We start from the raw sequence: 65529 nt of genomic DNA, 5'->3' as shown, positions 1-65529 counted from the left end.
GGACATGATTGGTCAAATATTCAAAGAAAAGTAAGCAAACAAAAATATTGTACAAGAAAAGAAATTTAATCACAGTAGACTATCAGATACAACAGTGAACAATGCTTACAAACTCATAAAATGTAAATACTGAATAAGGATTTTATAAAATATTTAGATAATTATATTGTAGGGAAAGGGAAAGAGAAGGTATAAGTGAGCTAAAATCTTCATCTGCCATGCATCAAATTAATGAATCAAGAGATAGCTTAGTATACATACTATTTAGAAACATGGAAGCAAATGCCAGAATAAATAGTTAACTGGGTTGAAAGATGTTCTTTCTGGGAGAAGGGGGTCAGCATTTGTTGAGTGGCCTGGGGGGAGGGGGGAGGGCAAAGTAATTTTGACAAAATTTTAAAACTTATCTTAAGTGCACTGACTTTGAAGTCTAGACATGATTTGACCTTGTTCTGCCATTTCCAAGCTGGATGACCTTGAGTGAGTTCTTTCCCTTCTCTGGCCTCAGTTTCTTGTGTGTTAATAATCCCTACCTAGTCCATAACAAGGACACAATGTATTCGTAGATGGTAAATAAATGGGAGATCCCTTCTCACTCCTCCTGTTTCACATGAATGGCATCTTGTTTCTTCTAGGGGGCAGGGACTGTGTCTTGCTTCTTTCATAACCCACCCACCCAGCACCCAGCAAAGTATGTGAAAAGTATATCATCTGACAAAACTGCCAAATTGAATAATTGGCTATTACGACTTATCAGTCATCTGAGAGGAAGTACTTCATTGAGGGTTAATTATGAGAAAACGGAGATATATCATTATAATAAACCATTACTACCCAGTCCTTTTCATTGCTCCCACAGTAACAGAGTTTTATGGGTTTGGATAAAATAAAAGACTGCAAAATAATCCTGTATGACCAATAATTTCTAGCCATCCTTTTTTAATAAAAGCCCCTGTGGCCAAAGCTACTAATTATCCACCAGTCTCATTTTCCCCCATCTTCCTTTTAATCATAGAACACCCACCCCACCCTGGCTGCCCAGGTAAAGACTACATTTCCCAGCCTCCTTTGCAGCCAGGGGTGGCCCCTGACCCAGTGCTTACAATGACCTGAGAAGATGGGATGTGTGTGACTTCCACATCACTTCCTCAAAAGAAAACTGCCTACCCTCCACATGGTTGGTTCATGGACATGATGACCAACGAGACAGAAGGAGTCTGAGGCCCCAGATGATGTAGGGGAGCAGAGCTGCCTTCCTGACCCACAGCCCAGCTGCTGAGAATCCCCAGCCTGTCTTACTCAAGTGTTGACTGTGAACTCCTGGCACTGGATGTGACAGGAAAACACAAGAGCCAGTTACAAAGGGACTCCCTGCTTCATTCAGTTCTACAATCAAGCACCAAGGAAAGTTTGTCCTTAATTAATTTTTATAGGTAATACATACACACATCCTTCAAAACTCAAAATATGCAAAAATGTATATTACAAGAAGTCTCCCTTGATTCTGTTGTGTTTTTTGTTTTGGTTTGGTTTTTGTTCTTTTTTGGGGGGGTTTGTTTCTTTGTTTGTTTGCCGTGCCTCATGGCTTGTGGGATCTTAGTTCCTCCAGCCAGGGATTAACCTGGGCCCTCAGCTGTGAAACCGCAGCGTCCTAACCACTGGACAGTCAGGGAATTCCCAAGTCTCCCTTGATTCTAAGTTCACATGACCAGATCCCATCCCACCCTCAGCCCCCAGGTAACTACTGTTATTGGTTTCTTGTGGATTCTTCAATAATTTCTTTATGCACATATAAATATAGACGCTTATATTTGCTTCTTATTTACACAAAATGGTTTTCTACATTCTACACCCACCTCTCTACAGTGATACCACTTCTGGGAATCTATTCTTAGAAAATAACTAGAAATGTTGCTGTATGACCAAAGATATTAATTGCAGCGTTATTTATAATAGTTCTAGAAAGAAAGAAAAGGAAAGAAAGAAAGAAAGGAGAGAGAGAGAGGGAGGGAGGGAGGGAGGAAAGAAGGAAGGAAGGAAGGGAGAAACCCTTAATGCACACAAACAAGAAACTTAGCTACCAAGATTAAATTTGTAAAAACTATTCTGTGGCATGGGAAAATGCTTATGATTTTATACTAAGTGGAATAATCAGATCAGAAATACAATGTGTCTTCAGCTATGTAAAAAATACATATAGAAAATGAAAGGAAAGCACCACACCTAAATATCAGCAGTGCTTTTTTTCAATCGGCGCAATTATTTCTTCTTCTGCTTCTCTGTTTCCCAAAATGACAGCAATGAGCTTATAGTTCTTCTATATAATAGGGGAGGGCAGAAGGCAGGGGAGGGAGACACATACCTACCCACCTCCTTCCAGAGGTACCTCCAAGGTGTCTGGGCGCCTTCACATGTCAAAGCGACCCTGAACTGGGAGGGTAAGAGAAATGGCTGGATTGCATTTTCCTTTACTCCGCTTGGAACTCCTCAGCCCCAGGCCTTGATGCTACCTTCTCCTTTGCTTCTGTTCAGCTTGCTCCCCAGATGATCTCTGGTCCCATATAGCTGAGCTGGGAAATCACCATTCCAGGCTAAGATAGGTGCATCAGAGACAGAGTCTTTGTATGAGTGGGTTGGAGCTTTCATTGTATCTCTCCTTTCACCCCAAGGAATGAATATTCCCCAGATAAAATGCTGCTCTATCTTCTCCTGTCAATCAAGAAGTTTCTCCTTTATATGTAAGTACCATGATTTCTTTGTGGGGTACACGCTGTTCTGGTTTTTGTTTTTGATCAAGTGCCTGTTTGGGAAGAGATGAAAGTATTTAGTCTATTAGATTTGCACTGCTGGATTTTCTTTTTATAAGTGTAACCTTGACAGCTGTCTTATTGTTTATCCTGTAAGATTAATCTATCAATTAAAGTTTGATAATTAAAAAAAGAAAAAAATTTCTCCTTTGCCACCACCCACCTGGGCTTCCCCATCGGCCCCCACCCACCAATAAGCCCCCATCCAGGTATGTCCACCCTATATGCCAGCGCAGCATGGTTCCATGAATTTCCCACATTTTCCCACCTTTATTTGAGTTAGGCCAGAATTTTTCCAATGCATGATTGATTATTACCTGGATTTTTAAAAAATTAATAAGTATTGACTTTAAAGTATATTATGACAAAATACAACTAGGGTCTCAAACCCATGATTCCTTGGACATTATTACTTGGGGCAAGGCTAAAATAAGTTTTCAAGTAAAAAAAAATGTAGGTCCATTTCAATAAAAATAGCATTTCAATAAATATATTATTTACTCACTATGTTTATCTTTATTTATATACCTTTATTTATACATGATTTATCTTACCTGGTTATGGCAAACAATGGGGTTTAGGAAACTCTACATTAGGGTATTAATTTTTTTTAATGTTTTAATGCATACCTGGAAGGGATAATTCATTGTCATCCTGGAGATTCCCCACCCCAAGAGGCAGGCCTGGGCAAAGAAGCACAGACAGAGGGGGAGCCCTACTAGGGGTATATGGGAGGCCACGGTGAATATATTGTTTTCCCCACCCACCCGGGGTAAACCCCAGGGGGGCAGAATTCCACCAGGCTCTATCCGGAGCATCTTCCTGACCCAGTTTGAAAGCACCCAAGGTGGGCAGTCTAGGCGTGGCATTGTCCCCTTTCACCCAGGAGAAGGTATGAGTCTGCAAGCAACATTCCCCGGGTGGTGGAAGAAGCCCTTTCACCATGCCACGGGGCCGGGAGCAAATCCCACTTGCTAAATGATAGACTGCATTTTTAAGTCACTTGCTGAGGTCATCCAGCCCAATCCTAGTGAGATATAACATACTTTTGAAAAATCTCTCCATTTCCTGAAAGAAGAACTGGCAAGCCAGGATCTCCCCACCTCCTCCAAGGCAGAGGGGCCAGAAAGAGGGGTGGAAACAAAGATGGACCAAGTTAAATAGAGCAGGGCCTTTTAATCCCCCTGCACTTAAGTTTGGGACTCTCGGGCACTTGGCGCTTTTCCGGGCCGCCTAAAACGAGGGCCCTTCAGCACTCCTCACGTGCAAGCAGGGGAGTACACATGGGTGGGAGTGGAACAGGGGTGGGGGGCAGGCAAGCTTCCTAGACTCGAAGACTTCAGGGGATTAGGACAGTGACAGGCGTCTTCTACAGGGAACACTGCCAGCGTCCCCGCCCACGCCTCCCGGAGCCTGGGTCCAGCCTTTGCCACTACCCCAGAGCCCAGCCTCTCTGTGTCTCTGTTCACATCTCTAGACATTTGGGGGAAGGGGGCGGAGGGCTTGGCAGGTCTGGTCCCCACCAACTGCCACCTTGCCGGGTGTGAGCAGAACAGCAGGTGGGTCCAGAAGGAAGGTGCAGTTTGCCTATGTTGGTATCTGGCAGCATCACACTGCAGCTTCCACGATATAAATACAGGGAGTGAAAATAGCTAATCCCAGATAACAGCAGTGTAATCACCCAGCGCCCGGCCTGGAATCCCGGAGAATTCGGAGGGAGCAGCTGGGGGGTCCGCCCCCTTCAGCAACCCACTGCCGCTGGGTGGCCCGGGCTGAGAGTGTAAGCCAGCGTAAAGCTGGGGGGGCGCGGGGAGCAACTGGAGGACAGAGACCTGATGAAAAACACCCCTAATCGCCACTCTGTCTGGGAAGAGATGATTTTTCTAGAAGCACCATGAAAATTCTGAGCTTGCAGCAATGAGAACCTGGTCTCAGTCTTAGTTGAGACATGTGATGATATACAAGGAATCATCTAGATTTGTAGTTGTTTTTTTTTTTTTAACTTCTGGGTATTATTACCATCACTGGTGTCATTATGGTCCTCCAATCTGGGAGGTCGGAGCCTCTCCCATGTCCCTCCCACATTCTGGTCCTGAGTGCCAGGGTGGTCGGTCTGTGGCCACCAACCACAGGCTCTTGAACTCAGTTCTGACACGCTGGCTGCCCCGAGTGGTCACCACTGAGGTTCCAAATGATGCCACCACTGCTCCTGCAGAGACCACCGTCCGTCTGGGAGCAGCTGCTGGGCTTGCTGTTCTCAGCCATTCTGTTCAAGCAGCACATTTAATTAGGGCTGGTGGAGATAGTGCAAACAGCTCCGGCTTCCCCTGCCCGGTTCACTGTGCTCCTTGATTCTCTGCTTGACGGACAAGCAATCCCCAGCCTCCAGTCATGTCTATCCCCACATTCTCTGTGGTTCGTCCTGACTTCCCAGTTGTGTTTCTGAAGGGTCCTGCACACTCATCCCTTCTGATGGTCGTGAGGCGCTCTCTTGCTCAGACTCAGCTGCAAACAGAGCCCAGCAACTCTGGAGTCGGCTCAGGCTGGGCCACAGTGGATGGACGCTGATGGGGGAGGCCACAGAGGGGCTCAGAAACAAGGGTGGCAGCTGGGCCTCAGAGATATGTCCTTCGTGAGTTTGGGTACATTTGATTCCTTCTGGAAGCATCATGACCATCCTCTGTCTATCCAGGAAAAGGGGAGAGGAATAGTCCAGAGTAAACCAGAAAGAATAGGAAATGGAATCATTTGTCATCTCTGCACAAACCAGGGGTGGCAGCGAACAAGACTCCTCCTGACTGGATTCTGAGAGGCTGTTCTCTGATTCTCTCGATTGGAGAATCCAACTTATTATGAATAATGTTATTTCTGTTTGGAGTTTCATGTCCCTTTATCACACAGACTTTCATATAGTCACTGCAGAAGACAGTCACTGTGTTCTCTCCCTGTAATATAATCATAAAGACCAGCCACAAATGTCTCAGTGAAAAGCAAACCCTGAGCTGTATGAGTGTCTGATCCCCTGACTCAAGGTGGCAAATGGAATAGATGGAAGGTTTGCCCACCTCAGAGCCCCCAGGCCCACGGGAGATGGAGACCCTGTCAAAAGAGGGGGCTGTGAGGCTGAAAGGCCACCAGGGCCACCACAGGAAGCTCAGCCGCCAAGATCAAATTCGAAAAGAGTATTTGATGACATGGGGAAATGCTTATAATTTTATACGAAGTGGAAAAATTGCATATTATGTGATCTCAATTATGTAAAATATACACGTAAAAAAGTAACAAAGCCACACACCTAAATATTTTCCTGGCTTTTTTTTTTTTTAATTTTTCGGCCACGCAATGCAGCACGTGGGATCTTTGTTCCCCGACCAGGGATCGAACCCGCGCCCCCCGCATTGGAAGCGCGGAGTCTTAACCACTGGACCGCCTTTCCTGGCTTTTTGTTGCTTAGTAAGACTATAACTTTTCTTCTTCTATTGCATGAACTCATCATGTCATGGGTTTCTCCCCAGTTTCTTTTCTAAAGAAGAAGCATTGGGCCTGACAATCACCTGTGCCTTAAAGAAACCCATGATTTCTTGGATATGATTGCTTTGGTTAAGGCTGAAAAAAGTTTTCAAATTAAAAAATATAAAAGAGTCCAATTAAAATATTCGATAAAAAGTAAATTAAAATATTAAATAAAAATAATATTTGCCTAGTTGTGGCAAACAACTGATGCTTAGGAAACTCTACATTAGGGTATTAACTTTAAAAAAATGTACCAATATCTGACTTGGTGAGGGATAATCCATTTCCACTCTTGAGATTCCTGCCCCAAAAAGGATACCCACAGAAAGAATCAGAGAGAGGGACAGAGCTCCACAATGAGCATGTGGAAGGCCTGGAGGCCCCTAAACAGAGGTCAGTACTCAACTCCCTCTTCAACCCTGGGTGAATCCACGAGGCTCCAGATGGAGTTCCTTCCTGGTCCAGTTGGCTTCAACCTTGGTCTAGATACTGCTCATCCGCCCCAGACCCTTGGTAACAGACCCCAGAAGACTGACATCAAAGATGACATCTGAGATCATAACTACGGTGCATCCTAACTATATCTGAGTCTCTTCCTCCTCATCATAAAAGGTTTTCCTTAGATATTTAACAGAAATGAACCCCGAAATAACAAGAGAATAAAAGGAAATGCTATTTGTTAAATGCATACGGTGTGCCGAAAACTATATTAGAAACAGGATACATTTTATTTAATGCAGCCCTCACAACAACTAAGAGATGGATCTCACAGCAAACATTTGACAGATGAGAAAACTGAGCCTCAGAGAGGTTAAATAATTCATCCAAGGTTAGCCAGCCAGAAGTGGCCAAGCAAAGATTCAGACCTACTGAATCTGACACCCAAGCCCAAGGTCTTTGCACCAAACTACATTGCGCCCTGCCTCTGAAAGGACTTACCTACGTACAGAAGGCAATGAGGAAGTAAGAGGAGGAGGGGGAACATACGCTGAGGTTGACAAGATTCCCGGTAGCTGACAATATTTCTCCCCAGATGTTTCAACTCTGGGGAGACACGTGAGCCCAGAAAAAGAAAGTCAGAGAAGGAAAAGGAACAAAGGCTCAAAAGCAAAGGCATGGGGAAGCACTGTGGAATTAGCTTCCTGGCTCTGCGCTTGTTGGGCCGCTGCCTACTGGCCAGTATGTAAATGTGGGTTTCACCGCATATGAAATCAACAGACCCAGGTCTTCCATCTCTGCCAGACAGGCAACTCCAGCTGTAATCTAATCACACCCCTTAGAGCCCCAGCCAGCAATCTCTTTCCCTCACCCTGTCACACATGCCATCACGTTGCATCACAGATTCCCCTCACACGCACAGCCCCGGCAGGACACTGGGACCTGTCTTGGCCACACATCCACAGATCGGCAGGGTCAGCCCTGGTTCTGCACAGTGCACCAAGGCCAAAATAAGAGTGAGACACAGAGGGGCCCCTGCGGGTGGCAGGCCTGGCTGGCCGAGGGAGGTCAAGGCTTGGAGGCTTGCTCTTAACTAAGTTCCTTGCTACTGCCCACTGTGGATCTGCTCATGGAAAGTTATTAGGGATAAAAATGAAAGAAAAGGAAGGATCCAGGCATGATTCCTGAAATGCAATTGTTTTTTTTAAAGGAGTGAGAAAAAGTATAATAAAAACTCATCTGATGATCCAGATTTAAGATTTGACTGCTGTAATGAACTGTGTACCATTAACTGGCCTGATGCTTGGAAAGTCACAGAAGGGACTGTCTGATGCAAACTGCTTTGACACCATCACCCCGGGCTTGGAGTTAGCATGGGCTCATCTTCCCAAAGATTTCAGATGCCTCTGGAAATTTCAGGATGAGGATCAAGGAGAAATGGACTTTAGCACTTTTCATTTACATTGGGTCCCATGTTTCCATGTAGCTTATCTCATTTGCTTCCATGGTAATCTGTGAGGCAAGTAAGCTCACTGTTATTGTCTTTTCTTTTCTTTTTTTTTTTTTTTTTGGCTACACCACACGGCTTGCAGGATCTTAGTTCCCTGACCAGGGATTGAACCTGGGCCCCCCGCAGTGAAAGCTCGGAGTCCTAACCAATGGACCACCAGGGAATTCCCGTATTGTCTTCTTTTAACTAATGAGGAAAGGAAAGACCAGCGGCCCCACAGTCCTACAAGTATTTTGTGACAGAACTGAGACCGGAACTGAAATCTGGAAGAGTGAACTCCCATTACCAGTTATAGGAAACTAGGTCATTCAGACCACCTGCCATTCTACTGAGGACAATTAGCAATGCTGCAGAACAAGCAAATTCTTAAATAAACAAATGAAAGAAATTTATGAATTTTCTTGTAATATATAAAGAAGAGAAATATGGCTAATCTCTGTCTGTTACATTCCCTGGCACATTTAAAATTGGAAGATTATTAATAGACTCAAAGGCAGTAACAAGATTACCCTGCCCCTCTTCTTGGTAAATATAAAAACAAATTATTATTATTATTACTATTAGTCCTATACAGTGACTGCTTTGCCTCAGGTGGGAGGATTTATCACTAAAGCATGCAAAGGTAGAATCAACTGAAAGAAAAATCTATATGTGCTTTTTTTTAGAAGTGGTTTCATTGTAAGAGTTTTGTCTGCCAGAATATCTTTTGAGAAAGAAAAGGGGTAAATCCAGTGAAATATATTGTCAGCTTAAGTTGTTGTTGTTGTTTATAAACATTTGATTATGTTTTTAATAAAACTGATGATTATTCAAAGTAAAACGCAAAACAAAAAGCCAAAAAAAAACTTGCTTAACGACATCAGAGAGCTAACAAAATAATGAAGAATTACCAGCCAGGATACAAGGGAAGAAGGACGTCCAGAGCAGTGAGTCCATTCTTTGAGCTGCTTTAAGACCTGGGGGCAATTGCTAATTCTGCAAGTGGCGGCTGAGAGGCTGAGTGGCACTTCTGACAGCCTCAAAGGGAAAAGGGGGCAGAGAGGGAATCTGAGGCCCACCAAGAGTAGGATTGGGACTTGCCTTGGATTGGAACTCCAAAGGGATGCTCTCTACAAGTAAATGTGAACCAGAAGTAGACAGGCCCTTGCAGAGACTACAGCTCAGCTTTAAGTATTCCAAAGCCCTGAAGTTAGGTTTAAGTAATCCTTGATTGTTGGTGGCCCAGGAACCTGGCAGAAGCAAACACAAACCTTCTCAGAAGGAAAATAATAGGTCTCAAACTGATTCTGCAAGCAATTTTGCAAAAACAATGCCCAACACACAATAAAAAATACTAAGGCATAAAGGACACAAAGCAGTATTTTAAAAAAAGAAAAACATAGGAAAATCAACAAACGGTAGAAACAGACCCACATAAGCTCTAGATATTCACGTTAAAGTAACTATGCTTACCATATTCTAGGAAATAAAAGAAGTAAAACATAAAGCTGAGAATTTTGGCAGAGAACTGAACTCTATAAAAAGAACCAAACAGATATGTTAGAAATGAAAAACATAATAACTAAAATTAACAACTCAAAGGATAGTTTTAGTTTAAAAAAAAATTGGTGAACTATGTTAGGTCAGAAGACATTACCAGAAAACAGTAGGAAAGACAAAAGGATAGCAATACAGAAGATAGGGCAAGAGACGTAAAAGACAGTGAGATCTAACATGTGTGTTATTAAGAGCCCAGGGAGAAGAGAGAGGGAAAATGTCAGGAGCAATATTTGAAGAGATAACAGCTGAGAATTTTCCAAAAGTGATCAAAGACATCATCATACCACAAATTCAAGAAGCCTTACAAATCCCAAGCAGCATAAATAAAAAGAGGTCTACACTCAGGCACATTTCTTTTAAAAGACTGCTGAAAACCAAAGATGAAGAGAAAATCTTAAAAGCAGCTAGAGGGGAAAAAAGATGGATTACCTAAAAAAAGGAGCTGGAATCAGGCATTCAGCTGACCTTCCATCAGCAACAATGGAAACCAGCAGGCAATAAGACTGCATCTTCAATTGGTCAAAAGAATTCAAGTCCCCATCTACAAATCTAGTTCTCTTTCTACTATACTATGCTGCTACCCAAGCTTTCATTTCTTAGTGGCTTCTAGAGCTAGACAAACCTGAGTTCAAATGCTAGCCATTTGATGCCAAGCCTCTGCTATCTTTCTGTACGACACAGAAGAGAAAAATTTAATAGAAAATGTATAAGCATCTGGTACTTAACAGCTCAACAAAATTGAATCCCTGCTCCCTCATTTTTTTTTTTGTTTCTCCCTGAGACTCTGATATCCCCTCAAATAAACATCATTGATAAATTTTGTTCCCCTTCTCTCATTTTTTCTTGTACAGTTCAAGTCCTTGTGATTTGCTGAACCATAGTTCCATTACACGTATTTAACATTTCTTAGAGAATGGTCAGCTTTCTTTCACCATCCTGAGTGGTATTTCTTCTTGAGCTCTCCCTATCTGTCCTGTCTCGATCACTCAATTACAGCCCCTCTAAGGCAGAGCTCATCGCTCTGGCCATCCCACCTCCTGACTGCCACACATGTGAGGTTGATGACCACTTGTCTTTTCTGCAGTGATGCATCAGATCCCTGACTGCCTTAAGGTTGGAGTGTAGCTATATTCTGGAAGACCAAAAGCATGAACTTGACCATAGCAAACCTAGAGCTCCAGGAAGACAGTAGTTCCTCACTCAATCACATGACCGTAAGACACCAGTTAACAGTTAGTGAGAACCTACCACGGATCAGGCGTTGCATTGAGCACGGCCGATGCAGAGGTAAGACATGGTGCCCACCCCCAAGACCCTCCCAGTCCACTGAGGAACAAACCATTTCAACAAGTACCAAAATAAGGCGTGATGGAGTTAGAAGGAGGGGGAAACTAACTTGAGCAAAGAAAAGACTAGCCCTGAGCCCTCTTGTTTTTCTCCCTGCTTAATCTCATCCACTGCCATGGCTTTAAATACCATCTGTACAGTGATGATCTGTCCACTAAACTCCAGACCCAGAAGACGACTGCCCATTAGAAACCTGGATGTCTATAAGAATCTAAAACTTAACACATTTATAAGAGAGCTGTTGAGTTCCTGCTTCATATCCCTCACCCCACTCACACACACACACACACACACACACACACACACACACACACACACACACACACACACAGCCTGATTTTCTTCAAGTCTTCCCCACTCCCGGAGATGATGCTAGTTACCTAAGCCAGGCACTTAAGTACTGAAGTGTTATCCTCAATTCTCCCTTTCCTTCATTCCCCCAAAATCCCATCGGCACAGTATTGGGCTCTACTTCTAAAATGATCTTTTTTTTTTTTTTTTTTTTTTTTTTTATTTATTTTTGGCTGCATTGGATCTTCGTTGCTGTGTGTGGGCTTTCTCTAGTTGCGGCGAGCGGGGGCTACTCTTCGTTGCGGTGCGTGGGCTTCTCATTGCCGTGGCTTCTCTTTGTTGCAGAGCACGGGCTCTAGGCACACGGGCATCAGTAGCTGTGGCACGCGGGCTCAGAAGTTGTGGCGCACAGGCTCAGTGGTGGCGCTAGAGCTTAGTAGCTCTGCAGCATGTGGGATCTTCCCAGACCAGGGCTCAAACCTGTGTCCCCTGCATTGGCAGGTGGATTCTTAACCACTGTGCCACCACGGAAGTCCCTAAAATGATCTTAATGTTATCTTCCTAAATGCAGGAACTTTGCTGTTCTTTTGGGTTTTGTGTGGTTTATTTTTACTACTGCATCTCAATGGTGGAACAGTGGCTGTCTTGAAGACCTGACTGAACAGGTCTTCAATAAATGTGTGTTACCAGATAAGAATGTCAGGGAGGGTGTCAGCGGGGAGGTGATATTTGAGCTGGGTCATGAAATATAAGTGTCACCTACTGGAGAAGGAGGAAGGGAATGCCTGGAAGAGGGAATAGTGTGAGCAAAGACAGAGAAGCAATAAAAAGGGCAAAGTATCTGAGAGGCCCAGACCCAGAAGTCAGGCATGCTGTGTTCAAATTCTAGCTCAGCCCCTAGCTCTGTAACCTTTTGAAAAATGGTTTCCCGATCTGAGAAAAATGGAATTAATTCTAGTACATTCTTCGTAGGACTGTGCAGGGAATTAAATGAGAATGGGCAAAGCACACTATGAGTATGTCATAAGTGGTAATGTTATTAATACGAATTAATAATAATTATACATGTATAATGAGTAACAGTTTTAATCATTTGATGTGGCTAGAATGTGGGGTGCATGAGAAGTTTCTGAGAGATGTGACTAGATGGTCAGGTTGGAGTCAGAACACTTGAGGTCAGGGGACCCTCAAAATCAGGTAGCAGCAGTGGCCAAGTGACCACAGCTCTGCAAATTGTTCTGTCACTCAAAGCATTAGGGGATCAGCAAACTCTCACCTGAAAGCGTTCTTCTGCTCTGACGCAAGCTAAACAGCGGTCAGCTAATGTAGGCAATTCTCAGTTATGACAGTGGCGTATTAGTTGTCTATGGCTGCGTAACAAATTATCCCAAATCTTGGCAGCTTAGAAAACAATGAACATTTATTATGTCATACAGTTTCTGTGGGTCAGGAATACAGGAACAACTTAGCAGGGTCGTTCTGGCTTGGGGGTCTCTCGTGAGGTTGAAGTCAGTTACAGTCATCTGAAGGCTTAACTGGGGCTAGAAGATTCACTTTCAAGACTTTTCACCTGGTTGGCAAGTTCATGGCTGTTGGCAGGAGGCCTTAGTTACTTGCCACATAGACCACAGGGCTGCTTGAGTGTCCTCACAACATGGCAACTAGTTTCCCTCAGAGCAAGTGATCCGAAAGAGAGCAAGGAGAAAGTCACAATGTCTTTCATGACCTAGCACCAGAGGTCGTATAGTCATTTCTAAATACCTTATGGGTTACCAGCTCAGCCCTACTCATTTTGAGAGGGACTGGGGGCCTCAGTTCTTCCCGACTTGGCCTCTTATCCTTCCAGAATACCAGGAAGCAAGGATCATTGAGGGCCATCTTGGGAACTGGCTACCACAGCTGGCTAGAATGGAACTGAATTTTTCCTTACTTCCCAATAGATGGAAACAAATAACAATGCTGGAAGAAAAAGTACAAAAATAAAAAGCAGAACAGGACTGCTGAAGGAATAAAGTAATAGTAATAGTATAATAATAACAATAATAGCTATTGTTTACTGAGTGCTCCCCTTATATTGGACAAAGACCAAGATCTTTCCATGCTCCATCACAGCAGTTGACAAACTATGGTCTGTGGGTCAAATCTGGCCCACAAACAGGTTTTGTGAAGAAAGGCTTAATGGAACTCAGCCACACCCATTCGAATATGTACTGTCTGTGGCTGCTTTCACCTACAACAGCAGCTGAGCAGTTGTAACAGAAACCTTATGGTCTACAAAACCAAAAATATTTACTATCTGGCCCTTTAGAGAAAAAGTTTACCAACCTGGGCTCTATCTCGTTAAAACCTCATAAAAACCCCATGAGGTTAAAAACAATTGTTTAAAAAATTTAAAAACCCATGAAGTAAGTGATATTACTTTCCCCATTTTATAGATGAAGAAATGGAGCATCAGATGTTAAGTGACTTGCCCAAGATGGTATTTATTGTAAGGTTCCTATCAGGGAGCCCGACCTCAGGGTCTGGGTTACACTGGGCTAGGACTCGGAGATGCTGGCTTTTCCAAGGAGCTATGTGACCTTGAGCAATTACTTAATGTCTTGCTCCTCATTTTTCTCTGCTAGGGATAGATTTTAAAATGTCTGTCCATGGGGAGTGGGAAGGGTAAGCTGGGATGAAGTGAGAGAGTGGCATGGACATATATACACTACCAAATGTAAAATAGATAGCTAGTGGGAAGCAGCTGCATAGCACAGGGAAATCAGCTCGGTGCTTTGTGAGCACCTAGAGGGGTGGAATAGGGAGGGTGGGAGGGAGACGCAAGAGGGAGGGAATATGGGGATAGATGTATATGTATAGCTGATTCACTTTGTTATACAGCAGCAACTAACACAACATTGTAAAGCAGTTATACTCCTATAAAGGTGTTAAAAATAAATAAATAAATTAAATGTCTGTCCAACCACTTTACGGGAAGGTCAAATGATAAATATAAAAGTGGAATGAAAAAAGAGCAAACACTTCAACAAAAAGAATTAGTATTCTTAGCGTGTGATGCTAAGGCTTACAAAGAGAAAGAGCTCCGGGAGAAACTCCTAGAGGAGAAGTAGATCAGTTATCCCTGCAACACAGACCATCCAAAACGTAATGGCTTAAAGCAACAACAATTTATTACTTTTCAGGACTTTGTTGGTTGTCTGGATGGTTCCTTTGCTGGTTCCCCCTGAACTCACTTATGCAGCTGCATTCAGCTAGGGCAGCAGTTCTCAACTAGGGGTGATCTCTCCACCCAGGGGACACTTGGGAATGTCTGGAGACATTGTTGGTGGGTGCTACTTTCATCTAGCAGAGAGAGGCCAGAGATAATGCAAAACATCCTATGGTACACAGGATCCAAATATCAATAGTGCTGAGGTTGAGAAACCCAAACTAGAGAGTCACCTGAGCCAGGAAATTCAAGATGCCCTCACTCACATGTCTGGCATTGGTGCTGGCAGTTGGCTAGGGGCCTCAGCTCTCCCTCACATGGCCTCTCATCCTCCAGGAGGCCAGCCCAACCTCCTTCCATCACGGTCTCAGGGCAGAGTCCCAAAAGGGCCAGGGTGGAAGCTGCAAGGCCTCTTGAGATCTGAGCTCTTGAACTCACCCAAGGTTGCCTCCATCACATTCAATTGGCCAAAGCAAGTTACAAGGTCAGCCCAGATTCTAGGCAGTGGAGGAAGAGACTCCACCTCTGCTGGGGAGAAACAGCAAAGTCACATTCAAGGGGGTGCGTATACTGGACTGGGAGAAATCTATGACTATTAAACAGTCTACTACGAGTAAGATTAGATATGTTTCAGCTCGAGTCCCACAGCTCAAGGGACAGATCTAAGCCAGTGGTTCTCCAAGTGTGGCCCCCAGACCTGCAGCATGAACATCACCTGAGAACTCACCGGAAAGGCAAATTCTTGGGTTCTATCCAATCCAAATGAATCAGAAACACAGTGATGGCAACCAGCAATGTGGTGTAACAAGCCCTCCAGATCATTCCGCTGCTCGTTCAAGTTTAAGAATCCCTGGTGAAAGGGAGCAACCAGATCAGACAAATGTACATGCCCAGGACACTGGCTCGAAAGATGGTAGAGGCCAAAGCATCCCGCCCCGACTCCGCCTCGCCTCTCCCTGGTCTCTGGTCATTCACCTGAACACAGAACTCTCTTCTTCATAACGGAGTTTAGTAGAAATAGTCCTTTTACTCCCAACAGAATCGTGCCATCTGTCAAGGGCGCAGGAACATGAGCGGCTCTTATTGCACAACAGAGTCTGCAGGCCGGGCAGGGAGGAAGCCGGGAAGGCAGCCAGCCCTCCTCGGGAGCTGGACCGGAAGAACCAGAGGGCTCTTTTATTTTTGTTTTTGCTGCTAAAGATACTAGCAGAGGGACTTCCCTAGTGTCCAGTGGTTAAGAATCTGCCTTTCAATGCAGGGGACATGGGTGGAATCCCTGGTTGGGGAACTAAGATCCCACATGCCACGGGGCAACTAAGCCTGCGTGCCACAACTACTGAGCCCACGCAACACAACTAGAGAGAAGCCTGTGCACCACAACAAAAGATCCCACATGCCGCAACTAAGACCCTATGCAGCCATAAATAAATAAATAAATATCATTTAAAAGATACTACTTGAAATAAATGGGGGGGGGGGCTTCCCTGGTGGCGCAGTGGTTAAGAATCCGCCTGCCAATGCAGGGGACATGGGGTCGAGCCCCGGCCCGGGGAAGATCCCACATGCCACGGAGCAACTAAGCCCGTGTGCCACAACTACTGAGCCTGCGCTCTAGAGCCCGCGAGCCACAGCTACTGAGCCCAGGTGCCACAACTACTGAAGCCCGCGGGCCTGGAGCCCGTGCTCCACAACAAGAGAAGCCACTGCAATGAGAAGCCCGCGCACCGCAACTAGAGAAAGCCCGCGCGCAGCAACGAAGACCCAACATAGCCAAAAATAAAAACAAATAAATAAATAAATTTTTTTTTAAAGAAAGAAAGAAATGGGAGGGAAGTTCATATTAAATAAAATGGTTTTTTAAGGCTAAAAAAAATACTAGCAGAGCCCATTTAGAGTTTTTTATCATCAGCCCAGAACTTAAATTTGCATCACTGATCAAGAAACAGAATGGTAAACATCATGTGACATGTTTATATATGGAATCTTTTTTAAAAAGTGATACAAATGAACTTATTTACAAAACAGTAATAGACCCACAGACATAGAAAACAAACTTATGGTTACCAAAGGGGAAGGGGGAGGCGAGAGGGATAAATTAGGAGTTTCGCCATACACCTGAAACAACACTATAAATCAACTCTACTTCAATAAAAATAAAATAAAATAATAAATAAATTTTTTAAAAGAAGCAGAATGGGACAACACTGCTACCGGTGACTGCCAGCAGAAAGCACGTAGAGTGCAATAAGAGCCCCTGTCTTTCAAACCCACCCCCACCTACACACACACACACACACACACACACACACACACACACACACACACACTGTGCTCTGCAGCCTTCAGGCAAAACCAGAGGCAGGACACAGTCAAGTCCCCAAGCTCCCCTTGTGTCCCATCTGATAACTGTGCCTCTGGTTTTTTGTTTTTGTGTATTCTGGAAATTACTGAGGCAGCTTGTGACTGAATACCTCAAGAGTGCTACACAGGGGAACACTGAAGCCTGCGCTGTCCCTGTGTACCAGGGAGCCTCTGGCTGGAGGGGAAACTGCAAGAACAGGCTCTCTCCCACCTCCCACTCCAGGAACCCTCCCGCCCAGGGCCAGATGGGTCCTCAAGCTCTTGATGGAGGAGGGAGATGTGTGACCCCCGACAGTGGCCACTCAATTCCAGACAACGTGAACTTTTCCTGATTCTTAGATAAACCACATGATCCAACAAAAGGACCCATCTTTGTTCAGCACAAAAATGTCTCAGCAGCCTGAGAAATTCACCATCTCCAAGGCAGGGACTAAATGGGCCACTGGAGGGCGGGGGCACGGATTTGGGAGAGGAAGAGGTCAGAGGACTTTACTGGCATTAAAGTAATCTTTCTGATCATTGGCCCGATCTTGGCACTGTAGAGGCAGCTTCTGAAGGTAGCGAGGCCCTCTCACTGGAGTTATGCCGGCAAGAGGCAAGACACTAACAACCAATTGCTGGGGCATTTAGGAACCAGACAGAGAATTTAAACACAGCACTTTCCAAACAGGAGCCACCATGAAGACAGGAGGACTCCCCTACACTCAGTCCTTCTATTTTATGAATTGGGATTCTTCATAAAAAGATCATTTTCAATAAAGGTTCCATTGCTTTAAAACAAAACTTTGAAAACAACTGAACTGGATGACTGCTAAGGCTCCTTCCAACTTTCAGACTCCTTGTTCTGAGTATTAAGTATCTGGGTGCCCAGAATAGTCGATAATACCTGAACCATAATCAACCTCCTTATAATAATCTCTAATATATGAATCTAAACTATCCTACAGCATAAACAACCCAACATGACACTGATTTCACCTTCCACTGAAAAAGTTAAGTTCATCCTCCTTGGCTTGAACAGGGGTGGCAGAGCTGTTTCATTATTTACCTTTTACTCTTTGTCGCTATGAGAAAATGGTGATGACATCTTTTTGGCCAGATGGAACTGATGGGAGATTTATGGAGCAGCTGAGAACTGTCAAAGCCAGGCCAGGCCGATCCCACAAGACAATGACCATGGCCTTTTCATCAAGGAGCACGTTGCTTTCTGGAATCCACTAACACAAGAGGTTCATATCTACCCAGTCATCAGCAAGATTATCCCAACACCCCACCAGCTGCCGCCACCCAATCCGGGGGCCTCCACTCCCACTCCTGAGGGATGGCATGTGAGTGCGCAGGACTTACCCCTCACCCACCATCACACCACACCACCCCCGCCCCAGTCTGGCACCCACAGCCCTCCCAGAGTGGGAAACTTCATCCAATGCCTTCTCCGTTACAGAGATTTCAGAAATTAGTCACAGAAAGGAGGGAGCGAAGACAGCGGAGGTTTCCTGAAGGAACCAGTAACAAGATCTGGGCTGTTTCACCTCGAGGTCACAACAGCTCAGACTGTCCCTGAGTTAGCACCGAGTGGTCAAGAATGAAATCAACCTCTGCAAACCCTCCGCTGACTTGTCCACCATCAACTTTGTACAAAGAGCTTCCTTAAGGCGGGGCCTCCAGCGGATGGGCCTCCCCGTTCACTGAGCCTTTCTCTTTGGAAATTTTGATCCTTTCCCCACCGCCAGCCTCAGAAGATGGTGCCAGTGCCCACCCGTTATCAGAAAGAGGCGAAGGAATTGGAGACTAGAGTCCAGCATTTGTTTGAAACAAGGGTTTAGATGAGCTTCCCATCCTTATCTTGTAAAGATACACGCAGGGACTCCTGTGGCTTTGGTGACCATATGCCCTACTCTGCATAGGACAGCCCCAGTTTGTTCCTCTTGTTGTCCCAGAATTGTTACTGATATCACTGCCTTTCACTCTCAAAAGTCCCTGTTTGGACAATAGACTAGGCAGTCCCTCTACCTTTGGCCCGGTCACCACCTATGCTTTTCAATAAGAATCTGGAAAGCCCCAGATAGCACGGCAAGCCAAGAGATGTGGGGATTAAAAAAAAAAAAAAAAAGCCAGAGATAACATATATTTCAAAAATAAATTTTAAAAAGCCAAAGCCAAAGAGCAGCGATGTTCGTTAGTTTGTAACAGGGGAACATGGAAACAATCCAAATGTCTATCAATAGGAAATGGTTTAATCGATCAAGGCTTGTAATATGGAATACTCTCCATCAATTTAAAAGAAAAAGGTGGATCTATATGTAGTAACATGGAAAGATCTCCAAGGCAGTTTGGCAAGAGAAAAATAGCAAATGGTTGATCAATGCAACAGGAATGATCCCAGTTGTCTTTTCTCTGTACTTGTGAGTGTAGATGTATGAAAAGTCTAGAACAACACTGTCTAATAGGAATATAAAGTGAGCCACTATGTAATTTAAAATTTTCAAGATCCATATTTTTACAAAGTGAAATTTATTTTATAGAACCCAATGTATCCAAAATATGGTGTAAATCAATATAAAAAATTATTAATCTTATTTTACTTATTTTGTACTAAATCCTCAAAATTGCACTTACAGCAGTCTCAATTCTTAGGACCCACATTTCAAGGGCTCAAAAGCCGCATGTGGCTTATGGCTATGGTATTATTCAACAGCTCAGGGCTAGAAGGACACACACCAGGTAACAAGTTATCTCTGGGGAGGGAAGTGGGATTAGGAAAATGGAGTGATTTGTCTAGGATTTTGAAATTTTTACAGAGGATATATTCACTACTTACATAATTTTATAAAACAACAAGAACTGGAAATTTTAAAAAATAAGGAGCCAGAACATGAGATGTGAAGCTAACAAAATCTGTGAATGAGCTTTGTGGAATCACAGTATTAAAATCAATGCATCAAAAAATAAATAAATAAAAATAAGAATAAAATCAATTAATCAGCCAAAGAGGGTCTGCATTTTTGTTAAGTTTGGCCACAGCCAGCCTCAAGGGCCATGGGGCTGCACTAGCCTGCCCAGCCGCTGAAAGACAGCTTCCTGAGGGCCGCCTTGCTTGTTCTCCACCTAGAAACGGGAGCCACGGTGCATCCCACGGTGCATCTGTCACAACAGAGAGACAGGACACTGCTCTCAGATACTTAGACTGAAGCTCTGTCAATGTGCACACAGGAAAACCTGTGCCATTAAAATAGCCTGGGGAGCCTGTTTAAAAAGCAGACTCTTGAGCCCCGCAAAATAGGAGTTTCTGAGGTGGGGCCCAAGAATCTGTAATAAACAAGAACTCCAGGGGATTCCTAACCCAACTAGGATACAAAGGAACATCCTTCTCTTCTAGCCAACTTCCACTGCCAGATTCCTGGCTAGAATCTGATTTCACCTAGAATCGTGCTGCCAAAAACTGGTGGAAGATAGGCAGTCCACTCAGAACTCCCTTGCCCCACCATACAGGAAGATGATCTTCTTTCACTGTACGTACTGAATGATGCTTAAAGACTCCGCAACTTAGAAACAGGCCATCTCTTGGTAAAGACTGCCTTGTCCAGAATTAGCCCTACTTCTAACGCTCTAAATCAAAGACTCAGGCTGGTGGACCAAGGCCTGCCCTCAGCCCCTGTTCCTATTGTGGGAATGCAAAAGGTGTTTCTTTCTACTTCCACCATCCAGGATACTGGGACATCTGGGTGGAAGGTTTTCCCTTAAGGTGAGACCTTGTGTCTATTTGGTTTTTGTTGTTGTTTTTTACATCCTTTTTTTTCCTTCTCTTAAAAGAAACCAAACATGCAATTCACTATTTAAAAGGGCTGGAGGGCGCGCGGAGGCAATTTCTTTTTTTTTTTTTTTCCCCATTTCAAAAAGCTTTATTGGATAGTGCTTGTTTAGAACATTTACATTTAATGTAATTACCGATACAGTTAAGATTAAATCTACCACCATGCTATTTGTTTCCTAATTATACCATTTCTTTATTTTTTGCCTCTTTTCCTGCCCTCCTTTTCATTAATAGAGTATTTTTAACGATCTCATTATTTACTGTGCTACTGGCTTACTGACTATCCCTCTTTGCTTTACATTTGTAGCTGTTGCTCTAGGGTTTATACTAAATATCTCCAAATACTATTATACCTCTTCATGTATAGTGTAGGAACATTACAACAGCAAAGTTTTTTCCCTCTTCCTATCCTTTGTACTAGCTGTTGTACATTTTATTTTTGTGTTATTATTCATGGCCATTTCCATAATCTTTCAAATGTAATTTTTTTTAATAAATTTATTTTATTTTTTTATTTTTGGCTGTGTTGGGTCTTTGTTGCTGCACGTGGGCTTTCTCTAGTTGTAGCGAGTGGGGGCTACTCTTCATTGCGGTGCGTGGGCTTCTCATTGCGGTGGCTTCTCTTGCTACGGAGCATGGGCTCTAGACACGCGGACTTCAGTAGTTGTGGCTCGCAGGCTCTAGAGCGCAGGCACACGGGCTTAGTTGCTCCGCGGCATGTGGGATCTTCCTGGACCAAAGCTCGAACCCATGTCCCCTGCATTGGCAGGCGGATTCTCAACCACTGCGCCACCAGGGAAGCCCCAAGTCTTCCTAGCATCTCAAGCTCAGGAACTTGTGGTCCACAAGTCTCTATTTGCAGTGGTTGGTATTCATACAGAGCTTCTTCAAGCTTTTGAATGGGTGCTAATGAAATATGTTGACCCATTTTGATGTCTGTGGAAAATGTCACTGGTTTTATAGGTTTAGGTTTCTCAAGTTGCATTTCCAACTAGGTAGATCTGTGTTTATGCTGAGCCAAAAGTAGAGCAACGGAGAGATCAGAACTCTCCAGTTCATCTAAAAAAGCCTTCTTATTCTTCCTTTTTAGAATCTGCTGCAGTTGTTCTTCTTTTTGTATAAATAGTCTTCTTTGTTCATTTTCCTGTCGTTCTACCTCTAAAGCTTCTTCCAATTCCTCCTGTTCTCGAGTCAGCTTTAACTTATTTTTCTGAATGACATATTTGTTTTCCTTTTGGTCTATCTCCATTTTCTTTTTGGTGTTGTCCAAATCCACGTTGTTGGTCAAGTTGAAAACAATTTCTTCCACTTCTTCCAGGAAATCATTATATTCTCTTAGACTAGGAAAGTCTTCTTCCCTTTTATTGTATATCTTCAGCACTTTTATCTGAATCTCAACTTCCTGTCAACAGTAGGATCTTCAAAGAGTTGTACCCTGAAGTTGCTTTTTCTAAGTGGAGTGCCACACTCAGGACAGTTTCCAGCTCCTCTCACAAAGAGTAAATCCACGCAACTTGCACACCTTCCTCACCAGCTTGGTCCGGCTGCCCACCTCTCCCCGCCCCCTGGGGAGGCAATTTCTTCAAAGGCATATTCCCAATAGTGAAAAGTTATTGTTTACATGTGTATAGTATCTTTCCCCTGGTTTCTGGTTATTCTGGTCAATAACCTGAAATTGACAGGTGTGATTATCCTCATCAAAAAAAAAAAAAAAGACAGGAGGTTCAGCGAGTTGGGGGCGTGTGGGGAGGGAGAAATTAACCTTTACCCTCCCTGTTTGGTCTTGAGCTAGGTAATGAATACAGAGGGTCACGGTTCATTTTCACGACAACAACGAGAAGCTGGTATAGTTACTCTTCCCATCTTCACAACTAAGGGAAGGAGTTGGCGGGCTCGCAAAGCTAGTGAGAGGCAGATTATCCACTGGATTCCTCCGCTGGGGCTCGCGCCCCTGCTTCACACAGAAGAGTTCCCTCTGACACAAAATGATTTACTGCCTACTTCACCCCCACTCAGCCACATTTAGCCGATTAAAAGAAAGGCCCTCTCACCATAGTTAAACAAGCAGATGAACGTTTTCATCAAAGCTAAATGTCCTTTAATCATCTGATGCCCGCTCTCCGATTGGGATTGACATGTATACACTGATGTGTATAAAACTGATGACTAATAAGAACCTGCTGTGTAAAAAAATAAATAAAATTAAATTAAAAAAATTTTTTAAAAAGTGATCACAATGTCAAAGTATGTAATACCTTTCACTTCCACCTTGAAAAGCATGGATATTAAAGTGCTAATATTAAAAAAAAAAAATCATCTGATGCCCACTCTCCTTCCCTGACACCTGGCCGCTGTCTGTCTCCTTGTATAGGAGAGAGAGGAGGGAGAGGAGAGAGAGGAGGGAGAGGAGAGAGAGGAGAGAGAGGAGAGAGAGGAGGGAGAGGAGGGAGAGGAGGGAGAGGAGAGTTTTCCTTCGCCTCACCCACAGCTGCCTTCCGAGGCCAGGCTGGGGGCATTCCGTCACACCTGGAAACTCCTTTCCCTGGAAGTTTCTCCCCACGCCTCCCGCCTCCCCCGCCACCCCACCCCCCCCCCCCCCCCCCCCCCATCGCCACCTCCATCACCATCTCTTTTCGCTCTCAATCTCTCTTTTCTCGTTCAACCTCCCTGCCTCTCTTCCGGTCCTCTAGGAAAGGCAACCAGCAGCTAACGCAGCCCAGCAGAATGAAGAGCGGGCAGGCGGACCCGTGTCTGGGGGCAGCCTCGGCAAGTGAGAAGGTCAAGGTGAGGTGCAAGAGAAGCGAGAGCGAGGAGGAAGCCCGGGAGCGGGGCGTGGCCTGCGCCGCGGTGACAGTCTGTCCAGATGTCCTCTTGGTACTGCTCTGCCTTATCGCTCTTCACAGGGAGGAGACGCCTCTTAGATCTAAAGAGTGCTGGGTGGCGCTCACCACGGAAACCCGAGAAGGTTCGGCACCCAGGCCCAGGCCCAGTTCTCCTGGAACACCCCCCCCTCACCCCCACCCCGCCCAGGATGTTGCCCCAGGGTGTTGCCGGGGCCTGGACACCATCTCCGACACTTCTGCTGCAGCTCTAAATCTGACCATGTTTGCTTCATCCAAGGCTTTCCCTTCTGCAGGTCTGAGCGCCCAGATGTAACACCCCTTAGTTGTCACCTCTGAGCCCCCCGGGGAGGGAGACATAAGCAGGTGAACCTGATCAGGGCGCACTGGAAGACTGAATCACAGCCACGGAAAGACCCCCTTCCTGTGCAGGAGGCACTGCGCACGCGCAGAGACTTCGCCCAAAGTCACTACTGGGTGGGTTTCAAATGATCAATCCGAAAGCATTTGCTGTACACCCACAACCTGCCTGGAAGTGTGTTAGAACGTATTCTCTGCCCTCAAATACCTGAAGACAAGGTAACTCACGGGAAGACAGGCACTTCCTAAACGGAAAAGCAGCGTCCAGAGGCAAGGGGTTACTCTTACTCTGCACAATTATTTTTATGCTTACTGTAGTTCTATGGCTTTATAGTTGGAGCAACAAAATGGTTTCTCACACCTCTGCTCTTCACCCCTACATTCCCCAAGCTCCACTCCAGCTTACAACCTTTGCCAACGCCACTCTAGAATGTTTTTAAAAGAGGAGGTGGGGTGCACAAAGAAAATGCTAAGGCCCTCCAACCACCTTCTTTTGTGGTTATTTGCAGTTTAGAACTATGGAAGGAAGGGGGTCTAACACTGGAGCCAAAATGAAGACACAGTACAGGTGGAAGGCCTGAAATCATCTTGGATCAACTTTCCCACAGCAGGCCTGTCTGCTTTTTTTCCCTTAACAGCCTTGTGTTCTCCATTCCAGGTTAACTCTGTCACCAATAATACTATTCAGGGCCCCTGTTTAGTAAGCACCTACTACCAAGCAAACAGTATGCTAAATCTTTTTGCTTGAACAGTGTTCTGGTTATCTACAGCTGCCTAACAAGCCATCCCCAAACTTAAGTGATATGAAAACAACCATTTTATTATATTCACTGATTCTGTGGGTCAGGAATTTGGACAGGACATAGCAGGGATGGTTTGTTCTGCTCTGTGAAGTCTGGGGCCTCAGCTAGGAAAACTGGAACAGCTGGGTGCTGGAATCATCTGGAAGCTGCGTCACTCACAGGTCTGGCTCCTGAGCTGGAATGACTAGAAAGCTGGTTCATCCGGAACTGTCAGTCAGCGGACTTACACGTGGTCTCTTCCTATGGCTTGAGCTTCCTCACAGCATGGTGGCCTCAGGGTAGTCAGACTTCTTATGTGGTACCTCATGGCTCCAAGAGCAAATGTTCCAGCAAACAGAAAAACAGAAGTTACATGGCTTTTTCTGATCTAGCCACAGAAGTCATGTGGTGCCACTTCTATAGTATTTTACTGGTTATATTGATAGAAGCAGTGTCAAACCTGCCCCACATTCAAAGGGAAAGGACATACCCACCTACCCCACCCCCCATGGGAGAAGGGCCAAAGAATCTTTGCTTTACTACACTATCTTCTTTAATTCCCAAACAGTCATCTTTTGAAGAAGTATGAGTATTATTCCCATTTTACAGATGGAAACATCAAGGTTCAGGGAGGTTAAACAATGCAAACAGCCCTACTCCAAAGCTTGAGCTCCAAATCACTGCCCACAAGACTCACTGCCTGGCATTTCTGATGCCTTCCTTTATTCTGGATGCTCCCCAAAACCACCCCCAGCCCAAACTCCAGGACCCTTCTTTCCTCACCTCTTTCTGTTGGTTTACCTGCTCTGAATTCCCTTCTGTCCTAGAAGTAGCCAATGATACTTCCACCTCCATCCCACATCCCATCTTCACCAGCTTTGGGGCCCAGGATGGAAATTTCAAGGAAGGCAGCCCTCCAGGTTTGACCAATCTCTAATGTCAGCCACTTGTGGGGTCTTCATGGTCTTTTAGGCCAGAGTAGGAACGGCCTTTGTCCTATGGAATCCCCACTGACTCAGGGCAGCTGGTTCAGTGGCCTGGGGCCCTGATGCACCCAGCCTTCATTCTGCCATTGGCCCATGGCCAGTCCTAACTGGGAAACAAAACCCCACCAGTGTTTGAGTATCTCCTTTATATATTATCATCAGGTGCCTTAAAATAGAAAAGAAGGCTTTAGGAAGACAAATGGTAAAAATACTGGTAGCATACACTAAAATGACAAAAGGATACTAGCTAATATAAAAAGCTCATAAAAATCAATAAGAAAAAATGAAGATCTCAATAGATAAATAGATAATGCAAATAGGTGATACATTTTTAAAAAGAAAAATACAAATGGATTACAAACATTTGAAAATAATCAAAATAATTTAAAATAATTATACTCTGATGTTTTCACCTCATATATTTGCAAAGATTCATAAAATGAGAATTCCCAAATTGCTTTCCAGAAGTATTGTACACAATTATACTCATGTTTCACTCATGTTCTAAGAGAGGGGTTCTTCCTGGGCTGCAGCAATCAGGAGGCGGGACTAGGATTGGGACCTTAAGAGGGTGTAGGATATCTCATCTACATCTCTACATTTACATTGTCTATGTTTTAAAAACCCATGGAGTTTAAATTATCCCACTTAAATTGCTATGTAAATATTTGATCCACCACAATGCATAAAAAAGGATACATAATCGTGATTTCTGCCCTCTCCTTCAGATCCAAAGGGTTTTATTGGAGTTTCCCCTATTTAATGAGTGACTAAAATATTCTTAGCAGAAACAATGCTCTGGCAACTATGAGGAAAACAAGCAGAATCAAACATGTGTTATGTCTTCAAGGAGTTTACCATGGATGGCAGGGCTGGTTGCCCAGAACCCAAGAAGCTACTCAGCCACAGATACCCCAGACATATGAACCAGCAGTGCTACTACCTCAAGGTCAGAACCATGTCACAAGGCCAGAGCCAAAAATGGTTGCTATGGCATTAAGAGAGTAAAAATGCAAATCACAAACTGGGAGATGATATTCACAGTAAGTAAATATCCAACAAGACACTGGTATCCAAATATATAAAGAATTCCCACAAACCAGTAAGAAAAAGACAAAAGATTTAAACAGGCCCTTCGCAAAAGAGGACATTCAAAAAGCCAATGAACATTTGAAAAGTTGCTCCATTTCATTAGTCAGTAGGGAAAGGCAAAATAAAACCACACTGAGATAGCCCTACACTCTCATCAGAATGGCCTAAAATTAAAAACTGATTACACCAAGTGTTGGCAAGGATGTGGAGCAACTGCAATTCTCAAACACTGCCAGCATGAGTATAAACTGGTACAACTGTAAATTGGAAAACTGTTGAGTAGAATCTACTAAAATTGAATTTATGAATATCCTCTGGCCCAGCAATTCCACTCCTAGATATATACCCAATAGAAATGTACACATATGTTCAACAAAAGACATGTGCTAGGGTGTCCATAGCAGCACTCACTATTCATAACAGTCAGAAACTGGAACCCACCCAAAAATGCATTAAGAGAGAAAGGGTCTAAAAAAGAATGAAATATTGCCATTTGCAGCAACATGGATGAACCTAAAGATTATCATACTAATAAGTGAAGTCAGACAAAGAAAGACAAGTATTATATGACATCACTTATATGTGGAATCTAAAAAATAATACAAATGAACTTATTTATTAAACAGAAACAGATCTACAGACATAGAAAACAAACTTATGGTTACCAAAGGGAAGATGGGGGTAGGGATAAATTAGGAATATGGGATTAATAGATACACACTACCATATATAAAATAGATAAACAAACTCTTAGAGGAAAACATAGGCAGAACACTCTTTGACATAAATCACAGCAAGATCTTTTCAATCCACCACCTAGAGTAATGAAAATAAAAAACAAACCATAAACAAAAGGAAAAGACAACCCTCCGAATGGGAGAAAACATTGGCAAATGAAGCAACTGACAAAGGATTAATCTCCAAAATATACAAACAGCTCATGCAGCTCAATATCAAAAAAACAAACAACCCAATCAAAAAATGGGCAGAAGACCTAAATAGACATTTCTCCAAAGAAGGCATACAGATGGCCAAAAAACACATGAAAAGATTCTCAACATCACTAATTATTAGAAAAATGCAAATCAAAACTACAGTGAGGTATCACCTCACACCGGTCAATGGCCATCATCAAAAAATCTACAAACAGTAAATGCTGGAGAGGGTGTGGAGCAAAGGGAACTCTCCTACACTGTTGGTGGGAATGTAAATTGGTACAGCCACTATGGAGAACAGTATGGAGGTTCCTTAAAAAACTAAAAATAGAATGACTATATGATCCAACAATCCCACTCCTGGGCATATATCTGGGAAAACCATAATTCGAAAGGATCTATGCACCCCAATGTTCACTGAAGCACTATTTACAATAGCCAAGACATGGAAGCAACCTAAATGTCTATCAACAGAGGAATGGATAAAGATGTGGTACATATACACAGTGGAATATTACTCAGCCATAAAAAGGAACGAAATAATGCCATTTGCAACAACATGGATGGACCTAGAGATTGTCATACAGAGTGAAGTAAGTCAAAAAGAGAAAGACAAATATAATATTGCTTATATGTGGAATCTAGAAAAATGGCACAGATGAACTTATTTGCAGAAATAGAGTCACAGATGTGGAAAAAAAACTTATGGTTTGCTTGGGGAAAATGTGGGGGGGTGGGATGAATTGGCAGATTGGTATTGCCGTATATATACTACTATATATAAAATAGATAACTAATGAGAACCTACTGCATAGCACAGGGAACTCTACTCAATGCTCTGTGGTGACCTAAATGGGAAGGAAATCCAAAAGGGAGGGGATATATGTATATGTATGGCTGATTCATTTGGCTGTACAGTAGGAGCTAACACAACATTGTAAAGCAACTATACTCCAATAAAAATAAATAAATAAAAATAAAAAACAACCTCAAGATTTACTGTATAGCACAGGGAACTATATTCAATATCTTGTAATAACCTATAATGGAAAATAATCCAAAAACAAGAATACACACACACACACACACACATACACACAAACATATATATATATACACATATATCTGAATCACTTTGCTGTACACCTGAAACTAACACAACATTGTAAACCAACTATATTTCAATTAAAAGAGAGAGAGAGAATGGGTCAGTAGTAGTATTTTCATACAATGAAGTGTTACAAATTAAATGGAGCTAGCTACAACTACAAACAATGTAGATGAATCTCACAAACATATATTGAGTAAAAATTGCGAGACACAAAGAGTCTATATTATATGATTAGATATATGTGAAGTTCAAAAATAGACAAACCTAATCTATGTTGTTAGAAGTCGGAATAGTAATTATCCTGGAGGAAAGGGGAAGGGGCTTCTAGGTACTGGTAATGTCCCATTTCTTGAATTGGGTACTAATTACACAACCGTGTTCAGTTTGTGAAAATTGACAGGGCTGTTCACTTTTACTTTGTTCGCTTCCATGTGATGCTGGAAAGAAAAGTTTCCAAAAACTGGGAAGGCTTCAGAGCCACATACGTGCTCAGCGGAGGGGAGCAAGTGCACTGCTGGACTGGGTCAGGGCGTAGGACACCCCAGGGTTTGTCACAGGAACAAACAAAGCTCACTCCCTTAACCAAAGGAGCATCTCCCAAAGTCACTGCCCAGGATCACTGCTCAGGACCCAGGAACTGGCGGAGAACTGTTCCCAGGGCCGCCTGGTCCCAAGTCCCCTCTCACCACTTCTTATGGACAAGCAGTACAGCTTCCCCTAAAGAAAAGTACCTAGAGCTTCTAGAAGATGACGGCCACATCTAGGGAGACAGCAGGGTACTGAGGGTCCACACCTGATCTACCCTTGGCTGTTCTCACCACTCCTAGTTCTAAATGTCCCAACTCCCCAACTCTCACCCCACACATTCTGTTAGAAGAAAAGAAACAAAGCACACTGGATTACTTCTACAGAGGTGTTCATTCAGAATAGTTTTTTGTGAGGGCCCCTGCCCTGGAAGAGTACGGAAAGCAGCTCTCCCCATCCAGGTGGGCCATCTCCAGATCTACCCAGGACTGAATAACTAGGTCACCAGTGTAACTCAAACAGATGGCATGGCGGTGTCCAGTTCACATTCTGCTAGTTTCAACATAGCACACGGTACATATGACCCACCCTGCAAGACACACAGCTAGAGTCTCCCCTCCACTGCCACAACCAATTTCATAATAATCAAATTCAGTATTTTTTTAATTACACATAAAATAAAATGGAAAGACCCGCAGGGAGTAGGAAGACTTAGACCGAGTTCTTAAAGAATGGGAAGATTCAGAAATGCCTGCTCCTCTCCATGAGGGAGAAAGGTGATGTTTTCCCCTACTTAATTTCTCCATAATAATTTGTATTTGAATAAATAAACCCTGATAAATGAGAACCCAAATTTTCCCAAGGCCTGCATTTTCCTCTGTATGTGTTTGGTGGGTGGTCCTCTCTCAGCAGTTGGAGTAATCCTGATGACCCTGGGCGAGTTGGAAGGGAGCAAGTCTGTATTGAAGCCAAGAAGAAATCCCCGCCGCCCCCGCCCCCTCCAGCTTCCCGGAAAAAAAGGAACCCTGTAAGGAATTATGAGGCTGGAAATAAAGGGAGTCTGAATCCCACCTTCCTAGATGGTCGGTGGCTGTGCGCATCCTTAAGGGGATTGAAATGTATTTGTTATTGTGATCGGATTATATTTCTTTAAAAATATCCTGGATAAAACCTACTTTGATACATAAAGAAAAATGAGGAGACTAGGGTAACAGTGCTTAGACATCCAGGAAGGCCCAGGGCCTACCGGCAGATCACCACATCTAAAAACATTTCGGCGCGGAGCCTGGCCTGCAGATCTCTGCTGAGGGTTCACCACGGGAAGGGAAAGCCGAGGCCGGCCACAGGGCCTTTGCGAAGGCTGGAAGACCAGCCTGGGTTGCATCTTTCCTCTGCGCCCTGTCCTCAGGCCCAGCTGCAGGCAGCTCCGACTCCAACTTGCAGCAAGCTGGACAGGTGACGCCGCCAGAGGCTAGACCGGTGGCCGGATTTGGAGGTCCCACCGACCCTCAGGGCTTGGGAGTTCTCTCCTCTCCTCTCCCCGCACAGGTCACCCGGAGGCTGGCGAAACCTCACTCTACCGCAGTGCGAAAGGTAACCTGGCGCCGGGCAGGCGCTTCCTGAAGCCCTGGCGGCCCTCTCCAAATGACAAAGCCGATTTTCCTCCGGACGCCGGCAAGCAAGGTTGCCCACAGAGTCGCCAAAGCGCTGCTCTCAACAACTATTTCCTTGGAAGAAAAGAAAAGAAAAAAGAAACCGTCCCCTCCCCCGCGAGTGATCTGCACCCCAAGGCTTCCCCCAGACGGGTCGATTTCAGCCTGTTAATTTCCTCCTGGGCCCGAGTGGGAGTTCTAGGCCCCCCGCACCTTCATCCTGGCCCCCGCCTCTTCGCCCCACCCTCCGGGACCCCCGAAGGGGCGGCGGGGCCTAGCCGAGGGCGCTGCGCGTGACCCCGAGCGGAAGGGCCCCAGTCTGGGTCCTAATGCGGGTGGCGTCTCCCTTGACAGGCGGCGTTTGGGGACAACAGCGGGGACGGGAGATAAGGTGACATACCAGAGCAGATTTGGTGCGCGCGCTGATACTCCTCTCCCGACAGGAAACGCGGAGCTATTTAAAAGACCCTATCGATTACTTTATCTTTCCCGGAGGAAAGCTTCTTGCAGAGAGACAAAAGATGTTCCCTACCTAGAGATACAAGGCCACAGCTCTCCACACACAACGGAGGGTCTGCACAGGCGACGCCCAGTTAGGGCGCAGGGACACATGTACACCGCAGAGGGCACACCCGCGTGTGTGCCAAGAACGGCTCTGGAGGGCAAGAGCGGAGAGGAGGGCAAGGGGAATTTCACAGGATGACTTGCTGTACCCTTTGAATTTTTTTTTGACCGTGTGCACTTAAAGCACACACCAAGAAAGTGACTATGCACTTAAAGTACGTGTATGTGTACCCGTGTCGTTGCAGCAAACTTAAAGCTTACCAGTAAGCACATTCAAAGCGGGTTACTGGTCTCTGTGAACGTATTCCACAGACACACGTCCCAAAAGTGAACGCTCCATTGTGCTCCTTTTAAGTGCTTGAATGTCTGCAACTGTCATGTGTACACTTAAAGTGTGGGGAGACGTCAACACGGCCCTTTAGAGTGCGCTCATTTTGTGCCTGCATTCCCGCATTTCGCCAATCTGTTGGGAGCGCTGAAGGCCATCAGCGATATCCCGCTACTGACACCAAATTTGCTCCGGAATCCGAAGCTTGTTGGCCTCCGGGTCCCCTGCGCCATGCCCCGGGGAGGCTCCTAAGAAATATCGACTGAACCGAATTGCACGGAATCGAATGGTTTTTTTCTATGCAACAATTTGCACCCTAGGCATTCTCAGTGCGCTCCGCCGGGCTGTGGAAACTTCGCTGCATTTCGCAGAGCAGGCTGGAAGATGAGACAAGGAAGGAAGTTGCGGAAGAAGAAAAGGTGGCGGGCCTAGGAAGGTTCGATCGTCCATTGCCAGCTTCAGTTCGACACTGACCAGGCCGCAGCGATCCAGGGTAGAAGCTCCGGGGGCCGCGGTGTCGGCCCGAGCCAGGGAGGCCGCACAGATCTGGGCGCGACTCTTGAAGCTCTCTCCGGAAAGACGCGGCCGAAGACCCCAGCCCAAGCTGCAGCACTGCAGACCCCGCGAGCCCCCCGCGCTTTGGGCAAAAACAGGCGTCCGTTTGCCCAGCTCGGCTTTTCCCAAAGCTTCGCGTTCACGCCAAGGGCTCTTCCAAAGCCGCGGCTCCCGACCTGTACACCCAGCGGGCAGGTGTTCACCGGCCCTACAAAATCCATTTTCCTCTTCACCGTTTTCCGAGTCGTTGTCTATCCGACTCGAATGTCACCTGACTTTTCCAGCTGTGACCTTCAGCGACGGGATCCTGAGGGACAAGTTGCAGCGTCTTGGTTCTCTCCGCCTGCCCTCGCTGTTTTCGCTGGAGCGGTTTGCAGCCGGGGGCGGACTGCGGGACAGAAGAGAAAGCACGAAATCAACACCAAACGACAACGGAAGTTTAAAAGCGATCTGGCAAACCTTAACACGTGTTTTAAAGCGGGTGACATCTAGGGACCCAGGATAAATTCGGTTATAGAAACATACCCCACAAAGCATGAGAAAGTGGCTTACACAAAGATACTATTAACGAAAACTGTCAAGTCAAAAATGCAAAGGAGTCAGCCGAAGGTAGTTCCTCTCAGAAAAACAAAAACAAAAACAAATGCATAATAAATAAGACTTAAATTTGCAGGAAATGTCCCCAGAAGGATTTTTTTTTTTTTAAAGCTGGATGGTGGTGGGAATTAACTGAGAAGGGGCAGAAGGAAAACTTTTAAGGTTATGCAAATGTTTTTATATTTTTTTTAATGTTTTTGTAGCTTGATTGTGGTGGTCCTTGCACGGGTTTATTCATGAGTCAAGATTCATTGAACTGTACACTTAAACTGTGTTCATTTTGTTCTAGGTACATTATGCCTCAATAAAGTTGATTTTAAAAATAAATAAACCTGGAAACAACTTTGTCTTTAGGGAAGGAAACTGGGTGGCTGGAGAGAGGCCTGGAATACTTTACATTGTATTTCCCTGTTTATGTGTTTATTTTGAGTTTTCATTGTTGTTTTGTTTTTACGGTGTATTACTTATTCAAAATGTATAATTAGGATATTCAGTGATGTGAATATAAAACAATTGTTAAGGAAACCAACAAAAACAAGAACAGAAGATGCCTATACAGCCCCTTGTAGGGACAAGAAAAAGTGTGTGCTATCCAAGCCCAGAAAATATTTGGGAAGGGGAAATATCTTTAATGTTCAGACTTGTTTCATTTGTTCTTTTGCTCCTATGTTTCAGACACCAACGAAAAATGAGGACCCAAAACTTTTCTGGTGTTTACGTGTGGTATGGGTGGCTGTCATCTCCTTGAGGACTGAAGGACTCCAGGGCAGGCCAGCCACAGGAGAATTCCACGCAAGGCCACAGGAGGCTTTCCTGGCCGCCGTGTCCCAGCTCCCACGAGCGCTATCCCGCTTGGAGCAAAGATGCGGTGGCTCCTTGCGCCTCCTGGAGAAGGCCAGAACTTGGAGTGCTCGACACCCCGAGATCCCTCCCAGAGGTGGAAGCAGGGCCTCCCAGAGGCTAAGCAGGCCAACAGGGTCCCTGGAGCCCAGAGAGGGCCCAGAGCCCGGCCCACCTCCCAATGGAGACCAGTGACTACAAGGGTCCCACCTCTGTTTTGGGGGAACCAGATATGACATACCTCCAGTTATCACCCTGCAAGATAGGGTAGAGTCACTTTGGCCTTGTTAAGACAGATTCCAGATCTGGTTCCGACTCAGAGCTATTTCAGAGAGAGTTTTGGAGGCTGACCCTCAAGAGACAGAGGGACGATGGGTCCAAGGCCAGGGGCCAGGAAAACTAGGACCTGCCAGACTCCTCTGCTGGCCTGGGGACAGGACCTGGGTGGGGTTACCAGGCCTTCCCACCAGCCTCATCTACTGCCCCACTCACAGCCACCAGACCCACAGCACCTTCAAGCAGCAAACCAAGGCATTGATTAATGTGGGGAGCTGCATTCTCATTGACCCCAAAACTGGGCTCTAGCCCTGGACCAAAGCACAAGTCAGGGGGAAATCATGAGAGCAAATTTGCTGAGTGGTAATCGGGACCATTGAGGTCCTGTCCCTGGATAGTGCTGGACGAGTGCTGGCCACCCCACTCCCCTCTCTCTGAAGCTCCACTGACCACCCTCCTCAGTCTTCCTACCACTGATGGCTTAGCTCCAGTTCCCTCTCGGAGACTGGAGATTTCATTGAAGTTTCAAGCCATACACACCATTGATTTGTAAACTCCAAGATGAGGGGTGAGGCCCATAAATGTGCATTTTTAACATGTACTCCAGGGAATTCTGGCCTAGATGCTTCCACAGCCCAGGATTCTCTTCCCCGTCTATAAAGGCATAACTTGATTCACTATATTTGGAGTTTATCTTGATTGTGTTTTTTAAAAAAATCTCTTTAAGGCAATATACATGCATATGGTAAGAACAACAACAACAACAAAAAGGAGGAAATTGTCCTAAAAAATGTACTAAAATGTCATGTTTTATTCCTGATCCCCCCTCCCCCAGTACTCTTCCCCAGAAGTTTCCGTTACCTTTTGTTTACCCTTCAAAAACTTTTCATAGACCCACATATATGTACATATGCCCATATTTAAAACACAAACTCTGCATCTTGATTTGATATTTAATGTGACTCAAAAGTATCCCTAAGAATACGTATACATGTAACTAATTCTTTCTCATGGCTGCTAGTATTCTGTTCCATGGGCTATATAATTTTTTTAACCAGTCCTCCACAATAGATATATTGGGGTTTTTTTAACGTTTTGATTCTTTAAAAATATTTAAAACTGCAATGAAAATACTTTACTAAACATACATGTGTGTGTAGAATCGTCCTAGAAGTGGAAATACTTGTTCAAAGGGCTTATGCATTTTTAATTTCGACAGTACTAAATTGCTGAAGAGGTTTCCCAGTTTACACTTCCAATCAACAACGCAAAAGAGTGACTAGGCAGAGTAATTATCAAATTTTGTGATCTTTGTCAATCTGATGAGTGAAAACCTTTGCCTCGTGGTTTTTAAATTTTTTTCTTCCTTTCTTTTTTCCTTCTCTTTCTTTCTTCTTTTTTTCCTTCCTTCCTTCCTTCCTTCCTTCCTTCCTACCAGCAAAGTTCTGCTAGTCTTGGCCAATTTGTCAATTGTTTTGTTGAGTCATTTTCTTATTGATTCATGGAAGCTCTTTCCATATTGTGGAAATTAGACGGTTTTTTGGTCATTATTTCTAGCACTTAAACTGTGTGCCATTTTCTCTTTGATTCTATTCTGGTTTTGTTTTGCTGTACACAAATTATTTTCATGCCGTCAGGTAATACAATTCATCTTTTATGGTTTCTAGGTCTGTAGTTCTCCTTATCCACGCTTCCAAATATATAAACACTCTAAAATTATTGTCTTAGTCATCTATAGTACTGCTCTGTTTCATTTCTTAAGTTTACATTTTTAAGCTATCTGGAATTAAATGTATGTGGTGTAACACATATTCACCTTATTTGGAATACGTGTTGTTGTATGGACCACATTCCCCCAAAGAGCATAATATCACAATTGGTAGGGACCTTATTTCCCATCTTATCCAGTTTCATTTTGTAGGCTAGACAACCACCAACATGACTCTCCACCCCTCCCCACTGCCCAGGTGAGTCCAGGTAACAACATGGGATGTTTCCCAGAATAGCACAGCTGGAAAGGGACCTTAGGTGCACCTAAAACCACCTGGGAGACAAACATGAAACAAGTGACCAGAGAGGAAAAAGGATGTGCTCGAGATCAGCCAATCAGTGGGAAGCAAGACAAGAACCCAGTACTAGTACTGGTAGTACTAGTACTAGTACTGGCTCACAGTCTAGTACTCATTCTGGTACAGCTCTGCCTCCTTCAGGGTCTGTGTGTCTTGGGCTGTGAAACACCAGCACCTGATGCAAGGTGGGCACCCAGTCAATGCGGGTAAACAGATGCAGAAATCAGGCCAAGTATCCAGTAGTGACTAGGCTATGAGTCACCTGGAGGCTGGGGGGAAGTTCTGGACCACTCTTCTAAACCTTTCCCCTCACTCCCCCCCCAACCCCCCCACACACACTCATACATATATACACACAAATCCACCAGCCAGGTGGATCTGTCTGCTGTTTTCCACTTATGTGGGCTCCAGGCCCTTCTTATGGCTGAGCAACTTTGGATAGACAGCCTTTAAAGCAGCCCAGGGGACTTCCTGCCTGTCCCAGCTGGCTAGAGGAGGCTAAACCCTGGGGCAAAGGAAGCCACAAGCCTGGCAGATTACAGGAGCCTCGGGGACATGAAGATAGTATTTCCAGGGCTCTGCACAAACTGCCCAGAAAGCAGGACCAGCTTTATAATTTGTGGAGCCCGGTGCAAAATGAATGAAATGTGGAGCCTCTTGTCCAAAACGTATTAAGAATTTCCAGACAGCAACAACAGAACACAAGGCCCTTCTAAGCTCAGGCCCTGTGAAGCTACACAGTTGGCAAACCCATGAAGCCAGCCTTCAGGGAAGGATAGGGTTAATTATAGCGGGAGGCGGGAGAAGCATCCTCCCCAGACCTCTAAATGCTCAGCTTTTAGGGTAGAAGTGGACTGGGGGATTACTCATAACAGCCAAAAGGTGGAAACAACCCAAATGTCCATTCTGTTGAATGTAGAAACAAAATATGGTATACCCATACAATAGGGTATCATTCTGCCATAAAAAGGAACAAAGTACTGACACTTGCTGCAACATGGATGAACCTTGAAAACATTATGCTACGTGAAAAAAGCCAGTTACAAAAGGCCACATATTATATGATTCCATTTGTATGAAATGTCCAAAATAGGCAAATCTACAGAGACAGAAAGTAGATTAACTAGTGGTTACCTCGAGATGGGGAGGTGGGAGATGGGGGAGGGTGTGGGGTTGATGGCTGAAGCCTACAGGTTTCCTTTGGAGCTGATGAAAATGTCCTAGAATGAATCTTGTCATGATTGCGACTCTGTGAATATACTAAAAGTCATGGAATTGTATACTTTAAATGGATGAATAATAAAGTTGTTACCAAAGAAGAAGAGGAGAAGGGGGGGGGGGGAAGGAGGAGATGAAGGAGGGGGTGGAGGAGGAAGAGGAAGAGGAGAAGGAGGAAGAGGACGGAATGGAAGAGATTATGGAGGAAGTGGAGGAAGAGGGGGAGGCGGAATCTTACATGTCTCCCTCTCTTTCTCTCTGTCACTCAGACGAACTATATGCCAGAAGCCCCCGTGTCGATGAAGGTTTTGGTGAACCCAGCATCCCCAGTGCAACAACCTGGTCCTCTTCTCTAGCTGCGTGGAGTGTGTGTTGGGGGAGGGGGTAGTGTCTTGCTTCCTCTCCAGCTGGTATGACTCTAGGAGTCAGCGACATGCAAGAAAAGAAAACATTCACAGCCCTGTAGTCAGTCCTGTGTTCGAATCCTGAAACTGTCACTTTCCGTCTGTGTGACCTTGAGCAAGTCACTTCACCTTCCTGAGCCTCTTTCTCTTCTGTGGAGCCATCGAGATAAGCGGGTGCGCGAAGACGTTCGAGGGCGTGTGACTCACGCCGTGGGAGTGCAAGAAATTGGTACCTGCTGAGCCAACCCGAATTAAGGCGATTCCCGGGCAGGAAAAATCCGGTGCCGCGGAGGCCGCCCGGGCTCTTCCGGAGCCCGGGGCGAGGGCGGCAGCCCCCAGAGTCGCCCCCCACTCTCAAGCGCCGGCCCGGAAGGAAGGCAGGACGGCTGAGGGGCCCCGCGGCCGGGCCGGGGAGCCGGGGCGAGGGCCGGGAGCCGGACCGCAGCCGCCGCTGCTCATCCATCAGCCGGACGAAGAGCAGAGGCGCGCTCTCGGCCCTCTGTTTGCTTTCTCGCCAATTATTGCCGCGCCGTAGCCCCTTTGTTGATACAGTAGTCCGAAAAAGTGCTAATGTTCATTTATCAGGGGGCCTGCCGGGGACTCCCACGAGTTGCGATTCTTCCCAAAATATAAACACGGGGCGAGCGTCCCAGACAGAAACCCCCATCTGTTTCCCCGGCGCGGGCCGAGAGCGAGGCGTTGTTGAAGATAAAGCCGAGGATAACGCCGCCTGTCTCCAATGGACGTCTCCCCGGCGCATTAATGACATTCCCGGTGATAGTTCCAGCTTATCTTTCAATTAATCATATATACCTTTTGCGGCCGACCCTGCTGATTGCAGGAAAGTGGGGGCCGGCTCGGGCCGCTCCGATCGCTTTCAATTAATAATATTTTATGTGCATAGAATGCTCTCAAGTCATCCTGGAATTTGACTCATCTTAAAGCACCGACTCTTTAAAAGGCAAGGAAATAGATTTTCGATCTCTCCTCTCTGCTCCTTTTGTCTTTCTCCCTCTCTCTGCCTTTCTCTGGACTGAAGGTTGTTTGTTTGTCCTGCTAGTTTGGCCAAAGTGCGGCTTAGAGAGGCGGCCAGGTTAGGTCAGTCGCCCTTGGGAAGGAAGATGCATCCCTGGTGGGGCTGGAGAATCAAGTTTCCTCTCTCCCTACCCCCAGCCATTGCAACTTCACTTAAAGAAAACAAAAATGTTTTTACTGACTCAGAAATTGTGAGGACTGCGAAGAAAATTAGAAATTGCTCTTGGACATTTCTCTGCAGAGACCAGCATGGGTCACCCCAATTTTGATTTTGCTCGTATTTATTCGGTTGTGCCCCGTTTTCCTCTTTTTGGCAACGCTTAGGCCTGTTTTAGATCCAAGAGAAATTATTACCGGATTCACAGAGGGTGTGGGAGGTTGAAAACTTATTGACTTTGTCCAAATATGGAGGGTTTTCTTTCCTCCCCTTTTCATGACACCTGACCCACAAATCTGTCAGCCCTAGGAACCCCCATACCCGAAAATAAGTGATAAATCTTCACCGCTTTGATTTGCAGAGGAAATGCTGAATTTTTCTCTTCCTCCAGAACTCTCTTAAAACACACACACACACACACATACACACACACACACACACACACACTAAAAACAGAGATCCCGGATGCAGCCTCGATGTCCCCCATTAAACGGTAATATTTCAGGCGTCGGCTCACACTAATCTTTCAAACTGTCATCGCGAGCCGCCCCGCCAGCCCATTCACTTAACAGCGCTCCCAGGACCCTCGCTCCGAGCTCTTTTCAGCGAGACGTTTAATTGAATCGGATGTGGCTCGTTTGCCAGACGTCACCGCCTCGGCGATAGGCATCCTCTCCCATTCCCCAAAAACATTCTTGAAAGGCGAGGCGGGCCCCCAAGCTAGGTTAGCTGAAGGCAATTACTGTAACATTGGCCAAAAGCCGTGGCGAGGTAGAGCCGAAGAGAGGCCACTGATCTGCAGATCCGTCGAGAGAGAAACCGGGTTGGAAGGTTGGGAAGTGGGCGGGTGCGGAGGGTTCCTGGGGCTTGCGAACTCCCCACATTTGAAAAAAGGCATCTCTACGCAGACCAAGCTAACAGTCCCAGAACCGGCCGTGGTCCCCGGCTCGAAGACTTAAAGCGAGATTCCGCCGCGGTGGTGGGGGCCTGGTAGCGGCGGCTGGCGCCTGGAAGCCGAGTCGGAGTGCTGCGAGCCTCCGCGACCGCCGCGCGGGGCTCCGCTCTCCTTCGCCCTAGCCCGGAGGTCACAGGTCCCGGGAGTGTGGATTTGATGAGGGGTTGGCAAAGTTCCAACGTTAGGCCTACGCTTGACTCCACTGGCGCCCTTCCCTGTGGCCCTAACCGACGGTTCACCATCAGGCTTGAGCACCCTAAGATTCACGTTCTGGACCTGCTTCGTACATTTCCTGGGCGCCTTGAGTACGCATTCTGGAATCTAAGGCCCTGAGCCCTGTCCTTAGGTTGCCTTTGGCTCTGTGTGCCTTTCTTCTGGTTCAAACGCTTCTTCCTGGTGCCCAACTCGCCCTCCGCAAGGAGCCGAGCCCTACAAGTCTCCGTTCTCAGAAAGTCCGCGCGCTCCACCCGGACTTTCCCGCAGAAGCTAGGGTGGTGGAAAGTCGACGTTTTTCCCCTGACAAGCCTCGCCATCGCTAGAGATAGGATAAGGCGGAGACCATAACCTGGGGTCATTCTGTCTGCCCGGATCCTCCCTGAAATTGTACACAAAATAGAGCGCCTCTCTACAGTTTTCTGGGGGTGAGGGGAAGGCCCCCCAAGCTTTCATCAGATCTCCCAAGGGACCCAGAGGGATGAGGCGGGCTAGCGCAGGATCTGACCGGGTAGCTTGCTCCCGGGAAACACTTACATGTTTGTCTGACAGAAGATCCCTACTTTACTGACCCTGGGCTAAAAATTAACACCCCAGCCCTCCCCGCATGCGCCTGGCCCGGCCGCCGCCGCGGCGCCCCACTCGGAGCCGGCCCAGAGAAATCTTGGCCACGTTGGGTTCAGAGGAGCCCCGCCTGCCTGAGACCTAAACCTGAGCTGGGACCTGAGTCCCTTGTGCTGACAAAGGCCTAGGGGCCTTGCTGCTAGGCAGGCAGGGCAGGGGAAAGAGGGAGGCCGGAATGACGGGCCCTCAGAATAGGAGAAAAGGCCACTGGGAGCTAGGATGCCCTAGAAGACAGCTCTCTTCTGGGAAGCTAAGTTTCTCTGCTGGGATTCTGGATTTGTTTCATTATTAAGGGGAGGGTCATCTCTCTGGGAAGAGACTGGCAGTGACTGGTGCCCCCTGGAGTTGTGTTTGTATCACTTGCACTACTGTAGGCGGTGCCCCTCCGTCCTACAACCACCCACCTTGCTTTTCAGCTTGACTCACCCAGGAGCCCCCAGAGCCTGGCCTCCTGGTAAAGGGGGTACTACACAGAATACCAAAATTGTCCAGAATGGCCCCCCTCCTGCCATCGCCCCAGAGCAAACCCTTTCCGCAATGCTTCTCTTCTTATTCAGACTCTTCCAAGTCGGACACACCATACCGTTAGCAATAAATAAAGCCTTTCCGACTCCTGGAAATAACTCCGTCCCCCCAGCCCTCACCCAATCCTTCACTTCCCTATTCTGTTTCACGTGCTGAGGAACATTTCTTCAAATCCCAGATCCACCCAACCTGGCCTTAAGGTCGGATTCGGAGAATAATCGGGTCCTTTCCTGTGCATGCATCCTGGTAGGATTTTCAGGCTAATGTTTTGGACAAATCTCAGGCTGCAGGAGCGAAAGGAGTCTTTCAAACGCGTTGCGGCCCCTTTAAAAAGCTGAGCGGGATTTTTTTTTTTTTTTTGAGCCGTATGACTATATTAGGTGACCCGAAAGTGCTCATCGCTCCTGTCAACGAGGCCCCCGGCCCAATGGCAGGCTGAGTCCCCCTCCTCCGGCCTGGTCCCGCCTCTCCTGCCCCTTGCGCCCTGCGCTACCTGCCGCCCGGCCACATCCCGAGCTGGAAGGCGGGTGCGCGGGCGCGCGGCGGGCACCATGCAGGGAGGCTGCCGGGGGCCGTGGGCAGCGCTGCTCTCTGCCGCCCACCTGGCCCTGTGAAACGCGCGCTGCCACCATGTTCCCCAGCCCCGCGCTCACGCCCACGCCGTTCTCGGTCAAAGACATCCTGAATCTGGAACAGCAGCAGCGCAGCCTGGCCGCCGGCGAGCTCTCTGCGCGCCTGGAGGCCACCCTGGCGCCCGCCTCCTGCATGCTGGCCGCCTTCAAGCCCGAGGCCTACGCGGGGCCGGAGGCCGCAGCGCCCGGCCTCCCCGAGCTGCGCGCCGAGCTGGGCCCCGCGCCCTCGCCCGCCAAGTGCTTGCCTGCCTTCTCAGCCGCCCCCGCCTTCTATCCGCGTGCCTATGGCGACCCTGACCCTGCCAAGGACCCTCGAGCCGATAAGAAAGGTGAGGAAGAAACACAAGCTCCTTCTCCCCTCTGGGGTTGCTTTCGTCCCCAAACCTCGCGGCCAAGAAACTCTGGCTTGGGTAGAGGAGAGGCGAGTGCCTGGGCGGATGGTCGAGCAAAGGGGGCTCCGAATGTGAGAAGCGAGGTTGTCGCCAGGGCCCCCCCCCTCCCGGGGTTTAGAGAAAATGCTGGATCGTGACGATCAGAAACAAGAAACAGGAGAGAAATATATATATACTTTCTTGCGGCCTAACAAAGCCCCAGGCGGCGGCAGCCCTGCTCCTGGATTTGTTATGAAGTTGAAGTTGAGCGATCCGTTTGTGGTAGACAGAACAGAGGGAGAGAGAGAGAGATTCTGTATATCGTTGTTGTTTTTTTTTTTTAATCTCTTGAGGGTCTTTTTGAGGATCTGACGAAAACCGTTAAACAGAAATCAAAATGCTGCACGCCAGACATACTTTTGCGCACAATTGGAGCAGGTCCAGGACCTTCTATAGCCCACCCGTTACCCGGGGTGTCTGGGGCCTTTCCTCCTTTGTGCCCTGAGAGTGGAATGTTTGAGAACAAGGATCTTGAATTTAAAATGGGATACTCCGGACTCTCAAGAATCTGACTTAGCAGCTTTATTTTTCCATAACAATTTTCCCACGCGGCCAGGGCCGAGAGGTTCTCTCCTGGAAAAAGTTAGAAAATGCCGCGCGACGAAAGGCGTGGGGCAATGGAGGAGATGACTGGGGAAGTCGGCCGGATCGCCGTGCGCATCCCGAGGTCCAGGGGGAGGCTTGCCCGCCGGCGGAAAGGGCGCGTCGGGGAGACGGTGGCCCAACGCGGGGTCCGCAAGAACCCGGGGAGGCCGGGGGCGCTGGCCGAAGGGCCGCCGAGAGCCCAGAGGGGCTTTCTGTGATCCTACAAAAGTTTGTCTAGTTGCAGAGGGAAGGCCCCGGGAACAGCTGCCCGAGGGCACGGCAGCTTGAATTGGTCGCTACCGATTCGAATTCAGTTGGAATCCAAGGCAGGTTCCAAGGCCCCCTGCCCACCCGCTGCTTTTTGGCCGCTGCACAATCTCCGCAGCAGTTGCACGGGAGCCTTTGATAGATCATCAAACCAACACCTCTTGGCCTTCTGTTTCTGCGGTTCCCGTAATTTTGAGATAGTGTGACCGACCCTGGGGTGAGGCCTAGGTCTCCTTCATTTAACTTCTCAAACCAAAGTAGTCCTAATCTAATTCACCCCAGCGCATCACTTGGCTTTATTTTCTTTGCAACCTGAAGTCGTTAAGTCATTGTCCATCTCTTTCACCAGAATGTGAACCAACCCGAGGGCAGGGACCTGTCTTGTTTTGTTCTCCTGTGCCTAAGAGCCGTGCCTGGCACATAGTAGGCAATCAACAAATGTTGACTGTCGAGCGGAAACCGAGCAGTCACGGCGACCAGTGCAGCCGGCAGAGTGAGCCGCCGTCAAGCTGGGGGCTCCGGGCAGGACGGGGTGGCACCCACTGGGGCTCATCACCCGGCGCGAGCTCGGGTGGTCGGGTCGCCGTGACGCAGCGTCTCTCTGCCTCTCTGTTCCCCCTCAGAGCTGTGCGCGCTGCAGAAGGCGGTGGAGCTGGAGAAGCCTGAGGCGGACAGCGCCGAGCGACCCCGGGCGCGACGGCGGAGGAAGCCGCGCGTGCTCTTCTCGCAGGCGCAGGTCTACGAGCTGGAGCGGCGCTTCAAGCAGCAGAGGTACCTGTCGGCTCCAGAGCGCGACCAGCTGGCCAGCGTGCTGAAGCTGACGTCTACGCAGGTCAAGATCTGGTTCCAGAACCGGCGCTACAAGTGCAAGCGGCAACGGCAGGACCAGACTCTGGAGCTGGTGGGGCTGCCCCCGCCACCGCCGCCGCCAGCGCGCAGGATCGCGGTGCCAGTGTTGGTGCGCGATGGCAAGCCTTGCCTCGGGGACTCGGCGCCCTACGCGCCAGCCTACGGCGTGGGCCTCAACGCCTACGGCTATAACGCCTACCCCGCCTACCCGGGTTACGGTGGCGCGGCCTGCAGCCCTGGCTACAGCTGCACCGCTGCTTACCCCGCCGGGCCGCCCCCGGCGCAGTCGGCTACGGCGGCCGCCAACAACAACTTCGTGAACTTCGGCGTCGGGGACTTGAACGCCGTGCAGAGCCCCGGGATTCCGCAGGGCAACTCAGGAGTGTCCACGCTGCACGGTATCCGAGCCTGGTAGGGAAGGGACCGGTCTGGGAAGCCCCCGACCGATCCCACCTCTAAAGAGGGGCACTGACTCTCGAGGAGAGGGAGGGCTCCCGACACGATCCTGCGTCCCTCGGATGTCACATTCACTCCCAGGGAGGCCTCGGAGCTTTACCCGCCCCGTGCGCCTTTGTCCCCACGCGAGGGAGAGTTTGTGGTCGGGTTTACGGAGCTTGCGGTGAGTGATCCCGCAGCCTGGTGCCTTAGCCGTCGCCCCGGGAGTGCCCTCCGAGAGCCCACGGGCATCCCCAGTCTGCCGAACACCGGCCAGTTGGGACTGGGAGCCCGGGCGCGGCAGGCCTAATATCCGGCTGCCTTTCCTCGAACCTGGGCCGGGCGCCCGGGCCCTTGCTGCCTTGCCGCTGCCCCCACCCCCCGTATTTATGTTTTTACCCGTTTCTGTAAGAAATGAGAATCTCCTTCCCATTAAAGAGAGTGCGCTGATCCTCCTGTGTGCTTCATTCAGCTTGCGGCGCTTCAGAAACTGAATTTTGGAGGGCAGAGGCAGCTGGCCTTGAGTTGTAGGGACGGGTATTCACTGAGCAAATTGATAATAATGATAAAGACTAACCTGTGCTGGGTCCCATGTTAGGTGCTTTCTGGGATTGCTCATGTAACCTTCAATAATCCGACAAAGGGAGGTCCTATTTTAAAGTTTAGCAGACTGAGGCCTGGAGAGGTTTAATGACTTGCCTATGAGCAAATAGCCAGTACTGGTAGAAATGAGGTTTGCTTCTGGGTCTCACTTCAGAGACTGAGGACACTGGCCCAGAGGTCCCAACCTCACCTCCTTAACCCTACTATGTACCGGGCACTGTTCCAGGTACTGGGCATTAAATGGAGGGCAAAGGCACCTAGGCCCTATGAGATTGGAAGGCACCAGAACTCATCCTGCTTAGAAGAATGCTGCAGCCCATTTTATAGATGGAAAAGCCCAGAACCAAAACCCTTGTCAAGCTCCTCAGAACTCCCCAGCCCAGCTATACTCAGATACTCCAAATGGAAGTGCCACTGGAGTCCCGTGGCCTGGTCTCACCAGCTGCTTGGCTGGGCAGAGTGCAGAGCCTGGACCACAAAGAGGCGTCTGGCCGACGGACCGTGCTCACCTCCTTCTGTGGCTAGGCCCCATGAATTCACGTAGTCAGGGAACCCTTCTCCCCCATTTGACCGCCTCTCAGCAGTTAACGAATTTTGCACTAGTTCTCACCAACGAATGCTGTTGTACAGATTTTACAGATGGGAAAATTGAGGCTCAGGGAAATCCAGCTAAAAACCTGCTCACTGTGGGAGTTTCTTGCTGCCTTCCCCTGTTTTTTCATCAGTAAAATAAAAATAACAAAAATACTCAGGTCCCGCCAGTCCTCAGGGGCTCGGACCTGACTTCCAAGCTCCTCTACCTCCGAGTCATCTACCGCCAGCCTCCAAAGTCAAGAGTAGCTAATTCAATTCTTTAAAAGGGAGGAAAAAGGGAGGGAGTCAGGGGCTTTGTGTTCCTGTGGAATGTGGGTATTTCTGAATTTTGCCTGAAAAGTACAGGCCTGGCTGCCTGGCCCCAGAGCTCTTGGTGGAAGACAAAACATTGCTCCCGGCATATCCTAATTCAGTGCGCCTCTTAGGCTGGGGAAGAGTCCCCAAGCCGGGCCTGGGGCCATCCTTCTGTCGAGCTAGGGACCAAGCGGCTCTGCCAGTGCCTGTACCGTCCTCTATCCCTCAGGCTCACCCCACTGCCTTTGGGGATAGGGGAAGATGCCAGGAGGTTCTAAGTGCTAAGAGCTGAGCTGGACACAGCTTGCGATTCAGGGATGCTGGGGTGTATGCAATCGACCATTGCAGGGTTATGGGCTGTGCTCTGTAAGGAGGTGGGAAAGGTTGCCTCAGAGCTTGGCTCGGGGCCCTCGGACTTGAATCTCTCTGCTGTAAAGTCCAAGCCGAGGACTGCGGGGAGGGGAAGTGTTCAGCTCAGCACTTGCACGCCGCCTCCTGAGCCTACGACCCTACTTCGAGCTTTCAGCGCTCTCTGCCCCTCTCCGAGATGCACACCGCGGTCCCATCTCGTGGAAGGGCACCCGGAGGCTGTGCCAGACCACCAGACCAGCTCTTAATTCAGACAGCCCTTTCCTACCGGGCAGCCCCAGCAGGCGGCCTAACTCACACAACCAGGGAATCCTTCGACCTGGAGTTCACCCACATTCTCACCCTTAATTAGTGTCCAGCCCCCCCACCCACCCCCGGGGTCCTGCATGTCCGTGGGCCTTTTTCATCTTACACTCGTCTACAGTAACATTAGAGAGAAAAAAATTTTTTTCACAACGTTATACTGCTACGGTTTTTCTATGATGCCTCCCTCTCCCTCTTTGTCATCCTTCAGGGACCAGCTGAGTGACCCCAAGGTCTCTCACAAATGGATAACCATGGCTGGCTGGCTTTGGGCTCACCGAAAGCCAGGACTCCGGGCTAAATGCTTACCGGGGTTCTCTAATCTAATCCATCTTAATTTGCAAGCCAGGAAGCTGAGGACCAAAGGTTAAGGTAATGGTCAAGGTCATACATTCCCTAAGCGCGGAACTGGGAAACCCACCGGGCAGATGCTGAAGGGCGGGGGTGGGGGTGGGCGTGTTTAAGAACCGAGAGCCCGTTCACGTCCGTCTTCAAGATGCAGCGGGACGCTGCTCCCCGCCCCGAGCGAGCCTACGCTCTCACCAGTGAGGTGAGCATCTCAGGCTCGGTATCCAGGCTTATTATGGAGTAAACTGTAGTGCGCAGAGCCCTGGGAAGCGGCACACGGCTCTCGCCAGCCGAGGGTGTTGGGTCCGGGAGCCAGGGGGACGAGGGTCTAAGGGTCATTACTACCTTAAACTAATGACGCCCGCCTTCCCATAGCGATCCCTTCGCAAATCAAATCGGCAGTATTTGTTTTGTTTTTCAAGTATTCCGTAAACGAAGCGTGCAGAGTGAGAAAATTCAACCAGGACAGAAAAGTGAGAAATGCTGGGGGCCTCCGAGGTGGCAAAGCCCGCGGAGATTAGTGCGGTGCAGGCAGACTCCGCATGCCCGGAGTGCCAGGGGCGCACCTAGGGAAACAGTTATACTTAATAATATTTTTAAAAAATCAGCCACCCGCCGCGGTTAAAAATTAATGAGATGATAAACCGTGACATTAAAAAGAAGCTGGCTCCGCAGGCTGGGGTGGAGTGGTTCCCTCAAGCGCAGCGCCGCCCTGCACAAGCCGGCGGACTAGAGCCCCGGCTGAGGGTCCCCAGAACAGAGGCTGGGCCACCACGCCTCTCCCCTTTCCGCCGAGCTCTTGCCCAGAAGTCCTCTCGCTTCCTAGCGTTATTCCCAGCGAACAGACACAGGTTTGGCGCATTTTATTTTGTATAGATTCCCCATTAAATCGGTGTCATGCGGCGTATTTCAATACCTGTATTTAAACGAACGCGCAGAACACGCAGGGTTCCCTGGAACTTTACGACTTGACAGCGGCCGGGAACGCTGGCTGCTCCTTGGCAGGCACGCCCTTCATGGGCCTGCCCCTCGCTTCCTCTGGGAGCTATTCCCGGCTCAGGCCGCGCGCGCTCCACTGCGGGAGCCAACAGCCCGGCAGCTCCTCCGGGTCTTGCTGACCTCCCCGCTAGACTGGGCTCATGGAAAAAGGGACCAGTGGCTTAGATTTCATTTATAGCTCATGGAGCTTACTGCGGTACGAGCACTGTCCTAGCTCTTTACAATAAACCCGGGACTTCCCTGGTGGCGCAGTGGTTAAGAGTCTGCCTGTCAATGCAGGGGACACGGGTTGGATCCCTGGTCCAGAAGATCCCGCATGCCGCAGAGCAAGTAAGCCCCTGGGCCACAACTACTGAAGCCTGCGCGCCTAGAGCCCCTGCTCCGCAACAAGAGAAGCCACCGCAATGAGAAGCCCGCGCACCGCAACGAAGAGTAGCCCCCGCTCGTCGCAACTAGAGCAAGCCCGCGAGCAGCAACGAAGACCCAAAAAGTACAATAAACCCATCTAATCCTATTTTACACCTCTGAGTTCTGCTGAGGAAATAGATGAAGAATGAATCTTAGGCCCAAAGAGGAGGAGTAACTTGCCCAAGGTCGCACAGCTGATTAATGCCAGAGCTTGGTTTCAAACCCAGGCAGTCTGATTCCGGAGCCAAGAGCAAGGTAACATCTCATCCCCAGTTCAAAGAGGAGGCACAAAAATGTCTGTCAGCAATCCCACTCCTGGGCGTATACCTGAGAAAACCATAATTCAAAAAGAGACAGGTACCCCAATGTTCATTGCAGCTCTATTTACAATAGCCAGGACAGGGAAGCACCCTAAGTGTCCATCGACAGATGAATGGATAAAGAAAATGTGGCACATATATACAATGGAATATTACTCAGCCATAAAAAGAAACGAAATTGAGTTATTTGTAGTGAGGTGGATGGACCTAGAGTCTGTCATACAGAGTGAAGTAAGTCAGAAAGAGAAAAACGAATACTGTATGCTAACACATATATATGGAATCTATAAATAAATAAATAAATAGAAAATGGTTCTGAAGAACCTAGGGGCAGGACAGGAATAAAGACGCAGACGCAGATGTAGAGAATGGACTTGAGGACACAGGGAGGGGGAAGGGTAAGCTGGGACTAAGCGAGAGAGTGGCATGGACTTATATGCACTACCAAATGTAAAACAGATAGCTAGTGGGAAGCAGCCGCATAGCACAGGGAGATCAGCTCTGTGCTTTGTGACCACCTAGAGGGGTGGGATAGGGAGGGTGGGAGGGAGACGCAAGAGGGAGGGGATATGGGGATATATGTATACATATAGCTGATTCACTTTGTTATACAGCAGAAACTAATACAACATTGTAAAGCAATTATACTCCAATAAAGATGTTAAAAAATGTCTATCAATTGATTAAAGAGTACAGTAATAATATTAGCTAACAATTCTTCAAAGATTTCTAGGTGCCAGGCATATCAAGCATATGAGGTAAGCACGATTACTTCTCACTGAGGACAGAAGAGGAGACTGAGGCACACAGAAGTGGCCCACCCCAGATCTCACAGTGGGGAAGCAGGGCAGCTGGGATTCCAGGGGGCCCATCTGTCCTCCTTGCACCACTCTGCTGCTTCTCAGGAGAGCTTACTGCAGAGGTGGGTAGGAAGTGAGCAGGCCTGGTAGGCTGGTCACCCGGAGCCACCACGTGCTCCCCACCCTGCTCCAACCCACAGTTGCCAAAGATAACAGTGGGGATTATTGCCTAATATCTGTTCTTGCTTCCTTTGTGCCAGGCACAAGGCTAAGTGCTGAACCTGCAAATCTCATTCTGTCATTTCCCAAGGAGGAAACTGAAACCCAAAGGAGTTAAGGACATTGACTACCAGAGGTCACTCTGGTAGTGTGGCCCGGGGAATCCTAGACGGGAGTCTAGATGGCTCCGCTAGAGCCCTGGCTCTTTGAACCACTCTCAGCAGTTCCCAAACTTGCCTGAAGACATAAACTGCTGGAGGCTGGGACAAACCCAACCAACCCCCTGCCTGCCCCAGCTCCCTTGAATTGGCCTCCCTGGGGACGTTGCCTGCAAAACCGCATTTGTAAACAGGTGATCCTCATCATCTGGCAAGTTGGAGAACTGCATCTTTCCCAGAGGCCCCAGATCCTTCAGGCTCCTCTCCTGATGGCCTGGGAGAAACTGGAGTCAGATTTCCCCTCTCCAGGCCCTGCTTGTCCATCTCAGGGTCTCTGTGTGTTTGCTGGGATCCAGTGGCTACAGCACAAACCCAGCAGCCTGGGGACCCTGGGAGGGGGGAGGGGGCAGAGGGAGGGAAAGAGGAGTGGGGGGAGGTTAGGAGAGGTACTCTGGGACACACTTGTCTTGACCCAGACCACAAAACCACCCCTGTGGCTTATGCAGCCCAGTACCTGCCAGCACTGCATAGGAGAGAAGATGAATTTGGGGGGACTCTTCAGAGACAGTCTATCTGTTCTGCCCAGATCCTAAGCTCCCCCGTGAAGCCCCACAGGAAGGTGAGTAGGGGCGAACCAGCCTCCATAGGGGTTTACAGGGTGCCAAGCTTTCATCTGGCCCTCTGTCTACAGGAGGCTTAAAAGGTTTTTGTTATTTACCCTGTTCCACACTTAAGAAGCAGCCAAGCTGAATTCTAAAACCAAACCCTCTTCTTTCCAGCACACCCCAACTAACCCTACCCCACCCAAACTCCAGCCTACAGAAATCTCAATTGCTGCTCTGGCTCACGTTAACTCTGCCACTCACCCCAAAGAAGTTTCCTTTGTCCTCAGCTTCTTAGGGGAGGTTTGCCACACAAGCCTGGCACATTCCTGCCTCAGGGTCTTTGCACTGGCTGTTCCCTTTTCTTGGAATGACCTCCCCAGATATCTGCCCGGCTGATGCTTCATCTGTTTCAAGTCTTTACTCAAATGTCACCTTATCATGAGGCTCCTATTTAAAATTGCACCCCCTGTGGAGAAAAGGGAACCCTCCTACACCGTTGGTGGGAATGGAAATTGGTGCAGCCACTATGGAGAACAGTATGGAGGTTCCTCAAAAAACTAAAAATAAAGTTGCCATGTGATCCTACAATCCCACTCCTGGGCATATATCCAGAAAAGACAAACACACTAAAAGTCGAAAAGATACATGCACCCCAATGTTTGTAGCAGCACTATTTACAATAGCCAAGACTTGGAAGCAACCTAAATGCATATATATATATATAATAGAATATTATTCAGCCATAAAAAAGAATGAAATAATGCCATTTGCAGCAACATGGATGGGCCTAGAGATTATCATACGAAGTGAAGTAAGTCAGACAGAAAGACAAATACCGTATGATATCACTTATATGTGGAATCTAAAAAAATGATACAAATAAACTTATTTACAAAACAGAAATATTCTCACAGACACAGAAAACAAACTTATGGTCACCAAAAGGGATAGCTGGGGGGCAGGAAGGGAGAAATAAATTAGGAATTTGGGATTAACATATACACACTACTATATATAAAATAGATAAACAACAAGGACCTACTGTATAGCACAGGGAACTATATTCAAGATCTTGTAATAAAGTATAGTGGAAATGAATCTGAAGAAGAATGGATATATGTATATGTATAACAATCACTTTGTTTGCTAACACAACATTGTAAATCAACTATATTTCAATTAAAAAAAAAGAATTAAAACAACTGTAAATACAATATTTATTGACTATAAGATGAATTTATTTTCCTAATTTTTCATTGCATTTTCTTCAAGACAAAGTTCCAAACTAATTTTTCCTTTTTTTTTTTTTCTATAATTTGTTTTCACATTTTGTACTCTATTTTAAATAGCCTTTTTTTCTGGCTTGAGTTTTCTTTAGAAAATGATCATCCCCTGTTTTGTCTTAGGACAGAACTTTCTCTTATAGTCTTGTATTTGAAGTTCCTCCTTTCTATCTGGTGAACTCCTACTCATCCATCAAGGTCCATGTCATATGGCCCCCCCTTTCTGAGAGCATCCTCCACTGTTAGAGAATTAACTTTATAACTTGGTAATCACTGTTGTATCTGATTCATCTCTATGCCCACAGTGCTTAACAAAGAACATGCTACATAGTAGGTGCTCTCATCTGACAAATGAATGATTGAATAAGTGAATGAATAAAGCCTGCAGGTGGGAAGCAGTACACTCACAGATTCATCATCTGCTGTATTTCTTTTCTGTAACAGTCCTGGCATTTGTAAGTCCTGTTGTAATTCTCTCTCCACTGCTAAACTGTGGGCTCCATGTGGGAAACACAGTGTTTGTGTGCTCATCCTGCACAGAGGCTGATCATAGCAGGCATGTAATAAATGTGCACTGCCTGAATGAACAGATTTACTTATTTTGATTTTCAGGATAAAGAAATGCACTTCTGGAAACAGAATTTTAAAATATGCCTGTTCGCAATTACTCATCACCTTCTCAAACCCCCCTCCTCTGCTCCTCCCTGGCAGCCGTGAAATTCATTCAATACATACTTATTAAATAGTGTGCAAGGCACTGGGAACCCCCCAGAGAGTAAGATCCCTGCCATCATGAGTTTCAGTTCTGGTGGGGGGACAGACAATAAACAGATAAATACATATATAAGACCATTTGAGACTGTTATCAGTATTAAGAAGAAAATTCAGCTGGGTGATATGACAGAGGGGGCTGGGGGGTGGGTTAGCTGAGGGGGAGGGGGGAGAGGTGTTTTAGACTTTGTGGTCTGGCAAAGCCACACATTGAAGGCAATGTTTAAGTTTTGAATGTTTAGATGCAGCAGCCATGGGAAGATCTGGGGAAGAGAGTTCAAGGCAGAGGGAGCAGCTTGTGCAAAGGCCCTGAGGTAGGAATGACCTTGGCATGTTCAAGAAACAACAAGTGTGGTCAGAGCTTAGTGAGCACTTGGGTGGTTAAGTGGGTGGGTGGAGGAATATGACGTGGGGTAGGAGAGGTCAGCTTCGTAGGCATGGGACAGATTGATTTATCGGTTATAAGTCTCCACTCCCCTGTATAGTATTTCCACCCATACCCAAACTTCTCTGACTCTTGACTTTGGACTTGCCCATGGGAATTGCTTTGATGAATAGATGTTAGCAGATATGACACAGGCAGAGGCTTGACATGTGCTTTCAGGGTGGGACTTGCTCTCTTGTGTTTCTGCCATCGCCATGGGAAGAAACTGCTCTGCCAGCCCACTGGTCCAAGGAGGAAGAGAGACACCTGGACGTGACCTATGGGCCAAGCCCCCAACCTCTGCCAAACTCCAGCCAACCCAAAGATGTGTGAACAAGAAAAGCTGATGTTTTCAAGCCATTGCATTGGTGGGCAGGGTTGTTTCACAGCATTATTGTGGATGCAGTTAACTAATAGAAGGCCATTGCAGGAAGTGGGAGTGTAGTTCAAGGGTAATGAGAAGCCAGCTGGGGATGCTTCCTTCCACGGCCCGTAGATGGCGTCAGGTGGGCGGCCATGAGGGCAGTTCACTCACTCTATTTGTCCTCCTGTGGGGCACAGAACATGACTGCATTTCCCCACTACCTTAAAGTTAGCGTGGCCATGTGACTTGTGAGCAGAAGAAATATTAACATGTCACTTCCAGATGAAAAGCTTTAGGAGCCAGAATACTGTTCCATCTGTCATTCTTCCTCTGTCAGGGCAACCAGTAAATCTCGTCCAATTCCCCAGACTTCGCTCCACTTCCACTGCTCCCAGCTTGGTCCAGGCTACCATATGTCTCACCTGGGTGACCACAGTGGCCTCCAGCTGGTCTCCTCCTTTTCACTCTTGTTCCCTGTGTTAAACAGAATAATGGGCCCCAACGATGTCCGCGTCCTAATCCCCAGAACCTGTGAATGTGCAAAAACAAAAACAAAAAACAACCAAAAAAAGACAACAAAAAGCAAAAACCCTTGCAGATGTGATTAAGTTAAAGGTCTTGAGATGGGGAGGGTATCCTGGATTCTCTGGGTGGGCCCCATGTAATCACGAGGGTCCTTATAAGAGGTCAGACAGCGAGAGTCAGAGGAGACGTGACGATAGTAGCAGAGGTTGCAGCAATGCAGCCAGGAGCCAACGAATGCAGGCAACCTCTAGAAACCAGAAAAAGTAAGGAACAGATTCTCCCTGGAGTTCCCAGAAGGAATGCAGCTCTGCCAACACCTCGATTTTAGGACATCCGACTCCGTTACTGTGAGGTAATAAATTTGTACTGTTTTAAGCCCCTAAGTCTATGGTAATAGAAAACAAATGTACTTCCCTACAGTCTGTTCTCCACTCGGCAGCCAGAGTGATCTATCAAAGACCAGAAATCGGATGCTGTCACTTCCCTGCACAAGGCCCTCCAGGGGTCCGTCCCCCTTGCTTGTAGGGGATTCTGAACTCCTTGCCTGGGCAACTGGCCTTGCCCACCGCTCCAGTCCTGTCGTTCACTCCTGGTCACCAGCTCCTGCCACGTTGGCTTTTCCTCAGCTTCTTCCTACAGATCTCTTCCTTCTGCCCATGATATTCCTCGCTTCACTTGTAGCCTGTATCTCCTCCTCTTCCCACAGGACTCGGCCTGAATGCAGCTTTCCCAGAGAAGAACTTTCTGAGTCCCAGTCTAAACTGGGTGGTCCCATGCCCTCTATTTTAGCAGCCTTATTACAGTCTGTTGCTACACGTTTGCAGGTACATTGTGTACTGCCTTCCCTTCTAGACTGTAAACGCCACGAGGGCAGGGACTTTGCAATCACAGCCAGTACTTACTGAGCAATTACAAAGTGTCAGGATGCACTTGCCACATCATATTGAATCCTCACAATAATTCTGTAGCTGGACACCGTCCTTATCTTTGTTTCATAGAAAAGGCCCAGAGTCTTAGTGCACAGGACACCAGGAGCAAGGGGCAGAACCGGGACTGAACTCAGGACCCAGACAGGCTGGTCCACAGCCCATTCTTTAATTCACTGGACTCTACTACTTCTGTTTGATTCCTCACTACCTGACACACAGTAGGTGCCCAATAAATACGTGGCAAACGAATGCCTGTTATCTAGAGGTGTATCCCAGGGCTGAGAATGTATGTGCCCTTATTAAAAGAGTAGGAATGCTGGACAGAACACAGCTGCATTGGTTAAAAGAAAACACACAGATGAAAAGCAAAAGATGACAACGCCAAACTATTTGGAGGCATCTATGGCCCAAATGCCCTGTGCCACCTTGTCTCCATTAAGTGTAAAGCTCACAAATGTCAAATCACTATGTAGTATACCTGAAACTAACATAATATTGTAAGTCAACTATATTTTAATTTTTTAAAAAGGTGTAATCCTGCGATAAACCATAATGGAAAAGAATATAAAAAAGAATACGTATATGTATATATATGTATAGGTATATACGTATACATACACATATAACTGAATCATTTTGCTGTACAGCAGAAACTAACACAACATTGTAAATCAACTATACTTCAATTTAAAAAAAAATTTTTTTAAGTGTAAAACTCAAGGAGTTTCATCTTGTTAGAACTGAAACCAAGCCGCTCCTTAAAAGTGTTTACAGACAAGGAGAGAGCCACCCAGCCTCACTGGAGAATGATGGCTTTCAAACCTGATGGCGTTTTCCCTCAAGGAAATGCACTGTTTGGTCCTGCAGGAATCATATTCAAAGCCAGAGAACCTGGTTTAAGCACTGCCTTTAGAAGAAGCTAATCATGCCCCTGACTCCTGCCAACCAGAGGGCTGGGCCATCTTCCCCTGGTGGAATAAGGGGCCTGCTGTCCAAGATGGGGCCTGACGTGAAGATGCCGGAATTCATCCTCTCTGCTCTTTCATCCGCAGCCTCTGGGGCCTGTGGTCCGGAGTCAAGTGTGGGGTGAGCCGCAGAGGCTGCAGCAGGTGAGGCCTCGCCAGCAATTAGCTCCCATGCCCAGACACTTACTCCTTTTTACGTTCTTAATCTTTTTACCAGAAACACTCCGGATTTTGTTCTGAGCTGTTCTGGGAGCATCACCCTCTGCAGAGGGCACTGGGAAGTCAGGTGTTTTCAACACCAAGATCCCCTTGTAGAATGGCCCCCACTGTGAATTAACAAGTTCCAGAAACACCACCACTAGAGAGAATGGGCGGCGTTAACAGAGGACTCCTAAACAACCGGTTAAGAGAGAATTGTTGCAACAAGAGAAAAAAATAGGTAAATTGGACTTCATCCAAATTAAAAACATTTGTGCATCAAAGGGCACCATCAAGGACTTCCCTGGTGGCACAGTGGTTAAGAGTCCGCCTGCCAATGCAGGGGACGTGGGTTCGAGCCCTGGTCCTGGAAGATCCCACATGCCGCAGAGCAACTAGGCCAGTGAGCCACAATTACTGAGCCTGCGCGTCTGGAGCCTGTGCTCCGCAACAAGAGAAGCCACCACAATGAGAAAGCTGCGCACCACAACGAAGAGTAACCCCTGCTCGCCGGAACTAGAGAAAGCCAGTGCACAGCAACGAAGACCCAACGTAACCAAAATAAAAGAATAAATTAATTAATTAATTTTTTAAAAAAGGCACCATCAAGGGCTTCCCTGGTGGCGCAGTGGTTGAGAGTCTGCCTGCCGGTGCAGGGGACACGGGTTCGAGCCCTGGTCTGGGAGGATCCCACGTGCCGCGGAGCGGCTGGGCCCGTGAGCCGCAACTACTGGGCCTGAGTGTCTGGAGCCTCTGCTCCGCAAAGGGAGAGGCCGCGATGGTGAGAGGCCCGCGCACCGCGATGGGGGGTGGCCCCCGCTCGCCGCGGCTGGAGGGGGCCCTCGCTCAGGGGCGGGGATCCAGCACAGCCAAAAATAAAAATAATAAATAAATAATAAATAAAAAATTTTTTAAAAAAAGATATTAATTATAAAAAAAAAAAAAAGGCACCATCAACAGTGTAAAAAGGCAACCCACAGAACGGGAGAATATATTTGCAAATCATATGTTTAATAAGGAATCGATGTGCAGAATATACAAAGAACTCCTACAACTCAACAACAAAAAACAAACAACTGGATTTTTAAATGGGCAAAGGACTTGAATAGACTTTTCTCCAAAAAAGATATACAAGTAAGCCAATAAGTACATGAAAAGATGCTCAATATCATTAATCATAGCGAGATGCAAATCAAAACCACACACACATTAGGATGCCTACCATCTAAAAGAAAAAAAAAAACAGAAAATAAGGGTTGATGAGGATGCAGAGAAACTGGAACACTTGTACGCTGCTGGTGGGGATGTAAAATGATGCAGCCTTTGTGGAAAACAGTGTGGCAATCCCTCAAAAAAATGAATCATAGGGCTTTCCTGGTGGCGCAGTGGTTGAGAGTCTGCCTGCTAATGCAGGGGACACGGGTTCGAGCCCTGGTCTGGGAAGATCCCACATGCCACGGAGCAGCTGGGCCCGTGAGCCACAACTACTGAGCCTGCGCGTCTGGAGCCTGTGCCCCGCAACGGGAGAGGCCGCGATAGTGAGAGGCCCGCGCACCGCGATGAAGAGTGGCCCCCGCACCACGATGAGGAGTGGCCCCCACTTGCCGTAACTAGAGAAAGCCCTCGCACGAAACGAAGACCCAACACAGCTAAAAATAAATAAATAAATAAATAAATAGAGTAGCTATTAATTTAAAAAAAAATGAATCATAGAATAACCATATGATCAGCAATTCCACATCTGGATACACATCCAAAAGAAGAGAAAGTAGGAACTCAAATAGATATCTGTGCAATGTTCATAGCAGTGTTATTCACATTAGCTAAAAGGTAGAAACAACCCAAATGTCCACTGATAGATGGATGAATAAATGAAATGTGGAATATACACACAATGAAATATTATTCAGCCTTAAAAAGGAAGGAAATTCTGACATATACTAGAACATGAATGAACTTTGAAGACTTCATGCTAAGTCAAATAAGCCAATCACAAAAGGACAAATATTGTCTGATTCCACTCATATGAGGCACCCTAGAGCAGTCAAATTAATGGAGACAGAAAGTAGAATGATGGTTTCCAGCGACTGGGGGTAGTAGTCATTGGGGAGTTGGTATTTGATGGATACAGAGTTTTAGTTGGAGAAGATGAAAAAGTTCTGGAGAAAGATGGTGTTGATGGTAGCATAACAATATGGATGTACTTAATGTCTCTGAACTGTCCACTTTAAAAATGGTTAAAATGGTAAAGTTTATGTTATGTATATCTTACCACAATAAAACAAAAAGAAAGAATTGTCCTCCCAACAAATGAACTACAGGATCACCCTTGTCATTGTCCTCCTCCTCAGCCCCAGCGGTGAACACATTAAGGGTTACAAAGTTCTGTGTTTACATCCTTGATGTCTGTAGTAGAGTGATTGTAAAATAGCCCCAATTATCCACCTCTCCCCACATCCATGTCGCTTACAATGTGACTTTGCTGCTCCACCCATCAAGCAGTAGAGTCTATTTCTTTATCCCTAGAATCTGGGCTGGCTTTGCGGCTTGTTTAGAATCTCGTGGAATTGGCAGTGTGCCAGTTTTGACCTTGTCCTCAGGAGATCTGCTTGCTCTGTCGGAATCCTGTCTCTGTCATTAGAGGTAGCCAGCTGGAGGATGAAAGACTCTGTGAAGAGAGCCTTACATAATATTGTAAGTCAATATTATGGGAAGAAGGGAAGAGAATGATTTGCCAGCTCTGGTCTCTCATTGGTGGAGGGTTTGCTCCATAGAGTATCAGTTATCCAGCTGAGTTATCAGTTATCCAGCTGAGGCCAATCCCAAACCATCCCACAGCCAGCGGGGCCCCAAGCACGTGAGCGAGGCTAGCCAAGATTGGCAGAGCTCATCTAGATGACATGTAGCTTGCTGCGTATGCATGAGTAGACCCTACCCACACCAGAAAAACTGCCCAGTTGACCAGTAAACTCAAGAGCAATAATACATGTTTATTGTTCGCAGCCATTCTTGGGGTTGGGGAGGGATGGTTGTTATGCAGCAACAGCTAACTGATACATATAGTACAGAGACCTCAGAGATATTGTGGGTTTAGTTCTAGACTATTGCAATAAAATGAATATGGCAATGAAGTGAGTCATTGGAGTGTTTTGTTTTCCCCATGCATAAAAAAAAAAAGGTTCTGAAGAACCTAGGGGCAGGAGAGAAATAAAGATGCAGACATAGAGAATGGACTTGAGGACATGGGGAGGGGGAAGGGTAAGCTGGGACGAAGTGAGAGAGTGGCATGGACATATATACACTACCAAATGTAAAATAGATAGCTAGTGGGAAGCAGCTGCATAGCACAGGGAGGTCAGCTCTGTGCTTTGTGACCACCTAGAGGGGTGGAATAGGGAGGGTGGGAGGGAGACGCAAGAGAGAGGAGATATGGGGATATATGTATATGTATAGCTGATTCACTTTGTTATAAAGCAGAAACTAACACACCATTGTAAAGCAATTATACTCCAATAAAGATGTTTTAAAAAAGTTATATTTACTCTATATTGTAGTCTATTAAGTGTGCAATAGCATTATGTCTAAAAAAATCTACATACCTTAATTCAAAAATACTTTATTGCTAGAAAATGCTAACCATCCTCTGACGATGCGGGGTTGCCACAAATGTTCAATTTGTGAAAAAACACAATATCTGCAAAGCACAATAAAGCACATGCAATAAAAAAAGGAGTGCCTGTACATTTTTCATCCATTCCCTCTGTCTTTGTTGCTGCCAATAACCTCCTTTGAACTTTGATTAACTTATGCATTTTTTGTTATTAATTTCTGCTTCTTACGTGCTTTAAGTTTTTTTTTCTTCTCCTTGAATTGGAAGCATGTAATATTAATTTTTAGCATGATAATTGTATGACTCAAATCCTCTATATTTTTTGTCTACTTTGTTAGACAACCCCCAAAAAAATTTTGTTAAAGTCTTTCACGAAAATTGTGATTTTTGCCAAATTCTTGTATTTTTGAGAGTTCTTGTGTTGTATACTTAATGGCTTGTTCTTTGGCATACAAAGATTCATAAATGTTACATACTCATATATCTTCACTTCCTATGTGCCACACAATATTCTAATATATTGTTTAATTAATGTCTCAATTTACAAATTAAGGTGCACAGAGAGGTTAAGTAACTGACCATGGTCACACAGGAGAGAAGTAGCAAAGCTGGAATTTGAACCCAAGCAGTTCTGGCTCCAGAGCCTACCACTTAACAACTACACTCTACTGCTCCTCATTGTGATGGGTAGAATTTTTCAACATGAATGACTTTGTACCATTTACTCCTCATTGCCTGAATCTACTTTGTCTGATATTGATGTTGGTTTTCCTTGCATTTCCCTCAGGTTTTAGCCTGGTTCCTCAGAAAGCAGAGCTGAGGTCAAAGTTTACTACTTTGCAATGCAATAGGAGACCAGCTGGAGTGGGGCAAAGGAGGTGAGGTCAAGAAGGAGGGTGAGGTCATGGGAAGGTGGTTTCCAAGCTGGTCACCATCTGGTACCCAGCACAGTTGATCAATGGACTTCATGGGATTGTCTTCCAGAGGTTGTAAGCACAACTGCATCTCCGGACACCACATGGGGAAGAAGCGAAGAGAATGATTTGCCAGCTCTGGTCTCTCATTGGTGGAGGGTTTGCTCCATAGAGTATCAGCTCCCTGCTTTTCCAGCTTTGCCTGTATGGGGACCAAGTGGTCCTCGAGCATCTCACACCTCAGCAGCAACAGGGAAATCCCAGGACTGGAGGTGAGAGGCGCACAGCGTGGGCATGAGGCTGCACTGCCGGGTTGTGCCCACAGGAATTTGGGTGGAGCTCACAGAGGTGTGACTGGGGTGACCTGAAGACAGGTGAGGCGTATGAGAAGTCTGATACACCTTGTCAGCCATTTCTATTTTCAACTTTCCATGTCATTTGATTTTAGATCTGTCATACTGTTTATTATTTATAAGGGGCTGATTTAAAATAAATAGAATGACCCAAATGTTTTTTAACCTTATCTGAATCTCTGTTTTTCTTTAGAGAATCTAACTTATTTAAATTGTTTTCCTGTCTTTTAATATTCTGATCAGTCTCTCTGGTGATCTGGAAGTTACACATTATATCCACACTTTGCTAAGTAGGTACATTATATCAAATTCACAAACATGACACACGAACTTATTTTTCTCTATTAATGCCCAGAATGAAACAGATTTGTTGATTCTAATCTATGAAGGGTAAGAAATTGAGTGTACTCTTATTTAGTCCTTTCTTCTCATTATTCAAGAATTACATTTGACATTTGCATTTAACATCAAGATTACATTATCAACAAGTATTTAGATTTAATTTCAATTTTACTGCTGACTGCCATTTGCTTTACACCATATTTTCCTAGTTTTTGTGTCCTCTATTTTATATACCCATTAAATGACAGAATTAAAAATGGAATATCTCGTGTAATTTTGTTTCAGGAAGAGTATGTAGATGGTATACTTAACTTGGTTTTTAATTATAAAAGCTCTGCCAGCTTGTGAAACGTCAAACAGAATATCAATACACAACTCAGACAAAGAGGATACTTTCTGAGTTCCTGCATGTCTGAAAGTGACTTTATGTTGCCCTTGAATTTGAAAAATTGCTTGATTGAATATGGGATTCTTGGGCTATAATATTTTCCTTTCAATGTTCTGTAAACATTGCTATTTTCTAAGGAAGCAGTCTGACACCGACCCTAGTTTTCCCCCCTTTCTGAGAACCAAATTTTTTCAATGGCTAATGGGCAGGATCCTTTCAATTTAAAAACTTCACCAGGGCTTCCCTGGTGGCGCAGTGGTTGGGAGTCTGCCTGCCAGTGCAGGGGACACGGGTTCGAGCCCTGGTCTGGGAAGATCCCACATGCCGCGGAGCGGCTGGGCCCGTGAGCCACAGCTACTGAGCCTGCGCGTCTGGAGCCTGTGCTCCGCAACAAGAGAGGCCGCGATAGTGAGAGGCCCGCGCACTGCGATGAAGAGTGGCCCCCGCTTGCCGCAACTGGACAAAGCCCTCGCACGGAAACGAAGACCCAACACAGCCAAAAATAAATAAATAAATAAATAAAAACTTCACCAGGGTATATTCAGACACTGATTGATTTGCCCTCATTTTTTTTTTCATAGTTTTTGACCTTTGATAAGTGAAGTATTTTTCAGGTGAGAATTAGCGTTCTGTTATCTCTTTGATTCCTGCTTCTGTTCCAACTTTTCTTTTATGCTTGCTTCTCCTTCCACTGCACATAAACTGGTGGATGATGGGTCTCTGGGGGTCTTCACCATGTTTCCTGTGCTCTCTCCCATTCATGTCCTTCCTTCAATCTTTTTCTCTGAGTCTTGGGAGCACTTCTCTTTAATTCCCCAATTCAATATTTTGTAGGACCCAAATTCCTGTCACTTCCTCCGTGACATTTTAAATTTCTGATCATCATAATTTTCACCCCCAGGAATATTTTCCTGATTCTCAGATTCCTTTTCATGACTGCTTAGCTTTGCTTTCCAGAGGCTGTATCCTCTCAAATCTTACTAAGAAGATAAATGAGAGTTTGTTTCCCCTGCTCCCCACACCCGTTTCTTAATTATGTTTGAAGGGAGATAGATAGATAGTTGCTTTTATTTATTAATTTTTTCTTTTTGGTCATGTTGCACAGCTTGCAGAATCTTAGTTCCCCAACCAGGGATTGAACCCAGGCCATGGCAGTGAAAGTGCTGAAGTGCTGAGTCCTAACCACTGGACTGCCAGCCCAGGAGATATTTGCTTTAATCCCTCCAGGTAGGCCCTTTCTTTTGATCTATTCACTTCTTTCCATATCCAGGTAATTTTGCTGTTTGCTCATTACTATAGGAATGGTGGTTTTGATAACTGCAGTGGAGTGGTGATGGTGCTGGTGACGATGAGGATGGTGGTGGTGGTAGTGGTGGTGATGGTGGTGGTGGTGGTGATGGTGGTGGTGGTGGTGGTGGTGATGGTAATGGTGGTGGTGGCGATGGTGGTGGTGGTGATGGTGGTGGTTGTGGTGATGGTGATGGTGGTGGTGGTGGTGATGGTGGTGATGGTAGTGGTGGTGGTGGTGGCAGTGATGGTAGTGATGGTGGTGGTGGTGGTGGTGGTGATGCTGGTGATGGTCGTGGTGATGGTGGTGGTGGACAGGTGGTGGTGGTGGTGGTGGTGATGCTGGTGATGGTCGTGGTGATGGTGGTGGTGGACAGGTGGTGGTGGTGGTGGTGGTGATGGTGGTGGTGGTGGCAGTGATGGTAGTGATGGTGGTGGTGGTGGTGGTGGTGATGGTGGTGGTGGTAGTGATGGTGGTGGTGATGCTGGTGATGGTCGTGGTGATGGTGGTGGTGGACAGGTGGTGGTGGTAGTGGTGGTAGTGATTGTGGTGGTGATGGTGGTAGTGATGCTGGTGGTGATGGTGGTGGTGGTGGTGGTGGTGGTGATGCTGGTGGTGATGCTGGTGGTGATGGTGGTCAGGTGGTGGTGGTGGTGGTGGTGATGCTGGTGATGGTCGTGGTGATGGTGGTAGTGGACAGGTGGTGGTGGTGGTGGTGATGGCGGTGGTGGTGATGGTGATGGCGGTGGTGATGGTGGTGGTGGTAGTGGTGATGGCAGTGGTGATGGTGGTGATGGTAGTGGTGGTGGTGGTGATGGCAGTGGTGATGGTGGTGATTGTGGTGGTGGTGGTGATGGTGGTCTCACCCCAGGGTGTTGTCAGTCTTTATTGGTTTCTGCAGAGCTGCCTTACCTTGATCCTATAGGAAATGTTCCTGAGGACTGTGGTCACCTGGTGTCTCTCCAGCTGGGCTTGGCCAGCATGGGGGTTATTCCCCTCCCTAAAAGCTGCCCAGCCAGCCCAGCCCAGCAGTGTCCATCCTCTTACCTCCACAGAGCCCAGCCTTGGGTGGGAGGACCAGCCACATCCTATGGCCACAGGCAAGCAGAGCATGTAACTGAAACAAGAAGTCCTGTGGGACATACAAGGATTTGTCTGGGGAAGCACGGGGGTGGGGGAAGGGCAGGGAGGTCTTTTTCTGGAAGGGGCCATGGGATGGTAGAAAAAGCACTGGTTTCAGCACCCACTGACCTACGTTATTATCCCAGCTTTGCCATCATGAAACCTTGGACAGATTGCTCCACCTCACTGAGCCTCGATTTTCTTGACTGTAATATGGGACTAATAATGCAGGTTCTCAAAAAATGTTACTTTCCTTCCCCACTGTCCATGAGTCTCTGTCTCAAGCAGGAGGCTGGGCCTAAGGCAGTCTCAGTCTGAGATTCCCCACAGACAATCCTAGGCCAGTTGAGTTGGAGGTGAGGTATAGTGTGGTTAGAACACAGGCTTTGGACACAGACAGCCCTGAGCACTGCTTACCAGTTGCATGACCTTGGCCAAGACACTTCACCCCTGCTGCACCTTGAGTTCTTCTGCATTGTTGGGATAATGCTGTCCTACCTCATGGAGATGCTGTGAGTGGACACTGGGACACGGAAGCACTCACTGAACGGTGGTTGTTAAAGGACTTGGGAATCCTTGAAGTGGATTTTTATAATGTGGTTTGAACGGAAAGACACAGGGTTTGCTGTGTCTGCTCACTGGCCAGGAACCAGCTGGTCTGACTGCTTCTTGCAAGAGGGATTGCCAAGGGCACACATCCACTCTGCTGTCACAGTGTCCCTGGTCACCTTGGCCCCATTCAGAGTAGGCACGATAGGCCTGGAAAGGGGCGAGTTAACAACCCTCGCTTGGTCATATCTGACCATCACACAGTTAGAAAGGAAGGGGCTGGGGGCACTGCTTTGGTGTTGTTCTATATATACCCCCCATTGGCCTGTCTGTGGGACCGGGTGTGTGCTAATCCCTGCCCAGCGCCTCCCTGGCTCCCAGGGGCACTGTTATCACTGGACACAGACACCTTATCTCCTGGAAGGCTCAGGCGGCAATTTGCTTTCAGGTTGAAACCTCCTCAAATCAATATCGGATGCTTTCTATGTGACAGCCTGTGGCTGCGGCCACTTCCCTGGTCCCCTCTACTTTGGTCTCTGCCCCTCCAGAGTGGTTCAAAGGAGCTTTTGGAAATTTTTAACCCCTCCAACAAGTCATCATTCATTCATTCATGCATTCATTCATTCATTCATCCATGTACTCAATCAATGTTTATTGAGACATTGTGTTGGGGGCCGGGGATATAAGCGCTAATAAGAGGTATATAAGGACCCTGCCCCTCCTGGAGCTTACAGTGAAAAAAATAACGACAGGGTAGTGAGTGCTCCTCTATGAAGAGACGGCAGAAAAATATTAAAAGGGGAATCGCCTTTGG

The 65529-nt window shown here is 46.8% G+C and overlaps 2 protein-coding genes across 2 annotated transcripts; one reads left to right on the top strand and one right to left on the bottom strand.

The window, feature by feature from the left end:
- Positions 1 to 20044: 20044 nt before the first annotated feature.
- Positions 20045 to 38425, bottom strand: LOC118892555 (CDK-activating kinase assembly factor MAT1-like). Its single transcript, XM_036847306.1, is given in 7 exon segments — positions 20045 to 20122; positions 21622 to 22232; positions 22235 to 22350; positions 24257 to 24273; positions 32478 to 32640; positions 32830 to 32946; positions 38196 to 38425. Coding segments are annotated over 7 exon segments (1332 nt in total).
- Positions 38426 to 41925: 3500 nt separating this feature from the next.
- Positions 41926 to 45120, top strand: NKX2-5 (NK2 homeobox 5). Its single transcript, XM_036847912.1, has 2 exons — positions 41926 to 42432; positions 44010 to 45120. The coding sequence occupies exons 1-2, from the start codon at positions 42102 to 42104 to the stop codon at positions 44648 to 44650; spliced, it is 972 nt and encodes a 323-aa protein (XP_036703807.1). The 5' UTR covers positions 41926 to 42101; the 3' UTR covers positions 44651 to 45120.
- Positions 45121 to 65529: the final 20409 nt, after the last annotated feature.

Source organism: Balaenoptera musculus, chromosome 3, assembly GCF_009873245.2.
Source record: "Balaenoptera musculus isolate JJ_BM4_2016_0621 chromosome 3, mBalMus1.pri.v3, whole genome shotgun sequence".
Lineage (NCBI taxonomy): Eukaryota > Metazoa > Chordata > Mammalia > Artiodactyla > Balaenopteridae > Balaenoptera > Balaenoptera musculus.
The sequence above is the reverse complement of the archived record's forward strand: the minus strand, read 5'-3'. Positions and strand labels throughout refer to the sequence as shown.

What these genes read in the sequence shown, in the direction of transcription:
- NKX2-5 (XM_036847912.1), top strand. Translation starts at nt 42,102, where the DNA reads ATGTTCCCCAGCCCCGCGCTCACGCCCACGCCGTTCTCGGTCAAAGAC. An exon ending in CCCTCGAGCCGATAAGAAAG is followed by an intron (nt 42,433 to 44,009) that starts GTGAGGAAGAAA and finishes GTTCCCCCTCAG; the next exon opens with AGCTGTGCGCGCTGCAGAAG.